This window comes from Taudactylus pleione, unplaced genomic scaffold, assembly GCF_031769625.1.
Source record: "Taudactylus pleione unplaced genomic scaffold, aTauple2 ptg000381l, whole genome shotgun sequence".
In the NCBI taxonomy this organism is placed as follows: domain Eukaryota; kingdom Metazoa; phylum Chordata; class Amphibia; order Anura; family Myobatrachidae; genus Taudactylus; species Taudactylus pleione.
In genome coordinates this window covers 6,133,608-6,205,696 of record NW_028284782.1, presented here as the reverse complement: position 1 = coordinate 6,205,696, position 72,089 = coordinate 6,133,608, and the positions used below count along the sequence as shown (strand labels likewise).

At 45.0% G+C, this 72,089-nt stretch overlaps 1 protein-coding gene across 1 annotated transcript; it reads right to left on the bottom strand.

Annotated features, from left to right (window-relative positions):
* Positions 1 to 36,829: 36,829 nt before the first annotated feature.
* On the bottom strand, positions 36,830 to 62,312 carry LOC148507849 (thiamine transporter 2-like). The gene is made up of 4 exons (XM_088445519.1): positions 62,039 to 62,312; positions 61,252 to 61,441; positions 37,309 to 37,441; positions 36,830 to 36,958 (listed from the first exon to the last, which is right to left on the bottom strand). The coding sequence occupies exons 1-4, from the start codon at positions 62,310 to 62,312 to the stop codon at positions 36,830 to 36,832; spliced, it is 726 nt and encodes a 241-aa protein (XP_088301645.1).
* Between the last annotated feature and the right edge of the window lie 9,777 nt (positions 62,313 to 72,089).

Sequence of the window (72,089 nt, the reverse complement as noted above, 5' to 3'; positions counted from 1 at the left end):
ATAGGAACAGAAAAACCCACAAATTCTGTGATTTTAACAGTTTTTATGCTTTCTTCCAAAAACAAATACAGATCCAAAACACAAAACCCAGAACCCAAAACAAGGAAGGGTGGTTTTGGCAAAACCAATCCAGATCCAAAACACGAAGAAAGATCCAGATCCAAAACCAAAACACAAAACACGAAAAAGTGGCCGGTGCACACCCCTACTTCAAATACAGGTTACAAGTAGAGATGAGCGGGTTCGGATCTATCAGATCCGAACCCACCCGAACTAAGGGAATTCTAGTCGGATCCAAGCGGGCTCGATGTTTCCCGCCGACTCAGTTCCCCAAATTGTGGCAAAACGTATGAGACGAAATCTCGCGGCTCGCAAGCTTTCGTCTCATATATAAGGGACGCGGCGGTCGCCATTTTTCACTCCAGCTGTGGACAGGGAGCAGGGAGGGTGGGTAGTGTAGTGCTGCTGCCGCTGCTGATCCATTGCTGGTGTTGTTGTGTAACTTGTGTTGTGCTGTCTGCTGTGTCCATCTGGGCAGTGGCTGCAGTGCTGACCCATCAGGGCTGGTGCTGTGTTCTCTGCTGTGCTGTGTCCATCTGGGCTTTTGCTGATCCATCTGGGCTGGTGCTGTCTGCTGTGTCCATCTGGGCAGTTGCTGCTGATCCATCAGTGCTGGTGCTGTGTTGTCTGCTGTGCTGTGTCCATCTGGGCTGTTGCTGATCCATCTGGGCTGGTGCTGTCTGCTGCGTCTGTCTGGGCAAAAGTTCTGGACCCAAATAAACTGTCTTTTTTTGTGTAATAATAAATATATATATTTGTGCGTGTTAGGCACAAGATCTATCAAGTCGGCAACGCAAGCTAGTGCTGCCCGAATCCAGTGGTCAACTGTGCTCTGGGCCACAAGTTCTGGAGCTAAACAAATAAAAATACAAATAACTTGTCTTATTTTTTCTAATAATTGTCAGTGCGTGTTAGGCTTAGCCACACGAGATCTATCAAGTCGGCAACGCAACGCAACTGCTTCAAGACCACAGAAAATATGAAGGACTGTCACATGACAGGAGAGCAAGGCCAAGAACCACATGTTGTAGCTGCCGCCAGCAGTGTAAGGCCGTCATCTTCCTCATCCTCTATGAAGGCCCATGCCCCGGGGCTTAAGTCACGCCATCGATATGGTAAAGCTACTATTACAGAAGTAAAGAAAAAAAAATCAAAAGGCAAGTTGCCTTTAGATAAACAAAACATTGCCAATATGCCCTTCACAACACGAAGTGGCAAGAAAAGGATAAGGCCTTGGACTTTCTTTAGGAATACTGCTGATTCTGATAGCTCTTCGGAAAAAACAACTGTGTGCCCTGAGAAATCGAAATCACAAATCCCCGAGGAGAGTGCAAGTGTGTCCGCGGTTGCCATGTGTGAGCCAGACCTAAATACTAGTGTACTGGAGTATCCTCCAAGTTCCAACATTTGTGTGCCCTCTGTAAATGTGGGGAAGGGCAGTCAACATCTTGCAGATGTAGTCATTGAGGATGCTTCTGTAGAATTGCACATGGAGGAGGAAGATATTTTGGTAGTTGAAGGCGCTAAGGATAATGAGGATGTTGATGATGAGGATGTCGATGCCGAGGATGTCCTTTGTGTAAGTAAGGCAACAGCTGTTGCCCATGGATTGAAAAAGCCAAAGCCCATTGTTGTCATGCCGGGACAAAAGACAAAAAAATCCACTTCTCACGTGTGGAATTATTTCCACCCTGATCGGGACCACAGTTGTCAAGCCATATGTGCCCATTGCCATGCAAGAGTGAGTAGAGGGAGGGACCTAAACCACCTAGGAACCTCCTCCTTGTTACGTCACTTGGAGCGCATTCATCAATATCAAAGTGTACGTCGCCAAGTTCCAAAACTCAAAACGTAACAATTCCAGTGTCACCTACCAGCTCTCTCTCTCTGTGAGATCCAAGCGCCTTCGATCTCTAACACCAACTCCTGCATCATCAACATCCTCATTCGTCATTGGGAGTAGTCCTGCTGCATCCAATGTTGGTATTCGAAGCATGATTGACTCCTCTCCTATCCATGATTCCTCAGAAGGATCCTTGATGACTATGCCTGTTACTGTCAGTGGATCTTCATCCCAGAAGGGTACCAAGAGGAAGACTACTTGTAGCTTATCCTTGTTAGCAAGGGCAAACAAGTATGACAGCAATCACACAGTTGCACAGCGGATTACTGACGCCATAACAGTTTTTTCTGGTATTAGATGTGCGTCCAGTATCCGCCATTACTGCAGTGGGTTTTCAACAGTTAATTCAGGTCCTGTGTCCTCGCTACCAGATCCCTTCAAGATTCCACTTCGCTAGAAGAGCAATTCCAAATCTGTACAAGGACATTAAAATAACCTTATTATTAATGTCCTCAGAAATAGCGTTGTACCCACTGTCCACTTCACCACTGATATGTGGACAAGTGGGACAGGGCAAACTAAGGATTACATGACTGTGACAGCCCACTGGGTAGGTGCATTGCCTACAACAGCAGCAGCAGCAACATCTTCCAAAACACAGCTAATACAGAGGCAGGCTACTCTTTGTATAACTGGTTTCTCTAAGAGGCATACCGCTGGGAACCTCTTAGAAAAACTCAGGGAAATCATTGCTAAATGGCTTACCCCACTTGGACTCTCCTCGGGATTTGTGATTTCGGACAATGCCACCAATATTGTGAAAGCATTACATCTGGGTGAATTCCAACACGTCCCATGTTTTGCTCACACAATTAATTTGGTGGTTCAATGTTTTTTAAAAACTGACACGGTAATGCAGGACATGCTCACGGTGCCCCGCAAAATATCCGGACTTTTTTAGACATTCGGTGACCGCTTGTCAAAGATTTCATGACCAGCAGGTACTGTTAAATTTGCCCTTCCATCAGCTGAAGCAAGAGGTAGTACCTCGCTGGAATTCTACCCTCTATATGCTTCAGCGGATGGAGGAACAGCAAAAGGCCATCCAGGCCTATACAACGGACTATGACATAGGCCGTGGAAGGGGAATGTACCTTACTGAAGCGCAGTGGAAAATAATTTCCGTGTTGTGCAAGGTTCTCAAACCCTTTGAACTTGCCACACGTGAAGTTAGTTCAAACACTGCCAACTTGAGTCAGGTCATTCCCCTCATCAGACTTTTGCAAAACAGCTGGAGAAACTGAAGGAGGAGGTGAAACGGAGCGATTGCGCAAAGTGTGTCGGACTGGTGGATGAAGCCTTTGATTCACTTCACCAGGATCCAAGAGTCGTCAATATATTGCAATTTGAAAAATATATTTTGGCGACGATTCTGGATCCTAGGTTTAAGTCCTACCTTGTGAGTTTTTTTCCAAAAGACAAAAATCTAAAACTGTGCAAAGAGATGTTGGTAAAAAAATTGTCAGCTGCAGCGGCACGTGAAACACCATCATCTCCAGCTGCCAGGAAAAGACACAATTTTCCTTACAGAATGCCTGCTGGTCATGCAGTTCAGTCACCAAAAAATGACATCTGATAACTGCCTACTAGTGACATGTCTTCTACCGTGACTATGTGTGATACAGTCTAAATTCACAGAATGGTGGAGGACTATTTCAGAGATAACATCCTAATAGGCATGTCAGACAGTCCCTTTCAGTACTGGCAGGAAAAAGAGGCAATTTGGAGGCCCATACACAAACTGGCTTTGCATTACTTAAGTTGCACACTCTGAAAGAGTTTTCAGTGCAGCTGGCAACCTTGTCAGTGATTGGCGTAGGAGGTTACTTCCTCAAAATGTGGAAAGATGATGTTCATTAAAATGAATGACAAATTCCATGAGGAAGACCTCTACCAACAATTTCATAAAAAATTTACAGAGGCGCCTATGGTGGATTCCAGTGGGGACAAATTAATATTGTGTGAAGAAGAGGATGTACACACTGATGAGGACGACAACAACTAGTAATGTAAAGCAAGTTTGTCTATGGGATCATTTTAATTTCCATGTCCATATCACTTTTTATTAATTATTCAGCCAGGGGCTGCACCCAATGAATTGTTTTTTAATTAATTTATTATTAATTTAACAGCCAGGAGCTGTACCAATTAATTGCTTTTCATTAATTATTCAGCCAGGGGCTGCACCCAATGAATTGTTTTTTAAATTAAATTATTATCAATTTTACAGCCAGGAGCTGCACCTAATGAATTGCTTTTTATTAATTATTCAGCTAGGGGCTGCACCCAATGAATTGTTTTTTTTTATTTATTATGAATTGTACAGCCAGGGGCTGCACTAATGTCAACTATCAATTCTTCTATCCTCAAGGGTATCCCAACCATCATCTTTGCACAGTCCTCAACTCTATTAATAATAATTAATAATTATATCAAACAGTTTTGAGCCAGCAAGCTGGATGCAACCTTTTGGCCCTGTAACTAGATGAAAAAAAATCAATATTGTGAGCTGTGAGGTTGTCAAAATTGACTGGAAATGAGTGGAAATAAATGTTGTTGAGGTTATTAATACTGTAGGAACAAAAACGGTCCATTTTATGTGATTTTAGCTATTTTTTTATTTTTTAAGAAAAAATCCAAAACCAAAACACGAAAACAAAACACGGAGGTGAGGTTTTGGCAAAACCAATCCAGATCCAGAATCAGGGGAGATCCAGATCCAAAACTAAAACATGGGGGTCTGCGCACATCTCTAGTTACAAGTCTGTGCGGCTTTGTAGTATGGGCCTGCGCTACTAACGTAGGTGATTACCTTGGATGCCAGTGGTTAGGGACTACCTAAAATGCTGAATGAGTAACATGGGGGGAGGGGACAAAGTATCAAGCCTTGGATAGAGACAAAGTGGAGAAGTTGCGGAATGCAAGCAATCAGCTTCTATCATGTAACTAGCACAGTCTGACAGACGCTGATTGGTTGCTTTGGGCAATTACCACACTTTATCTCTCTAGGGTCTGATACATCTCCTTCTACTGTATGTCACTCATTCATCATTTTAGGAGGTCCCTAACCATTGGTGCCCTAGGCAATCGCCTAGGGTAGTAGCATAGTCTCCAGCCTGATGCTGGTGGCGGCTGCAGCTCTTACCAGATGCAGCCACCACTACCCCCAGGGACGTGCAGCCTGGGGAGGCAGACTGTATCATAAATATGTGCTTTGCATTTCAGTCTACAGTTAAAATAAAATCAGGAGGCAGCGACTGCCTCCCGTTGACAATAGAAAAGCAGGGGAAGCGGGGGGTGGAGCCATGCCACGGGCTGCGAAAGCCCATTGAAAAAAATAGGGCAAAGCAATACCTATAGAATTGCCTCATTGACAAAGATGTGCCCACGTGAAAAGCATGCTCGTCAGTCAGGCAGATGTGATTGGACAGCGGATCCATCACTGGATCCACTGTCATCGCTGGTGGGTAGCAAGCGTATGCGGTGAGGACACGGAAGAGATGCGGTGGGTACATGGTGGAGGTGCAGGCATTAGTTGCGGCGGGACCCGGGATATATAGCTGGCATGATGGCAAGCCTGGATCCAAGAGGATCCAGTCCCTGCCAACCATTCTGCATAGTTCGGCAGGAGTTCCAATTTCAAAAATGGCACCTCAGCGTCATTTTTGAAAATCAAGGAATCTGCAGTCAACCACAGGGTGTGATGGCATACCATATCTGTATTGCGCAAGGAACATGTTCATTAAGGCATCAGCCTTAATGATCGGAATTTAATTGCTTTATTGAGTTTGAGTGACAGAAATTCAGTAGGTTTTGTGACATTTCAGATCATGCCTAATGAAGCCTTAATGGGACATGTGAAACAAAATTGGTATGTAATGCCGCCAGATCAAATACTGACAGTGGCAGCCCGACAGGTCAGAATCCCGACTGCATCTGGTAAGTAGTCTAACCCTCCCCTCTCCCCCCCTAACCCTCCTGTAGGGGTGCCTAACCCTAACCTCCCCCCCTTGTGAAACCCTAACCTCCCCCCAAGGGTGCCTAAACCTAACCCCCCCACCCCACACCCTAAACCTAGCCCTCCCGGGGGGGGGGGCACCTGGCCCCCCTAGTGGTGCTTAACCCTAACTCCCCCTGTTCTAACCCTCCCGGGGGGGTGCCTATCGCTACCCATCCCCCCCGTGGCTACACGCTAAAACACCCGTCTTACTTTCATTTGGTAGTAGTGGGGCTAATGATAGGCGTCAGGATTTCGACGCCTATCTTTAGTCCCATGTCGGGATGTGGCTGTCGGTATCCTAAATACATCCCTGTGAAACCGTATCAATCATGTGTGCCTTTATTATAATCTTACTTTACTCTAGTATAAACCACCTAGCTCACTCTTGTACCCCAGTATAATCCCATGTTATATCAATCATATGACTCAGTTATAATGCATAATTGACCCCAGTATAGACCTTCTAGCTCACTCATATACCCCAGTATAATCCCATGTTATATCAATCATATGTGCCTCAGTTATAATACATAATTGACCCCAGTATAGACCTCCTAGCTCACTCATATACCCCAGTATAATCCAATGTTATATCAATCATATATGTGCCTCAGATATAACACATAATTGACTCCAGTATAGACCTCCTAGCTCACTCATGTACCCCCAGTATAATTCCATGTTATATCAATCTTATATGTGCCTCAGATATAATACATAATTGACCCCAGTATAGACCCCCTAGCTCACTCATATACCTCAGTATAATCTCATGTTATATCAATCATGTGTGCCTCTATTATATTCCTAATTTACTCTAGTATAAACCACCTAGCTCACTCATGTTCCCCAGTATAATCCCATGTTATATCAATCATATGTGCCTTAGTTACAATACATAATTGACCCCAGTATAGACCTCCTAGCTCACCCATGTACCCCCAGTATAATTCCTGTATGAGCAGTCATGATGTATATGTGATACAATGTGTGCACACACTATGCCGGGCGGTGAATGTGGGTAGGATGGGATTGCTAGGCGTGCACACACTATGCCGGGCGGTGAATGTGGGTAGGATCAGATTGCTAGGCATGCACACACTATGCCGAGCAGTGAATGTCAGTAGGATGGGATTGCTAGGCATGCACACACTATGCCAGGAGGTGAATGTGGGTAGGATCGGATTGCTAGGCATGCACACACTATGGTGGGCGGTGAATGTGGGTAGGATGGGATTGCTAGGCATGCGCAAACTTTGCCGGGCGGTGAATGTGGGTAGGATGGAATTGCTAGGCATGCACACATTATGCCGGGCGGTGAATGTGGGTAGGATGGAATTGCTAGACATGCACACACTATGCCGGGCGGTGAATGTGGGCAGGATGGAATTGCTAGGCACGCGCATTAATGTCTCACAAAGAGGCCGTGTGGGCCGTATATCAGCAGCAGCGTCTACACACCAGCAATGTATACCAGCACAATGCACACCGAGAATATAATATATACTGTACATGTGTTTCTCCGTCCTTCTCCTGTCACCGAGTGCCCGAGCATGACACCAACACAATAAATAAATAAAGCTGCACAAATTCAGGACAGTTGAGTGCGCTGCACTCTGGGAGTTGTAGTTCCTTGCATGCTGCTTAGTAATGGCTTCAACTGAGTAACACGTCCTTCGCGGAACTACAGTATCCATCGCACCCGAGACACTGACAGTGACAACCAGCTCAGAGCTCCCGTCCATTGTCACTGCATTGCTGGAGGAGAAAATCCCGGACGCCACCACCAGCTACAGCTGGGTACCAGTGACTGAGCCGCCGCCACCAGTTGCGCGGGTGACCTGCTGCTGCTTCTATATGCAGTGCCGTGTGTAAAATGAGGATGGCATTGCTGTGTAGTTACATTACACATAGCGGAGGGGACAGAGCTGGCATGGAGTAGGGGGGCACACATAGCAATGTCCAGTGCTGGTCTCTCCTGTGTACCATATGAGGTGACAGGACATGTATAGGATTTGTTAGGAGGTGTATATGACATATATATGAGGTAACAGGACATGTATAGGATATATTAGCAGGTGTATATGACATATATATATATATATGAGGTGACAGGACATGTATTGGATATATTAGGATGTGTGAATGACAGGACATGTATATATTAGTAGGTGCATAAATAACATACATATGTGAAGTGTTAGAACATCTACTGTACATGGTGCAGTATATTATACATATATGACATAGTGGAAGGTGAAGAGGACACATGAGGCTGTCAGACCCCGCCATCTTCCAGGACCCGTCCTGACCGCAGTTCCGGTTTTGGTCTGTCTAACACCTGGAGATCAGTCTCTGCCTGAGCTTGGGCAGCACCGCTGCTGCCAGGATATCCGGGCATTTCCCCTGCCCTCCGCTGCCCCTCCCCCAGGGACATGATCCGGACAGGTCTCCTCATCTTTCTGATCCGGTGTGTCCTCAGACGCCACCATCTTCCCAGACCTGCCCTGACCGTACACCTGTCAAAACCATAACGCAGGTGTCCTAAGGCGAGCTCAGGGAGGACAGAAACCTCCCGTGGAGCAGAAGGGTTTACTTCCCACAGAGAGCTGTCAGTCACAGCACACACAGCCAACCTGTGTTTCATACTTGAGGGCTCAGTCAACAGTGGGCTTCATCTCACAGCCTGTCTGAAACTATTATCTAGAAAAGGGGGCCCTAGACTGCACACCCTGAATATATATATATAATGGGAGCTGCTACCTGTGGAGACTATTGTTGCAAACACAAGAAAAGAAAGTACAAGTGCACAACTCCAACATTACTAATTGTATATAATACATTCATAATGCAATAGAATTTTGCAATACATAGAGGTTTTAGCATAATCATGGCCATGGTTATGGGCCTACCCACCGCACCCAGGTAACCTCTGAGGGTAGGTCCCTAACCTACTAGGGTTGAGCACAGGACACTCCCAAACAGGCCCAGCTGAGCCACCCCAGGGCATCACTCTACTGAGAGAAGGTGAAGTGTAAGAAAGTGTAAGATAGATCATCAGTGCAGCCCACAGCTGTGGCCAGCACTGACCGGGACACATGGGAGACAGAGGTGGAGCAGGGGCTGTGAAGGAGGGGGTTGGGGTACCGCCAGCTGCCCAAAGACAAAGCACCATCCGCAGCTAGCAGGAGCCATGGCTACTGCCTCTATTGGGCTCACTGCAGCTCAGCAGTCATGTCGAGAAGGGGATAACGCTGGCTGCCCAGGGACACAGCAACAGCCAGGAGTCATGACTACTGATTCTAGTGAAGTCATGGCTACCCTGCAGCAGTGCCAGGAGGGGGTACCCCAGGATGCCCGATCACTGTGGTCATCAGTAATCGGGACACACTGAAGGGGAAACCAAGGGTGCAAGGGGACCAGCAGGTCCCTCTGATATAGGCGGCTCCTGGAGGATTTGTTTCTAGCAGCCACCTACAGTAGTGGGCGTTTCTGACCACTCGCATCAGATGCGACCATGCCAGGATAGTGTCAACGCTGCTCCACCACAATTAATGTCTTCATTTTCCTGTGAAGCTGCCAGCTGGAGCTTCTCCATGTATGTAATATGCTGGGAATGTGGCACTAAGTGTTGAGGTCATATAGAAGCACCACACTCCCACTGTCTGGAAGAGCACAGGACCCCTCCATCCCGCCTGCTATGGTAAGAACCAGTAGGGGCTGTAAAGTCCTAAAGGTGGAGCTACTTCCAAGGGTGCTCTCAGGGCTAGCGCAAGCAATGCTTGTATAATTCTCCACCGGTAATTTCATTTGGAAGATCACGTAAGGATGCAAGTTATCTGTGGAATATAATGAAAATGATGGTCCTGCGTGTCAGCAGCTGATTGTATTTAAATTGCTTCTATGACTTGTTCATCTTTTATGAAACCACCTTCCACGGTTCATCCTCATTCCAGACATAATATAGCACCTCTAGCCACTCACAACTGACATTTTCCAAAAGAAACTTTATTTATTAATGCATCTACCTCGCTGTGTCCACACTCAATTTCCTCACAAACAGCTTCGATTGTTTTTATGTTACCTCTAACATATAGGTTTATTTCAGCAGTGGCATCCTTCTGTGTCATGTCATTGTATTTCATTTGGGTGTGTTATGATCTCCTTAAGGTAGAATGCTGCATAATAATAATAATAATTAATAATAATAATAATTCTGTGCTGTCTCTTGAAATGCCCTTTCTGAAAAACATCCTAAGAAGTCAATGTCAGATCTAGAACTGATCCTCTAGTTTGCTGCAGTAGTGGAGAGCACCAGTGAGTAGATCTAATGAGTATACTGTACAGCAGTCCTGGTGTACACACTCCAGCAACGGATGGTATTCAGGTATACAGGAAAGAAAGGAAATAGTGACAGTGGCATAAAAGAACACGCTCAGAAGAACTCCAGTACTGCGCTGCTTCCGGTCGCACACAAGTACCATCACGCTTGTAAACAACCTGTGTTATTATTATTATCTGCATTTATACAGAGGGTGTCACACACATTAGCTGGCACTTGTCTTATGTCCTTTTCTGGTGTGGTGAAGTCACTCGCATACACATAATTGTAATTACTGTATCATTAGCTGGTGGTATCAAATTAATTATAAGAAATATTACACTACTATATATATATATATATATATATATATATATATATGTGTATATATAGATATTATTCTATGCTCATTTAATATTTCCCACTGGGCCGCATGTGAAGGCCAGTGGAGCATAATATTGGTCTAAAAACGGAACTTTATTGGGAATTTTGTTATTGTTTTAACAGTGTATATCTTCATCGGAGTAATTATACTCATCTTTATCAACTGTTTATTTTAGTTCTTATGTCTATATTCACATTCATATAGTAAGTTAAAGTTCACTAGCCTTTCTGTGGTGTGCATCATTGGCTATACTCAGGGCCACCAAGAGCCAAGGCGGGCCCCAGTAATAGGGGGCGTGGTCTAATCTCGGGAGGCGTGGCCACGCCTCCTTGCCGTAAAAAAAAGAAATAAAAAAAATGTGCAGATCTGAGCCCCCTCAGCCCGGCGCATAGGAGACTGCTGTGGCTGCTGCTCAGCAGCCACGAGCAGTCTCCAACTGCAGCTCAGCACATGCTGTGTGCTGGGCTGCTGTGAGGGAGGGGGGGCGTCGGACCTGGGCCCCCGCCGGGCCCCTCAGGAAGCCCGGGCCCGGGTAATCTGTACCCGCTCCCCTCTCGGCGCCCATGGCTATACTCATCCTACATGTACTAGTGGTTTTAGGAGGTTGCATCATTTTCCTTTTTACCTCTTTTCTAGGGGTGAAATAAAGGTTTTCCAGGTGTATTTACAGGTTATAATGTCCCCCCCAAACTTCAGGATCCTGTGGATGTAATTAAATGCCCCCGCACACATATTTGTAGGATAACAGTAGGAAAAGTGTAAAGCAAAGAGAACATGTATAGCATTGTACAGTTATAGCCAATTTACAATAACTAATGGGTCTATTTACTAAGCAGTGTTAGGAAACAGAGTGAAAAGTGATAAGGTACCATCCAATCAGCTCCCAACTGTCATCTCACAGGCTGTGTTTGACAAATGACAGCTGGGAGCTGATTGGCTGGCACCTTATCACTTTTCACTCTGGCTCTGAATCAGGGCCATCCCTCTGAATTTAAGAGCGGCTTCAAGGCCGCTCGCATAGCTGTGGGTGACCACCCACAGCTATAGCGAGCGGTCAAAATGATGGTCGCGATGGTCAATACCATCGCGACCATCGGGCTTGTGACGGGACCCTTGTGGTAGGGTCTCGTCTGCCGCAAGCCCTGGAGTGCTTTTGGCTCTATCAGAGCCAAAAGCACTCCCACTGACATCACTAGTGATGTCAGTGGGGCCGGCCCCAGATGGTAGGCGTTCCCATGGGAACGCCTCCGTCTGGGCAGCCACGCCTCCGGCACGCCCGCCAAAGGGGGCGTGCTGTCAATCACCATCGACAGCACGCCCCCTTTGGTGCAAGACCCATAACGACGGCTTGGCCGTCGTTATTCAGGTCTCGCGCATGCGCACGACAGAGCCGCCTCCATCGTGCGCATGCGCACTTGGCCAACATCGACCCGCTTGCGAGCGCTCAGCACTCACGAGCGGGTCTGAATCAGGCCCTCTGTCTCCTAGCACTGCTTAGTAAATAGACCCCTTAGTTATAAATTGTGTTATCCCATCACTTTACATGGCACTCCCCCAGAGGTACAGGTACACTGCATCTAGACTCCCATATACTTGACGGACACCTAAATACAAAATAACTCATTGGCTAAAACTAACCCCTCTGAAGGCACAAGTCACACTTATATCCAATCAGGATCCTGCTGAAGCTCTCACACTTATATCCAATCAGGATCCTGCTGAAGCTCTCACTTCTGCCTTCAGGGCAGGGGCGGGCTGGGCCGGGGGGCAGGGAGCCATATGCCCCCCCGGGCTGGTACACATTTGCTTTAGTGAGGGCCGCAGTCACACACTGCACATGCAGCAGGACTGACAGCCGGGTAACAGGCAGAAAGTGCTCTCAGTTGCTCTGACTATAGCAGCATCAGAGCGCATGGGCATCATTCTCTGCCTGTTACATCCTTGCAGCTTGTGGCTCCTTCTGAGTCAGCTACATTGTAAGGGCTGTGCAGTGTGCACTGGTACCTGGCTTCCTGTCTGCGTCTGTCCCCCCTGAGTTTCCGCCACTCCTCTACACTCTTTGACTGTTTTAAACTCTTTCCTGTCCCTGGCTAAGATCCCACCAGGAGGCCCCGCCCCTCTCCTACCCTGTCTGACTAATCTACCTCCGATTGTCCCTGCCAAAGACCCCGCCCCCTCACCTCGAGTCTCCGCCCCTTCTCTAGTCTATCCCTGTTTCTCATCTTTTCCTGTACCCTGGAGCTCCGCAGGGACCAGACAGATCCCCCTTCTAGACAGGTGCCAGTGGAGGTGTGAAATAGTTTAAATGATATTTGAGGGGGGATACTTATGCAATGGGGAGGGGTGTAGTTGTTTTTTTCTTGGGAGGTGGGGTGGGTTTTATTACTGTCTGTCCTGGGGGTGTAATAATGTGTGTGTATGTGAGGGGGGGTATTATTGTGTGTGAGGGGTATATTCATAATATATGTGTTATATGTGGGTCACTGATGGTCTCTGCATTATCTGGCGATTACTGCGATGCTCTGCATTATCTGGCAGCCACTGCGACGCTCTCTGATCTAGTGATCACTGCAAACCTCTGATGTACCATATACAGTCACTGCGACGCTCCCTGATCTGGTGGTCACTGTGTACTTCTCTGCATTATATGGCAGCCACTGTGATGCTCCCTGATCTGATGGTCACTGCAAACCTCTCTGCATTATATAGCACATCACTGCGATGGTCCCTGATCTGTCGGTCATTGCTAACCTCTCTGCATTATCTGGCAGCCACTGTAATGCTCCCCGATCTGGTGGTCACTGCAAACCTCTCTGCATTATATACAGTCACTGCGATGCTCTCTGATATGGTGATCACTGCGAACCACTCTGCATATAAGTGCCACTGCCAGCATATTTTATGTACTTCACTATTATATATTACACGGGTCCTCCTATACTATATGTAATTATTTAGGCGATGGAATGATATATAGTGTAGGTGTCCTATGTTTTTGTTACTTATATATCATTCACATTGATATTTATGTAGGTTGTACTTGCACATGTGCAAGTCACCTAAATAATTACTACATTTGCCCCCTACATAAATATCAATGTGCATGATACATAAGTAACAAACACACGGGACAGCTGAAATATATTTCATCCCATCCCATATATAGCTATCAGATATAGGATAGGACCCCTGCAAAAAAAAAATACAATATTTTCTGCTCTGCAGCACCACGTTACACAAACCACACCCCCAACATTATTGTCACGCCCCTTTTTAAAATGGCATTCGCTGGTAGAAAAGCTGGGCCACTTGCCGTTGTTTGGCCCCAGGCTGAAAGTTGCCAGCCAGCACCTGACTGTGATGCTCCCTGATCTGATGGTCACTGCGAACCCCTCTGCATTATATACAGTCACTGTGATGCTCTCTGATATGGTGATCACTGCGAACCTCTCTGCATTATCTGGTAGACTCTGCGACGCTCCCTAATCTGGTGGTCACTGCAAACCTCTCTGCATTATCCAGTGATCACTGCGATGTTGTCTTCATTTTATGGTGGTCACTGCAAACCTCCCTGCATTATATGGCAGTCACTGCGATGCTCTCTGAACTGGCGATCAGAGCAAACTTCTCTGCATTATCTGGCAGCCTCTGTGACGCTCCCTGATCTGGTGGTCACTGCAAACCTCTCTGCAATATCCAGCAGTCACTGAGATGTTCCCTACATTATATGGTGGTCACTGCGAACCACTCTGCATTATCTGTCAGTCACTGCAGCGATCCCTGATCTGGCAGTCACTGCAAACCTCTCTGCATTATCCGGTGGTCACTGTGATGTTTCCTGCATTAATTGATGATCACTGAGGTGTTCATTGTATTATGGTATTATATGGCAGTCACTGCAATGCTCTCCGTATTATATGGCAATCACTGCGACACTCTCTGCATTATATGTTGGTCACTGAGATGCTCTCTGTATTATAAGGCAGTGACTGCAATATTCTCTGTGTTATATGGCGGTCACTGCGATGCTCTCTGCATTTTCAGAATTGTCACTGTATTGTATATTGGTCACAAGAATAATCCCTGTATTGTATAATGGTCACAGGAATGGTCCCTGTATTGTATAATGGTAAGTTGAATGGTTCCTGCATTGTATATCCATTACTAGAGTGCTGTGTGCATATTATAGGGGTCACTAGATTGGTTTCTGGTTCGGGATGGGGCTTGTCGTTGTAGTTGTTTATAGCTCTTTGACATAACAATTTTTCATGTATTTAATTTATCTATTTAAAAGCACACCCACATAAGACAAGCCACACCTACAGAGGCTATTATCATGTGTCTTTCCCCATTGCAAAGCGCTGGTGGAAAAACCGGGCCACTTACTTGTGTCCCCCCAGGCTAAAAGATGCCAGCCAGCCCCTGCTTCAGGGTATCATCTCACACCACTGGAGGCTTTGACGTCATAGTGGCTGATTAATAGCCATATATACTGTATGTGGCTACATTCTGTGCTTGAAAATAGCTGTGGATCTCCCCCTGTACCCGGAGTTGGCTAGCTCAATATGGAGGCAGTGTCCATATGCATCAGTTTGTCAGATCAGCCGTCATCACTATATGCACACATTTTGCACCCCCATCCTGGGAATCCTCCAGTTGTGGCAAGTCTGTTGCTCCCCCTCCTCTTCCTCCTCCTCTTCATGTACTAAACAACATACATCTCTACTTTGCCAAAACAAACATCAAGCAATGTTGTTTTGAAAATCAATTACAAAAATCAATTCCTCATCCACTTTACTATTCTGGATTTTTCTAGGCAGCTTTTAAAAAAATGTAACTCTGTTTTGGGGTGATTCAAATGTTGCGTGAGAGGTGATAATTAAGCAATTAAATTTTTCTGGCCTCTCATTAATTATCGCCCTCGTCATGCCTTATTAGACCGGGTTTAGTCATGTAACGGCTAAACCCGTCTAAAGTTCTGGTTATGGTGCTCTAGCTGCGGTTAGTGTGCCCTAACCACAGGTTTCTCAACATTTCTGCTCACACCCTCCTGAAGGTGCAAGCAGAAATGCTGGTGCCAGCGGCTGTCGCTCTAAGACAGAGCAATAATTGAATTGCTCCTTAAAAAAATAGCCGCAGGCAAAACAATTGAATTGCCCCCTCTATGTCTGTTTGTCTGTGTTTTTTATTTAATGACATTGATTTGCAATTAGTTTTTTCTCTTAGATACAGATGAAGAACCAACTATAGAAAGTCTACAAATGCAGCAAACATAAAGTTAGCCAGCACAAGAAACAGAGGACAAATGCCGGCCTTTGCACTACCTACTGGCCTTGCACTATAAACAAAATGGGTTTTTGTGCAGGGGTGGATAGATCCTAACATACTGCATGAGGTTAAAATAGTACCAAGAGGGTCATGCAACCATCATCTGTTATTAACAGTACAAAACAATACAGGACAAGGATGTGATTTATAAACATTGCTGCACAACACTAAATAAGCAGCAGAGCATCAGCAACCAAGTGTTAGGTACTGTCGTGGGGAGTTAGGAGTAGTATAAGTAAGGGAAGGAGAGGCAGGTAAGGAAAAGGGCCCTGCTCGCGAGAGCTTAAATTCTAAGGAGGGGGGGGGGGGCAGACAGGGATGACACAGATAGGGTAGATAATGAGGAAGGAGCATGGAGCAGTAGGGTAGGATGAGAGCTGGATAGCTTTGATGAAGAAGTGGGTCTTGACAGTCCATTTGAAGATTAGTAGAGAGGTGAAGAGTCTGCAGGGGAAAGTATTCCAAAGGTGGGGAGCAGCAGGGCGAAGTCTTGGAGACAGGAGTGGGAGGAAATGATCAGTTGGCAGGAGAGGCAACGTGTATTTGTGATGCAAAGTGGGCGGGTGTGAAAGGTGATAAGGTCAGATATGTAAATAGGATTGGATTGGGTGAGGGCTTTGTGAGTGTGAGAAGTTTGAATTGGGTTCTGAAGGGGATTGGGAGCCAGTGTAAGGTTTTTAGGAGAGGGGATGCAGTTGTAGTGCATTTGGAGAGGAAGATGAGTCAAGTAGCAGCATTGAGGACATGGAATGGGGAGAGATGGGAGGCAAGGAGGCTAGAAAGTAGAAGGGTGCAGTAGTCCAATCTGGAGATGACCAGTGAGTGGATGAGGGTCTTAGTTATCTCCGGGGTGAGAAAGGGTCTGATCATGGAGATATTTCTGAGATGGAGATGCAGGACTGCAAAAGGTACTGGATGTGTGGTTTGAAGGAGAGGGAGGAGTCAAGGATTACTCCAAGACAGCGTACTTGCTGGTTAGAATAGATGTTTGTGCTGTCAATAGGTAATGCAATTGTGGGAAATTAGGTTATGCGGGAGGGTGGGAATATGATCAGCTCAGTCTTATACATGTTAAGTTTAACAAATTGCTGGGACATACTGGAAGAAATAGCACAGAGACAGTTGGAGATATGAGTGAGGAGAGAGGGGGAGGTCATGGAAGGATAGGTAGCTCTAAGTGTCATCAGCATAGAGATAATATTGGAAGCTAGAAGAGCTGATGTGCTCACCTAAGGAGGATGTCTAGAGGAAGAATAGGAGGGGTCCAAGAACAGAACCTTGGGGGTAGGAGGACAGCCAGGTGTTGAAGTATCACACAGACCGAGGGAGTGAAGAACTTCAGGAGCAGAGGTTGGTCCACAATGTTTAAAGCAGCAGAGAGGTTGAGAATAAGAAGAAAGTAGTGGCCCTAGAATTTGGCAGTAAGGAGGTCTTTGCTGATGGCAAGAGGTGGAAAGGAGGGAGGACCAGATGAGAGCCATGACTTCATCTCCAGATACGGAGAGATAGGTCAGAGTTGGTAGGATAAAGGGGGGGGGGGCTGGGATAGGAAGGGATGGGGTGCTGGGGTCTGGCATGATGTGATGCAGAATTATACCAATTTAATTTAATATTCTGAAAGTCTCTGTCTTTTTTGTGATTTTATAAAGTGTGTTGAATTGGTACTATATGTCAAATTACTTTCAGGTGTTCTTTTTCTCCGTGTAACAAAATCAAGTTTTGAGAATGTTCGAGGCAAAAGTCATGAGTAAGGCTGATTATGAGAAAGCAACTAATACTTGCAAAAACAAATATTGTCACAGCACATCATGCCAGAAAGCCTGGAAGTCTGGCAGATCTTCACTCACAGGCTCTTTGTCATCAACCCTTTCCCAGCAGCCCTGGGCTGCTCCTCCCAAAGCACACCCCTCCTAATGGCAATATTAAGAAATATCACACACAGAGTAATGATCTTGTATGCCACATCCATCATAGACTGGTTGAAGCATCTGAAGAGTGATTCTGATATGCCAAAGACGTGCTGTGAATGACTAGGTGGGCATTGTATGCAAAATGCTGCTCTGTGTTTGGGTGCAATAAGAGTGACAAGCCAACAACTGAAAGTATATGTGCTATCTCCTGAAAGGGACATAAAAAAACATCTAACTAGACATGTGCTTAGTCATTTATCTATATAATAAGCCAGAAAGTGTGCGTATCTGTCTGTCCATTATGCACAGCCAGAGTTTTGCACCTAACTCCGCCAAATTTGGCAAGGTGGTGTAGTTTGATCAGGATTAGGTTTTTTGCCTAGGTTTGAACTTTATGAGCGCCACACACTGTCATACAATCCCATAAAACCAGGACACTTAAATTACATGGGTTCTGGGACTGAGGTGCTGGTTTCAGACACACACTATCACATTCTCATCTCTTCCAAAGTGCTGTGTTATATCCCTTTTCTAACAGCCACATACATGAAATACGGAGATAATCAGTCCTCTGTGTTTGCATGATAAACTTTGACATTAAACAGTGTGCATTATTAGCATTTCACTCACTATCTCAACTTAAAGCAGTCACCCCGAGGGTCTTAGCAGAGTGCCTGGCAGGCTCATGAGTAGCTCAGTACTCGATACATTCAGACTGGCAGGCAGCATAATAAATCCACAATCTTTGATCCTGGCAAAGTTTAGAATGCAGAGATTACAAACAGCAGGGGAGACAGATCACAGCCATACAGTGCCACTGCGGGTGAGCCCCCTTCTGCCCGGGAATGGGACTTCAGCCATGGCATTCCTGATGGCAGCCCTACTAGACATGGTTTTCAATGTTAGTCTGCAGAGTGATTAAAGGAGGTGATTAGGATGTGGAAGCAGTGACAGGGATTACGCAGATTCTCGATTATTGTGAATCTGTGCATATACCTGACACATATTGCACATTTGCAGTATGGGTCTGTGATCCTGCATGCAATCTGCATGCATTTCTGGGCAAGGAGGGGGTGGTGACGGCCTCCACTTCTCAAAACTCAGGCTTGTTGCCACTATTGAGAGAGTAGAGAGGCCAGGATCTCCATCGGCTGATGAAGATTTCCTGGCCTCTTTTATTCATCTGCGGCAGCTGTCTTTCGTGACTCCATGGTCACTCAGTTGGCCAAAAGGATCTCAGAAGATATGATGCTGCATCCTTGGATGCAGCTCTGATCAGTAATACATGCAGGAAGTGTAACGCCACCTGCTGCATTACTATTTTACAGCTATCGCAGCTGCTAACATGTTAGCAGTGTCAATAGCATATCTGTCAGCAGTTGAATCACCCCCTCTGTTTTGCAGTGATTTCTGAAACTCAAGTGATTTTGGAAGCTATACTGATTTGAGTTCTGTAAGTCAGTCTACTCCTGATATACCCAGAGCCGGATTAAGGGGGGGGGGGCACAGGGAGCGAGTACTCAGGGGGCCCCCTGCTGAAGCTGTGTTTTTGTTTTATTTCAAATGGCTGCGGACTACTGCCTATTTGTCTACGAGTCCGTCCGTCATTTCAGTGATGATCAAGGGGAGGGGTTACAGCCAGGCCAGGAAAGTCAGCTGAGAGGAACATGCTGCTGCTGGGAGCAGATGCCCTCTCTGACCAATCAGCAGCGCTTCCTGTACAGTACTGTCAGTCACCATCAAGCTGCAGCTCCACATGACAGGGGAAGGGGAGGAGACAACAGAGACTACTGTGCTCTCCTGCCTTCTCCCTCACAGTTGCTGCTATTTCCTATGTTCCTAAAGGACCTCTGTGACGTATCCACCACGTGACTGCTGCAGGAGGCTGGACCGCTTCTGTGTTACCATCCACTAGGGCATAGAGGGGGAATAAATATTTGTGGCGAGCACAGCGAGCCACCGTGCCCGAAGCGTGACGAGCGCAGCGAGCCCGCGAGGGGACACTTTTGGTCCCCAGTTAGCATCCCCACCCCTCCTCCTTTCAGGCCGGGTCACGTGGGTGTGATGTCACAGGTCCATCAGCCTTGTATAGTATAGTCCTAACCTTCTCCTCACCCTTTGCTCTGCACAGGCACAGTAATCCATCCATGCAAGCAGCGTGAACAGAGCTGCAGATGCCGATCTGATGGCATATGAGAGCTATAAGGTACAGTAGTAAAAGTGGCAACTTTCCCACTGTAGCCTGACAGCACACACAGCTCAGTATAGTGCAGAGCAAAGGGAGAAACAAATTGGCATAGTGGGGGAGAGAGAGAGGTGAAGGTGGGAGATAAGGGCTGCTACTATTTTGATAACAGAAATTTACAGCCACTGAACACCAGGAGAGGTTGAGAGACTGGAGGAATGACTCTTCTTGGTCCTAAAGAGCTGAAATAACAGATTCCTCAGTCACAGGCAGATATGTCACACCTTTGGCCCCAGCAAGAGCAGCTCTCCTAATAAATCCATCAGAGCAGGAGGAATCAGTCTCCTTTATACAGTTTATATACTGTGTACCAAAGGCTGCAGCCACAGAGACCTGAACATTGTCTGCACCCACTGACCCAACACCCCTGCTGGGAGCAGCTAACTATACCTCTCATGCTATTACCATCTCTGTACCTCATTTATTTTCATCTTCATAATTAATCTCTATCTGTGGTTTCTCAATTTTGACCTGCAATATCTATCTCGGGTATACAATCGGTAAGCCGGCTGCTGGAATCCCGGCAGCCGGCTTCCCGACTGCTTTATACCGCCATGGGATAAATGACCGGCATCTATATCTAGACGCCGTTCATTTCCCCGACGCCGGGAGACCGGCGCCCGGCACCCTGATCAAGCAGATGCCGGGCGCCCCGAGCAAACAGCCGCGGGGGGGGGAGGATTAGGTTTAGGGCACCCGGGGGGGACTCAGGGTTAGGCACCCCCCCGGGAGAGTTAGGCTTGGGGGAGGGAGGGTTAGGGTTAGGCACCCCCGGGGGGGACTTAGGGTTAGGCACCCCCCCAGGGGACTTAGGTCTAGGCAGCGAGGAAGGGGGGTTAGGGTTAGGCACTTAGAGGGGGGATTATTGTTAGGCACAGAGGGGTGGTTAGGGTTAGGCACCCCTAAGGAGGGTTAGGGGGTTTAGGTTAGATTAGTTGATACTTACCTTACCATGATCGGGATTTCCAGCGCTGTCGGGCTTCCGCTGTCAGGCTCTGCTGTTTTGTTGGGCTGCCCGCTGCCGGGATTCGAACTCCCGGCCATGCGGCAGCCGGGATATCATACCGATTCCCTATCTTGCAACCCTATACTGATCTTGGCCTATTTTGACATATGTACTATAAAACTATTACGTAACATTATCAGCATCCATCAGATCATTCCCACCTTCACTGCCCAAAGAGATTAACCATCTATTTGCACCCCGGCACCCAAAGCTATTTGAACCAAATACTGTGAGAACTGGAAAGCCTCACTTTCTTCTAGCAGCTGCCTTATGGAGGTGCAGGGGGAGGGGCTCGCATAGGAGGCGCTCAGCTGGCACAGCCAGAGGGGTGTTGCTGACAAGAGGGGAAGTAGCCCACTTTTCTAAGTGCCCTGGGCCCCCCGAAGGCTTAATCTGGCCCTGGATGTACCCCATTCCAAATGGTCTGAGAATACAATAAGAAGCTTCAAAACACAAAGGCCCTGATTCAGAGGCGGTCGCTATTTGCGGTCGTTCGTTCCAAAAAAAAGGGGTGGCTATTCAAATGAACCGTTCGCTCTTTGCGTTCTGTTCACGCCTCTATGTCTGAACGAGCGAACAAAACTTGCGGTCGTTTTTTGGATAACTACGCCCTCTGGCCGCTCGCATCCTACGTCATGTCCGCTATTTATTAGATTAATCGAGTACATCGACCAGCGTATGAACTGCTCGCTATTCTTGTGGTTGGTTTTTCCTACCACAAATTTGCGAGCAGTTCTGACTATAAAATAACCCAGTGACGTGGTCAGTGACGATGCTGTATTAATTATGCACACCCATAAAACGCCTGTTTTGACCTTTAAGCACGCCTGCGTTCTGATCTCCACTCCCCGTTTTCGAGCACCTTCCCCTGTTACCACCCACATACGCCTCCTCCTGTCACTCATATTAGCAGGCATTCGCTATTTAGCGAACAAACGATTTTCGGCCGCACTGACTGGTTCACGCATGCGTATTACGATGTGTACGCATGCGCAGTTGGGCAAACATCGCTCGGAACAAACGAGCGGCCGCTTACGAGCGGCTCTGAATCAGGCCCAAAGACGCTAACCTTTAGGATGAATAAATCTATCATGAATAAGTGCTTCCTTAGCACAACCAAACTGACAGCTGCACCTTCCACAACCAAACTGACAGCTGTTACCACCCACAGCTTAGCTAGAGACCAGGGTAATGGTCGCGATGATGATCACCATCGCGACCATCAAGGCTTACGACCAGACCCTAAGGTTGGGTCTGGGCACTCGCAAGCCCCAGGGAGCTTTCTGCTCAGATCGAGCAGGAAGCTCCCCACTGACATCACTGATTTGGAAACCACCCCCCCCCCCGGCCCGCCTTCAAAAAGGGGCGAGCTGTCGATCAACATCGACAGCCGCCCCTTTTGTAGCGAGCTCCGAAGTGAGAGAGTTTCTCTCTCGCTCCGGGACTTGTGCACGCGCGGTGCGGCCGCTGCGCGTGCGCAGGGCTACCCATCGACCCGGTTGTGAGCACATCGGTGCTTGCGACCAGGTCTGAATGACCCCCATTGTTTATAGTTTACAGTTCATGGATCAGCAAATAAACATATAACTATATATTCTATTTAGATTGTCAAATGAATTAAAGTTAACAGTCATGTAGACTCTGCATAATAGAGAACAATATAGACGGCAGCAATCAATCACAATATAGCAAAATCATTGTTCATAATAACCAGATTTTTATCCATTGGAAGAGATGTAGGGCCTGATTCAGAGCCGCTCGTTAACAGCAGTACGCTCGTTGCGTTCCGATGTTGAGAAAGCGCGCATGCGTCGGTGTAACACTGCGCATGTGCGTACGGCATATTGCGAGCTTTTTTTGTCTCGTTCGTCAAATAGCGTACAGGAAGTGACATGTCAAATGTGATTGACAGAACAGGGCGTTTTTGGGCGTTGACGGGGGTGGAGATGGAAAAACGCAGGCGTGGCGAGGCGTTTTTGGGGCGTACATACATTATCAGATGCGAACGTCAAATGTGTTCGTACCAACTCATACGTCACTGGATGATCCTCTTTCCGTTCAAAATGCTCGCACAGCTTAGGGTCTGGATTACTCGACCACATTGGCGATGGCCTTCTCCTCCGTCCCGGCACTCCACGATGTTGCATCTATTAATCACGGCTTGTCAGAAAAACAGTTAGTGTTGTATTGAAAACCGGCTTGGAATGTGTTTTGAAATCAGTTTTTTGGGTTAGCACAAAGGTGGAAATCATAGCTGCTAATGTCAGGATTACACAATCAATTAGCGTACATTTGGTGGTGTTTTGTTTTGGGTTGATATTTGGTTTTTGGGCTATTGTAACAATAATGTCATCATGTTTGTGTGTTTTTTTCCATTTTGCTTTTGCCTGGCGAATTTGCATCCTTATGTAAATTTTAAAACGTTCCTTAAAGAGCCCTTTTTTTTTTCGGTTAAATTTTGGGGGAGCTCGTTTTTGCCTTGTGGGCCAGGATTAAATGTAAACCATTTCTACAATAATGTCAGAATACAATGTCGAACATTTTTAAAAAATTTATTGGAAAATAAAAACATTTTCATGCACATTTTTAGCCCAAACATTTTTTGCAGTGTTATTCCCAAAACATTTTTTAATTGTGCAAACATAAAAGGGATGGAAACTTAAAGCTAAAAATTAAAAACAATTCACAAGAAAAGAGAGGGAAGTTTTGGCCAGAAAGGAATATGGGGCAAGCACAGAAGGAGTGTGGGAAAAGTAGCCAGTGCTGTCAACGTTTTTTCCCCCGTTTGGCTGGGGGAGGGAGGGCGCCAGACCGGGTCCGGGATGTCATCAGGCTGGCCCATCCAGAGGCAGATGTTGTGGCCTCTGGACTAGGCACAGGGCTAGGCACATTTGGAGGATTGGCTGATGTTGTGCCAGAGGTGGAGGATCCTGATGTTCCGGCAGGAAGGGAGGTCGGCTCCACCATGTGCTGGCGAATGAGCTGCTCCAGGGAATTGGCGATGCGGATGTTGGCCCTGGTATTTTCCGCCAGGGCCTGACCAATGGTCACGTTGGCCGCAGCATTTTGCTCCAGGGCCTCAGTTCTGTGAGGAGGGACACTGCCTGCGAGGGGCATTGCCCTGGACTGGCTTCTGCAGGGTCCTCAGCCGGATGTACTGGTTCCTCCCCTGCAGAGCCAGCAGAAATTCGGCTCCCCTCTGGAGCAGACTCATCCGCCTGTGTCTCTGTTGGAAAAATGAGAAAAGAGTCACATTAGAATCTACATATTGGCACAATAATATTTCAGAGTTGGTGACATCACAATATTTACCTTGGACAACATGAGGAGCCGCAAAGTCTGGCATGTCCGTATCCATGTTGGACACGCCAAACACCTCCACAGCCTGCACACACCCCTGTGCCAGCTCTTCTAAATCATTCAACTCCAATGACACAGGGGTGGGTCCCCCACCTGTACCCCTTGCATGCCTAGCCCTGTCCGCCAGTTTTTGCTTCAGGCGATATTTGAAGTCGGCCCATCTGTGGGTGAAATTGGAACCATTATCCTTTTGTTTTAAATGGGTTTTGGTTTTAGGGGGGTCAAGTTTTTACTTACCGCCGTTTGACATCCCGGGCTAGACGGACATAATCACCCACCCTATTGACAGCAACGGCTACCTCCTCACACATTCTCCACTTCTGGCTTGCACTCATATTCCTGTCTGCCTGTGGCAGGATGTCCACACACTTCTGAACCAAAACCTCCATCTCCTTTCTTGTGAATTGTGGCTGCCTTTTCTTTTTGCCAGCTTTGGCCGGAATACTGGGCCCAGCAGCCTCTTCCATGTCATCCTCCTCACCTATTTGTTTAAATGTTGAGAATTTTAAGCTTCACAACTTGCACTATATTATGTTTCAAATTAATCATTGTTTTGAAATGCCTGAAATACTTACCGGCAGACTGTTGGCCATTGTTTCCCTGGTCTGTAGCCATGTCTTATCTCCAAACAAGAAATACACCAGAACGTTTTTTTTGGCTCGTGACGTATTTATACATGCGTCCTTATTTTTCGGCCGCATCATTGATTGTGCGTTCCTATGATCCCTCCTTAATTTGTGCGGGAAACTAAACACTATTTATGGCTTGCGGCGTCTCGAGTCGAGGTGGCGGTTGTTGGTTGTTGGAGGTTACGTCGGTCGGAGTGGATTGTTGGCGGGTTTTGGATTTGGCGTTGTTGGGAGTTGTTTTTGGTTTGTCTTTTTCTTTAATTTTTTTCCGTTCTCTTTTTTTCTGGTGGGTTTTTTTTTGGCGTGTATTTATTTGGTAAGTTTTTGGCCATCTAACTTTTGTTCAATTTGTGTCTCCTTCTTTTCGTGAATTTTGGCTCGTTAATGTTTCCAATTTTCGCCTTTGTTAGGTTTCTATTGGCTCTGCCCCAACGACCTTTTGATCCGGAGACTTATATATTCTCTATTGGTAAGTTGTTTTTTTCACTTGTTTATTAAATGTTCATGTTTGTATTTACGCAACTTTGTTTGACCTTACACTTTTAACCTTTGGTTTTGTTAGTCAGAAATGTATGAAATAATTCGTGTTTTTATATCTGCGTATTTTTGGACTTGTATTTGCGAACTAATTAGCGCATTTTTATCTGTTTCTATTGTGACTTGTATTTGCGAACTAATTAGGGCATTTTTATCTGTTTCTATTGTGACTTGTATTTGTGAACTAATTAGCGCATTTTTATCTGTTTCTATTGTGACTTGTATTTGCGAACTAATTAGCGCATTTTTATCTGTTTCTATTGTGACTTGTATTTGCAAACTAATTAGCGCATTTTTATCTGTTTCTATTGTGACTTGTATTTGCGAACTAATTAGCGCATTTTTAAATGCTTATTTAGACCCGTTAAATTGGTTGTGTTTTCCCTTTAGCATTTGTTTAATACATTTGGGCCCAAATTGCGCACTGTCGTTTTGCTCTTTGCCCAAATGTGTGTTTCTCCCCTTTTATGTTTTGTCTTGCACCCAATTTAGATTCCTAAATGCCCACCCTAAATTGTTGCATTTTTAAATTGTGATTATTTATAGGTTTGGCCAATCATGACAATACCCCAGCATGTAAGCATCATTGGATTGTATCATCAAGCTAAGTAAAATTTCATTTTTTGGGGGGGGGAAAAGCCTTGCATTCAAATCTTGCCATTTCAGGTTGATCTTGGTCGGATTGTTGTGGCCATGCTCCTGGAAGCCGACCAACCTCAATCTCGTCCCAGGCGTAGGCATCGTAGGCGTGCAAGGCCCCAGATATATCAAACATGTGTCACCCTTTTTGGAATGCCCGATGATGAGGTGTTAAGACGCTACCGTCTTCCGCCCAAAATCATCATAGACACTCTCTCATTAATAGAGAGTGATCTTGAGCGGCAAATTGACAGTCCTACAGCAATACCACCACTTACGCAATTTATGGCGGTGTTACATTTCTGTGCCTCAGGATCGTTTCAAACAACGGTGGGAATAGTGGCGGGAATCTCCCAATCCTCCTTTTCCCGGATCCTGAGGGCAGTGACGGAGGCACTTTTCAAGCACCTCCATCATTTTATTAAAATGCCTTTGGATATGGGTGCCCTTAGTGTGGCCAAGGCCAATTTTTACCAAATAGCTGGCTTCCCACACATCATAGGGGTTGTGGATGGTACTCACATACCACTTCAGCCTCCAGCACGGCTAGAGGCCATATTTCGCAACCGTAAACACTATCACTCCCTGAATGTAATGGTGGTATGTGATGCCTCCCTCCAGATCCTGTCCCTGAATGCAAAATTACCCGGAAGTGCACATGACTCATTCGTCATCCGGCAATCAGGGATATGGCACAAATTAAACAACCTACAAGCTGGTGATGTGTGGCTCCTGGGTAAGTGGAGACCTTTAGTACATAACAATGTTAAGCTTGATACACAGTGATCTTGATGTTGTCACTTCTTTTTCACAGGAGACAGTGGCTACCCTTGCACGCCCTGGCTGCTCACTCCTTATTTGGCTCCCACACCAGGGCCACAAAGTAATTTTAATGCCGCACTTACAGCCACCGGGCAAGTGGTGGAGCGCTGTATCGGCCTTTTAAAAGGCCGATTCAGACGCCTCCACCTCTCTGGTGGCGAGCTCATGTATTTGCCGGATATGGTTTCAAAAATTGTAGTCCTGTGTGGGATATTTCACAACATCGCCATAAGGAGTGGTGTCCCAATGCAGCCAGAGGATGCCTTACCTGAGGATGGCCCCCCCGAGGTTGGTCGGAGGTCAGTATGTGGGGGGGTCCATACGCGATGATGTGGTGGCCTGATATTTTAGGTAATTATTGGCAACACAACAGTGTTTACACACAATGTGGTAAGGATTTTTGGAGAACATCTAATTATTTTCTTTTTTTTTCCACATCTTCTGTTTGATTTCATAATCTTTGGGACTCCAACGATGACTACTTCCTGCTACCCTAAAAAATCCTTCATGGGGACACATTGGAAATATATTCTGGAACCCATATTGCAACGCAACATTTGTGGAATCATGTTGGCATGGTCCTTCATCAACCAGTTCTTGATTTTTCATTTTTTTTATCAAATGTTGTTTTATGGGTTGTATTTTTGTTTATCACTGTGTGTATTGTTTGTGACTGAACACTTTGCTATTTTAGTTATGTTGTGAATAAATGTTTTGAGAGTGTAATTTTGGTCATTTTATTGCCCATTACAAGCAAGTGTAACCAGGTTCACTCACGTTAAAATTTAATAAGGGGTAATCCTGTAATGACGCAAGTTGAGCTAAATTTAAAGATGTTTTCTGGGTCAAAACCAACACCAAAAGGAATCCTGTACAATCAGTTGGCTTTGTAATCTCGGCCTAAGCAGGTTGCCCCCCAAATTGGAACCTGTAAAATGTAGTAATATATAAATTGTCAAACACAAAAAAGGACAATCAGATTGGTACTGTTAGGTGTTTCTTGTGCCTGTTTTCCTACAAAATACAACACACAATCTTAGTGACAATAATTGCAAATACTTGCTGGAAGAGTCTACTTATGTCAGTGTAAACAATCTCAGATTTGGAGACAAGGAATGAGACAGAACGTTAAGATTATTTTTTTATTGTAGAAAACTATTTTTAAAGGAAAAAAAAAAATTAGGGACGCAGGATGACAGACATATGGTCAAGGACCACCAGCCGCCCGATGACGTAGGCACGCATCCGTTCTACACATCCGGCTAAGTCCGCCATACGCCTCTGTTCCTCTGTGGGTTAGAAAAGTGTGGGGCTTAATACATAAATAATGAAACCACATTACAAAACAAGCCAAACAAAGCTAACCAAAAATGACAATATTGTGACCAAAAGCAGAATTACCCCAAAAATATCAAGGCCCCAAAAATGGACACCCCATTAAATTGCAAGAAAAAAAATCAGATTCTGAAAGGTGTGATATGTGTATGGGGAAATCAGCAGTAAAAGGTAAAGACAAACAGAAATCTACACCAAATTCTCACAAACCACACAAAAAAAACACAGACACAGGATTACATACAGTTTTTTATAAAAACTAAAAAAAAAAAAAAACATACCGTTCACAATAACGCCCGCTACAGAAGCCACTCCCTCGTCCTCCTCGGAGGTGCCAACATTCCCCAACGAGGTTGGCGGGGTGATTTGGGATTCAGGGGAGGGGGTAGTTACGAGAGGGGTGGTTGGAGGAGAGGGGGAATTGGGATGGAGGGGATGGAGCCCCGAAATATCCTCAACAGGGTCTGTGCAGGCTGGGGAGGAGGGGGAAATACGGGAATTTTGGGGTGTTGATGTTTGGCTTGGGGTTGGGGAGAGGGGCCGAGAGCGCCGTCTTTGACGCTGATGACGCCGTAGTCTTCGCTCTGCCCCTAAAATATGGGAAACAAATTGTGGTTATTTTCAACCCAGACCTAGTTAAACACTAATTTTTGACAACACAAATATGTAAACATTGTCATGCAGATATGAGTACAATGAATAAATAGGCCATACATGAAAACATGGCCATGCAGATATGAATACAAAGAATAAAGAGGACATACATGAAAACATGGCCATGCAGATATGAATACAAAGAATAAAGAGGACATACATGAAAACATGGCCATGCAGATATGAATACAAAGAATAAAGAGGACATACATGAAAACATGGCCATGCAGATATGAATACAAAGAATAAAGAGGACATACATGAAAACATGGCCATGCACATATGAGTACAATGAATAAATAGGACATACATGAAAACATGGCCATGCACATATGAGTACAATGAATAAATAGGACATACATGAAAACATGGCCATGCACATATGAGTACAAAGATAAACATGAAAACCACAGTCACAAAAACTTACTTTCCGCGATCTGCATGCGAAAGCATGCCAGCAAGCGGGGCGTCCGCCGTTGCAGGTCGGGCCACCTGCGCTCCAGCTGGCCGATCTGGCGGCGTGAGCCGAAGGAACGCAGGCGGCCACGTACCTCCGCATATGCGGAACGCTTTTCTCTATTGGTGATGGGGGGAGGCTGGCTGGTGATCCGCCTGTCCATGACCTCGGTTAACACCAGCAGCTCGCGCCTGGTGAATGCCGAGGCTCTCATGATGGCAATGGTGTATTTTCTAAAAATCATTTTTAATAAAGACCCGAAAATAAATTTCATTGGCTAATATATTTGGGTAATTAACAGGACCAATTCTATTGGTTAGTGTATGAGTCATGTGTTCGACAGGGCCACAAATCTCTTCAGAGTTATGATAGGTTGATGCAGTGACATGCGTAAGCAAATTTAAATAAAGAAATGAACCCAGGAAAATATGCGTGTTTAAAAACAAATAAAACAAATGTTTAATTGGCTCAAACATGTATTTTGACAAAGAAAAGCGAATGTTTAAGCCGTACGTATTCTGCGGGTAAACACAAACACGGACAAGAGTAAAGTTTATTGCATTGTCCAAAAAAAAAAACCAATTAAGATAATTGATATATTGATTGGCATGATACGATTGAGGGAGGTAGGCAGAATAAAGGAGCAGGTAATCGGAATCTGACAGACCCACTTCCGGTTTGTACTTGTGCGTGCGTTCCCTTCAAGCCACATTGGGGATGTACGCTCGCTATTTGGCACGCTCGTTAGTTAGCGGAGGGGTCGGTAGAATTTGGGGAGGATGTTTAGATGCGTTCGAAAATACGAGCGAGTGCTTGAATTTACATATGTGTGTACGTACGCCGAACGTACTAACGGCCACTTGCGTCCGGGTCTGAATGAGGGCCGTAGTTTCCTTTTTAGAGGAATATAAGAAACAATCTAATGCTGCATACACACGGATCAACTTGAACAACCATAGATATCGTTGAAAGATTTCCCTCCAACTTTCTGTAGTGCAGGGCAAATGGTTTTGGCTGTACACACTGGTAGATATCTATGATTGATATTTCAGTGAAAGACCATAGATATCGTTATCATTCATGCGGGAACGCGCATTGTTGGTCATTGTCAGGTTGGTCAGGTTGGTCACTGCAAAAAAGTGAACAATATTAACGATAACGATATGAACAATATGAACAATAAGAACGATATGAACGATATTGTTCAAATTGCTCATACAAGTTGTACCGTGTGTATGCACCATTAAAGTTTCAATTCAACAATTGTAACAATGGATCCTTATATTGATACTAGCTGAAATTGGTCAGAGTCTGTTTAAAACACTACATTTCAAATAGCTCGAGCAAACAAAGAAAAAACAAGAAGGAATCCAATATTAATGAGTTAGTATTCAGGATCGTAAAACCGGAAAAACTGGATTGTTTAGGCATGGGTGGCAGGGAGAGTTGAAATCAAGTAGCGTGCATGACAGACAGTTGTCCCAATACTCAATACCACATATGCAATTTGCACTTGAATAGTTCTTAGTTTAAAGACCACACATTTTTTACCAGTTTGTCATATCACTGAGGTCAGTAGCCGGCAGCCAGTGGAACACCTCCTATACCGAGAAAAGTGCTTGTATCTGGCTGGGGATCCACTTAGACAGATGCCGACCCTTCACTTTGTTGTTAACTCTCCACAATGGGCAATAATTTACGTGTATCACTGCCCGGACGCACTACATAATAAGCTGCTGAAGAACAGCAACACCAATGAGTAGGGCCAGGCAATAGAAAGATGGAGACGGAAGCTGATGGTCTGACGCAGAGCTCTCCACTACTGTATGGTGGCTTCTCAGGTGCCAGGAAGAGGCGCCATGTATTGGCCGGCCACGACGGTACACCATACTTGCCTACTTTTGAAAAAGCATTTCAGGGAGATTGTGAAAGCCACACCCATGAGTGGACGTGTACTTCTACATCTGAGAGGTGTGACATAAACTTGACATCCAAATGTAGATGAGACCCAAAGCAGTTAGTAAAATCTATTTGTTGATGAAAACACACAGATTCTTTTCAGAAAAAATGCATGTAGCCATAGGGATCATTGTGCCTTATAACCGATGCAGCAAAATGATCCTAATGATCCTATTTGGATTAGAGATGAGTGGGTCTGGTTCTCAGTCTGGTGATGCTGTATTATATATAAGGGCTGCTGTGTTGTTGTCCTGTCCATCAAGGGGCTAGGGCTGCAGTCCATAAAGGGGTGCTATGTTGTCTGGGGTGAGGGGAGTGCTCTGTCAATCAGGGGTGCTCTTCCACAGTGAAAAAAATAATAATGCTTTTTTGTGTGTGTGTGTGCTTTAGCAACTTAGCTGCGCTATTATTGTTTGGTGACACTGCACTGCAGGTGGTCTGTCCGCACTGGGCAGAGGTGCTTTGTTGTCCATAAAGAAGGGGTGCTGTCTGTGTTGTTCATCAAGGGCCTGCTGTCTTGTTCAAGGGTGCTCTTCCCCAGTGTAAAAATTAATAAAGGTTAAATAAAATAATATTATGAATCCACAAAAAAATGTAAAATATATATATTTTTTGTGTGTGTGTGTGCTAGCAACTTAGCTGTGCTATTATTGTTTGGTGACACTGCTGGCCAGACAGCAGTTTATTGTCTACATATTTGTGAGACTGCAATGCAGGTGGTCTGTCCGCACTCGGCAAGGGTGGTTTGCTGTCCATCAAAAAGGGGTGCTGTCTGTGTTGTTCATCAAGGGGCTGATGCCTCGTTCAGCGGTGCTCTTCCCCAGTGTTAGAAAAAATATTCTTCAGTGACACTGCTGGTCAGACCACAGTGTAATTTTGTTAATATGGAGGTTGATCAAATGAGAGGAGAGCAGGAACAACATACTAGTCTTGCAGCTGCTGCCAGCAGTCATGATGATGATGATGCAAGGCCGTCAACATCATGTACGAAGGCCAATGCCCAAGGGCTTAAGTCAGGGCATTTGAAATCAAACAAGCAATGTTTTACAGTGTTAAAGAAAAAAAATTAAAAGCTAAGTTAGCTGCAGAGAAAGTGGCAAGGAAAGGATAAGGCCTTGGCCTTTAGTTATGACTGGTGGTTCTGCATCTTATGATGATGTAAGTCCTTCTCCCTGTAAAAGTGTCAAAAAAATTTAAATCGCTAAGGCATATGAACCAACTGTGTGCTCAGAAAAGTCACAGATCCCAGAGGAGAGTCCAAGTGTGTCCGCAGTTGCCATTTGTGAGCCTGACCTTTCTAATACTGTACTTGAAGAGGATCCTCCTTCTACAATTTTTGTGCCCTCTGCAAATGTGGGGATGAGCAGCACAAGCCAAAATGCTGACATAGAAATCGAGGATGCTTCCATGGAATTGCACCAGGAGGATAAGGAGGATATTTCTGTAGTTGGCGCTAACAAGGATGATGACGATGTTGATGCCAAGGATGTTGTTTGTGTAAATCAGGCAACAGTTGTTGCTCATGGTATAAAAAAAGCCCATTGTCAAAGCAAAAAAATCCACTTCTCATGTGTAGAATTATTTCCACCCAAATCCAGACAACAGTTGTCAAGCCTTCTGTAATGTTTGTCAAGCAAGAGTGAGTAGAGGTAAGGACCTTGACCATCTAGGAACCTCCTCCCTGTTACGTAACTTGTAGCACAGTCATCAAATTCCAAAGTGTTTGCAAAATTCAGAAACTTTGGCTAAAAACGTAACAATCAGTCTAACGTCACTTAGCTGCTCCCTTCTCTCTGTTAGATAAGCGCCTACAATCTCCACTACCAACACCTGCATCATCAACATTCTCAATCGTGATCGGAAGTAGTCCTGCTGCATCCAATTTCATAAGCATGACTGACTCCTTTCCTATCCATGATTCCTTAGAAGGATCCTTGAGTGCTACACCTGTTGCTGCTGCTGTGAGTGGATCTTCATCCCAGAAAGGGCCAAGGAAGAAGACTATTTTTAGTAGATTAACAATACAATTGACTATCAAATAATTCTTTGCAAGGGGGAACAAGTATGACAGCAGTCACCCAGTTGCACAGTGGATTACTGATGCCATAACAGCTATGCTGGTATTAGATGTGCACTTAGGGCCTGATTCAGAGGCCGCTCGTTCGCTCCGAGCGATGTTCGAACATCTGCGCATGCGTATGGGTCGTAATGCGCATGCGCCAAGCAGTCAGTGCGGTCGGAAATCGTGTGTTCGCAAAATAGCGAGTGCCTGCTAATTTGAGTGACAGGATGAGGCGTTTGTGGGTGGTAACAGGGGAAGGTGCTTGAAAACGGGGAGTGGAGATCCGAACGCAGGCATGCCAAACAGTGAAAACGGGCGTTTAATGGGAGTGCATAATTAACAAAGCAGCGTCATCGGCCACGTCACTTGGTTGTCTCTTAGCCTGAACTGTTCGCATGATTGCTGTAGGAAAATCCAACCACAAGCACTGCGAGCAGTTCAGATGCCTTTCGATGTACTTGATTAATCTAATAAATAGTGGAGATGATGCAAACAGCCAGGGGGCGTCTTTACAAAATAGCAAGCGCATATTTCGTTCGCTCGCTCAGACATAGAGGCGTCAACAGACCGCAAAGAGCGAGCGCTCTATTTAAATGTCCAGCCCCTTTTTATGAACGACGAGCGCAAATAGCGTCCGGCTCTGAATCAGGCCCTTAGTATCCACCCTTAGTGCAGTGGGCTTTAGTCAGGACAAAGATCTCAAACCTCCACGCAGTGTTCAAGAAAGAACTGAACAATAGATCTGGTGCAGGAGCAGATAAGGTGCATAAGCCAAGACTCTGGTATTTTGATTTGCTGTCATTTCCTGGCTGACCAGGAGCTTCCTAGAGCATTTGTCACCAACCTCGAAGCGGGCATAAATTAGGGGGCATTCATGTCTTTTAGTATATCAGCATATATGGATGAGACAGCTTGCAGTGGCATAGTAAGTATTCAAACAATAATGACAAATTTGTATGCAATGTTTATTAATGAAATAAAATACAAGATATATGTATTCTGCAATGTCCTGAAAACAGGATGTTGTACTGCGCACAGTGGAGGCTTTGTGATGAAGATCGTTGTGTAGGACACAACATGCCAGCTCCACCAAGTCTATTTTATCAAGGTGCAGATTTATTGCAGGGTGGAAACTCCAGAAAATGGGCCATTGCAGGCCATTCCTCTGGGTTGATGGAAACTGAAAAGACAAAATATAAATGCTAAATAACAAGAACACAATGATTTGTTAGAATATACATTTTAATTATTTGTATATATTTTTTCTCCAAAAGCCATCGTTTTTCACTGATAAAGCTTCAACTATGACAGTGGCTAAAACAGATGAAGCTACAACTGCCACCCAAGTGACCCTACCTCCATGCATCCAAGTCTCAGTACCTCCTGCCACCTTAAACCCACAACAATCTACCTTTTCTATAAGGAGGGGAAAAAAAAGACCATGGGGTCAGTTTACTAAGCCTTGGATGGAGGTAAAGTGAATAGAGATAAGATACCATCTAATCAGCTTCTAACTGCCATGTTACTGGCTGTGTTTGAAAACTGACAGTTAGGGGCGGATTGGCTGGTACCTTATCTCTGTTGACTTAATCTTCATCCAAGCCTTAGTAAATAGACCTTCATGTGAGTTAGGGGAGAGCACAGATCAGCAGAGGCCGTGACTGGTTAGATTCTGGAGTCCACCAACTGACTCATGGCAGCCAATATAGCACAGAAGCTGCAATGAATGGATGACAGCAACAGAGCTGAAGCACATAGGATATTGGCTGATGTGCTATATAAGGGGACCAGAGGTCTACTCATCCCTTATAGTGTCCTAATGGAGATGCATCCTAAGTCACAACAGGATCCCTACACCCTATGTATAACTCCCCACCTCCCAAAAATGCCATTTCAAAAGGGAATACACCACCATTATGAGAGGCCCTATGTTAACCCTCAGATTTACGCTAGGACTTCACTACCTGCCACTTCTGGGAGCAGAACGTCATTGGACTACAGTGCCAGCTCTGCCTCACTGGAAAGTTAACATTTATACAGTAGTTTTAGGAATTTTATGGCTATGTTTTATGTTATGTGTGCTTATTTATATTTTTGAGGGAAATACTTATTTTATGTTTTTCTATTACATATGTTTATGAATATTTTAAGTTGATCTATATTATTCACATATATATACAGTTTGCAAAAAAAGTACTAATTTAATGAAATGATTATGAAAAACAAACATGACTGAGATTATTTGTGAGAACTGTTAAGAATATGTATGATTTCCAGTTTCGCTATGTGGGTGGGGCAAGCAGGGCACATGCCCAGGGGGCAAGTGCAGGGGAGGGCACTGACGTGTGGCTTGGCAGACAGTATTGTCAGCACAGATTACATTCACCCAGAGGAGGCACCGAAAACTACAAGTAGTATTATTGTATGATCTATAGCTGGATGTTAGACACATCATAACTTCAACAACACATGTGACATGGAACACAGAGGAGTTAAGGGACTGGAGAGAAGACTATGTGCTGCACACTCTGCAGCGACAGTGCACACAATGTTGCAGTGACGGGAGATGAGGAGGCAGGGTCAGCATACAGTGGGCAATGTCAAGATGACATGACTCATACCAGCACTGGAGCAAAGCTTAATTGCTGATTCAAACTGTGCTGTCCAGCTTCAGCAACTAGATGACATGCAGTTTAGTGAGAAGAGCTTTTCATGGCTCCTTCCTTTTTATCATGCCCATCAGTAACTGCTTAACTACCACAAGTGTTAAACTCACTTCACATCACTGCTGATAGCTTCTACACTGCTGTTTAGTAAACCTCCCTGCCCCCACATTGATACAGTAATAGCATTTATTACCTCTTGTTAGATGACTTTGGTGACTTGTTCCTGCTGGTGAGACTTCCCCAAGTGTCACAAGCCCCGGTGCCGGGAGAGTGTTTTGGTGCAGAATTTGGGACTGTTGCAACATCAACTAAGTACAGCTGCCGTGAGACACCAGGCCGCTGATCAAGAATGGGGACCCCAGCAGCATCCCACCCTAGCAGAGTTGGATTTTGAGGCAGGGACAGATGCATGGTCCATGGCAGCATTATGCTTCTGCCTAAGGGTATTCTGTGAGTGCCAAGATGGTTTTAGACACCTGGAGGGTGGAGGAGCTCTGCTTAGATACGCTGGATGCTGGGACCACCCACCAGAAATATCTGATGGCATTGTCTTAAGGGCAACCTGTGCTGTCATTGGTGGTCTGCTGGTCTCTGATGTTTTTCTTTCTTTTGTTAGTCATTGTGCAGACTCCGATGAAACCAGCTGATATTATAAGGAAATAGACGCCATAGATTGCAAACTGAAAGAAACACATTAGAGAAAATATAAGTAAACAAAAGTAAAGTTACAGTTTGATCAGGGAAATTATTATAGCAAATGGTCCGGTGGCCTAGTTATTGCATACCTCCCAACTGTATCGCTTTTCTAGTGCAAAGTAGCACTAAGGATGGCGTTACCATACATTTAACATGGATTTTTTTTAAGTACATACAATATACTGTAAATAAGCCAGCATAAAGAACAAATGGTGCATTTATGTCATATTAAAATACTCTTGATTTTTACACTTTTATATAGAACACAATAATTCCCTTACTAGTTTGCACATATTTATTGGAAACAATGTGATGGTGGCCAGGACGTCCTTACCTGACGGTTGATATCTAGCTTGATACCAGTCACTGCTAGGTTCACAATTGCCAGCAGCAGCAGGGATGCAACATTGTTTATCTCAGATACCAAAGCAAATTTTTCCTTTCTCACGCTCACAGCAATATACAGCCTAGGATAGGAGTGGCACATGCATCAGTTATATAACACAGAACAAGACATGGCGATACTGTGGGTACTGTAAGTCATAGGACTGTGGGTCTGATTCAGACCCGCTCGTGAGCGCTATGCGCTTGCGAGTGGGTCGATGTTTGGACACTGTGCATGTGCACTCCAGAGCCGGCTCCAACGTGCGCATGCGTGAGACCCTCGCACCAAAAGGGGGTGGCTATCGATTTTGATCGACAGCTCGCACCGTTTTGAAGGCGTGGCCGGGGGATGGCTTCACAAATGGAGGCATTCCCAAGCGAATGCCTGCCATTTGTGGGCGGCCCCACTGACATCACCAGTGATGTCAGTGGGAGAGCTTCCACTCTATTAGAGCCAGAAGCTCTCTGGGGCTTGCGACCACGAGACCCTACCACAAGGGTCTCGTCACAAGCCCGATGGTCGCGATGATCTTGACCATCGCGACCATCAACCTGGCCACTCGCAATAGCTGTGGGTGGTCACCCACAGCTATGCGAGCGACCATGGGGCCGCTCCAAAAAAAACCTGCCCTGATTCAGAGCGAGCGCTCTTTCAGAGCGTCCAGCTCTGAATCAGGGTCGGTGTTCCATGGAGCAGCAACAGTGCCGCCCCCAGGGCTTGCATATCCTAAGTCACAACCATTCATTAAAAAACAACGCATATGTATATACCTTTAAAAATGTATTCAGCAGTAAGAGGAGGAAGCAGTAAAGTACGATGGATCACCTGGTTAGGTGCAGATATAATGGGGATTATTTATTAATATTTTGAAAAAGAAAAGCAACACTCAGTAATTTGCTACTAAAGATAGAGGTATATTTACTAAAGTGAGAGTTTTTAGAGGTGGAGATTTTGCCCGTAGCAAGCAACCAGATTCTAGCTATTATCTTCTAGAAGGTGCTAGATAAATGTTAAGTAGAATCTGATTGGTTGCTATGGGCAACATTTCCACTTTAAAAAACTCACCTTAGTAAATTTACCCCATAGGAGTCTATGTACTAAGCCTTTTGGCGAGATAAAGAGGACGGAGATAAAGTACCAACCAATCAGCTCCTACTTGTCACATTACAGGCTGTGTTTGAAAAATGACAGGAGCTGTCACGACCAGGGTTTCTCGGCATGGTAGTCACCGGGTATTACCTGTGAGGTTGTTATGGCGGGGGGTCTCTGGCAGCGGTGCTGGTGTTTGGTGAGGGGCATTGGCTGTGTGTGGATCTGTGCGGGCACATTGTCACTAGGCCTGGTGAGGTCTGGCGGTGTTTCCGTTCTGTTGGCATGGGCGCCGCCATCTGCCTGCGGCCATGTGATTCCGGCTGTCCAATCCTGGTAGGTCATGTGCTCATTCCAGCTAGTCACAGCGCGGCACTGAGTATTTAGGAAGGTGCAGAGCCTTCCTTCCTTTGCCAGTTCAACGTGTTTCTCAGCTGCGGCTGAGAGAGAGTACCTGTGCCTTATCTGCCTGCTTGTATATGCTCCTAGCCTGAACCTTGCCTGCTCCAACCTATTGGACTTACCCTGCACCCTCCATATACCTTCTTACCTGCTTGAGTACCTGAACCTGCTGTTTCCCTGCACTTTGCTTCATTTCACTCCCAGCTGGACTTCACTACCTCTGCCTGCATCAGTTACAGCTCACCAAACCTGCATTCAGTTGCAGCTTATCAAGCCTGCATTTTGTTACAGCTCATCATACCTGCATTCTGTTTTCAGCTCACCATACTTGTATACTGGACTGTTCCTGCCTGTCACTATCTGGACATTTTCTCATTAACCCCCACTACAGTTATCAAGTGCACTTTAGTGCTATACCTGGACTTTTTCATTTGCCATTCCCATGTCTTCTAAGTCACTTATTAAAAACTCCACTTTTTCAATTAAGTCTGTTTCTGTGTCTGCTCCTATCACCACCCCGGGGTCCACAACAAATTCAGAACCTCACAGTTTGCACTGGCCCCATGGATACGGCCATGGGACAGGAGTCTGGAGTGGATTTATTTAGCTGTATTGCTGGTCGTTTAGAAAACCTGAAAGCTATGCAACATCAAATGGTCCAATTCCTACAGGAGATGTCTAAACGCCAAGATATTGTGCAAACCTCGTTAATCACCCCTGGGGTATCAGCAACTTCACCTCCTCCTGTGCCTGGTAATACAGGTACCAGGGTATCCCCTCATCTACATCTACCCATGCCAAGCAAATTTTATGGCAATCCTAAGCTCTGTCGTGGTTTTTTAAATCAGTGTGATATACACTTTACGTTATAGCCTGATATCTTCCCCACTGCTAGAACCAAAGTGGCATACATCGTGTCCTTGCTGACTGTACAGCGGGGATTTGCAAGTTGGGAAATGCCTGTTCCTAACTAACCTTGAGGACATCAAGTTAGGAGTTATTTGCCCGTCTCCAAATACTAAAGATTTCAAGATTTCCTTAGCTTTGGATCTCAAGCCCAACCCTGTCTTTGTCTCTGCTCTATTAGACTCTGGAGTAGCCGGAAACTTCATGATGTCCAGCCTAGTTGATAAACTACAGATTCCTTGTTCATCTCTCAAGCAAGCAATTTCCCTGACTTCTGTAGATGGACGTCCTCTAGGAGTGGTCCCCAAGGAAACTCAACCAGTATTAGCTCGAGTTGGGACACTCCACTCCGAGTCTTTAAAGTTCTTAGTGATACCAGAGGCTTCTCAAGAAATCATGTTAGGACTACCCTGGTTATGCTAAGGATACTGGATTTCAACCTCTAAACGCACCTACCTATACCTTCTAAACCCTGCCTATAAACCTCTAAAATTGACGCTATTTGCATACGCAGTCATTCAGTAAAATAAAGACTTTAGACCTCGAACATGTGTTTACGAAGCACAAAGTATTATTCAAGTAAATTACAGTCAGTTGCACGCTGTGATCTAAGTACAATTTAGCGCAAAGAATTATACAGACCCAAGATACAGTTATACATTACGCATGCGCTCTGGACCAGATTCCGGCATCAGCAAGAAACCTCCGTCAATCAGCAAGATGACTTCAGACTGGGGTCACAGCACACACATTTATACTCTCACAGAAACAGACAACACAAAAGAGGGGTTTGTTGCTAATCCCATTGGTTCCCAGTGCGGGTGCATCTGTTACAGGGCATTTAACAGGTTGGTTCAAATGGACACAGAACAGCCTCTAACAGCTTATTGCCTCCTCTATTTCCCCTGCATGCAAATCTAGGCTGTTGGTTTTACAATGTACATTCTGGTGCTTTAAGTCTCTACGGTCCATAAGCTGCGAATGCATGTTGCGATCTTCTCTCCGATGGTACCGGAAAGCTGTTGAGGAAATGCAGATCAGTACAATACCAAACACGGCTTACTTATCACATATTAATTTATTTTTGACCACACCCACTTTTTACAGCGCACCGGCACAGCCATGGGGACCAGGTTCGCGCCCAGTTTTGCCAACCTCTATATGGGCTCCCTCGAGGAGGAGCTCATTTGGAGGGGACGTTTTTGGCGCGAACCTGGTCCTCTATAAAAGATTCATAGACGACTTATTTTTTGTTTGGGATGGAGAAGAGGACTCCATTTTGGAATTTTTGAAATATTTAAATAGTAATGAATATAATCTCACTTTCACAAGCACATTTCACCCTTTCACAATTACTTTTTTGGATATTAGACTCACGATTATAGATGGAACCATTCAAACCAGTACTTTTCATAAGGAAGTGGATTCTTATAACTATATAGATTATTCCAGTAATCACAATAAACAATGGTTGAATAACATCCCTTCGGGTCAGTTCAAACGTTTACGTCGGAATTGCTCGTCAAGGAATGTTTTTTCTCAACAAGCCACACATCTTTGTGAAGTTTTTAGAGAAAAAAATTATCCCGAATCCCTTCTATATGACTCTTTTAAAACTATTGAAAGTCTTGATCGTAGTGTTCTTCTAAAGCCCTCTAAAAGGACATCTTCCAAAATAGGATAAATCAAGTGTTTTTATCTCTAAATTCAATAGTTGTTCACACCAGATTGGGAATATTTTTAAGAGGAATTATAAAACATTACTTTTGGATCCACTCTTGAAAAATAAGCTGAAAGTGAAACCGACAATAATATTTAAAAAGGCAGATAACCTTAAGAATTTACTAGCTCCAAGCTTCTTTAAGAGAAAAAAGACATCGGGAGCTCAATCCAGTAAAACAGATTGGTTACCCAAAATTGTTGGTTGTTTTAAATGTTCCCAATCACGGTGCATAACATGTGGTTATATTCAAAATAAAACTCTATCCATTTAATCTAGGAACTCTCTTGTCAAATACTCCATTAAGTCTTTTATTAATTGTAATAGTGTTTATGTTATATATTTGTTACAGTGTCCATGCCTCTTGCAATATATTGGACGCACTACGAGATGTTTAAAAACGAGGTTCTTAGAACATAGGAGGAATATAATTAATGGTCTGGATACTCATAGTATCCCAAGACATTTTCGGCTAGAACACTCAGGGAATCCTGAAGGTCTGAGACTTATAGGTATTGAATCAATCCCCCCCACTTCTAGAGGGGGGGATAGATATCGTAAGCTTTGCATCCGCGAGGCTTATTGGATACATACATTACGGACATTATACCCAGAGGGGTTAAACGAAATGGTTGAATTAGATTTTTGATTCTTTCGTTCATGTGCTGGAGGGGACCTATATGTGTGCTATGTACAGTATCCATTTATATAGGTCTTTACATTTATCATTTTCAGTTTGTGTGTATGTGTGCATATATGTGTGTATGTGTTCTTGTTCATACATATGTGTATATATGCACGTATTTGTTACCTAAATTCAGGATTAAATTGGTTTTATGTTTATGTATTATTTGTTTTCTTAGGGATTTCATTACCACGTTTATGCTGTGATTTTCATAATAGTTGCATTATTTATACTGCAATTATACTAGGCCCATTGAATAGAAGGTGTATCGTTGATTTTAGTATTCATACAGGTTTGGAATGAATTAATAAGGGAGTATATAGTATTCCCAAGAATATATAAGGGATGATCTAAGAGGTCTGATATTTTTAGAATTCTTGTGTATCCACCCAGCAAGAGATACAATCAAAGAGTATTTGTTTTAAATGTTTTTCAAAAAAATATTGTAAGTGTTTAATGTTTAGATGTATTATAAAATTCAAAGAAGGAGTTAATGGCATGCAATCAGCATTGAAATGAATAATGGTGTTCTAATGAAGTTGTGATTGGCCATGATCCATTTAAAAAGGAACTCTTGGACACAATGGTTTCTTCAGCCTTTTGATAAAACCCATGTGAGAGGGGAGAAACGCGTCAAGGGAATTAAGATAGGACTGCACCTGTTCCTGTTTGCATTTGGAGACCGCATCTTCACCTTTTTCAGCCGTTTTCAGCTGGTAGCAGTTACCATCCACTGCAAATTTATCAGCGGGGGTCAGGAGCCTGCCGGAGCAGACGGACCCCCCTTCAGCCGCAATCAGCTGGTTACCAGTCATCACCCACTGCATCTCACAAGCGGGAGTCAGGAACTTGCCGGAGCAGACGGCTCCCCTGTGAGTATTGCGCTTACAGTCAGACATCACTGTGGTCAGTACACATTCTACAGTTTAACATCCAGTGTGTCTGCAGCATTGGAAACCAGTGTTCTGCCGGAGCAGACAGACTATCTTAGGCTGGATCAGCTGATGGTGAGCGGCTTGAATAATCATCATATACATTACATGTACCTTATTGTGTCCCTTGAACTTAACGGACACCGCGGATCCAATAACATTGGAACTTTCATCATTGGGCTATTTGTTTCCAATCTCCAATAGGAGTTTAATTATGAATCCCTTTAGTATATCTTGGGATTAATAGCATTAATTTATTAAATCAATTGCTGCTTGTCTTTTCCCATCAATTGGTGGGATATTAATTCAACATTTGTTTGTCTAACTGTTTTTTACCAGTCAATTTCATATGTAATTATTTCATTATCGCCACATTGGTAATTGTACAGATATGATCTGAGTATATGTAAATTAGTTGCTGAATCTAATGCTTTTAGGAACTGCAGTTCTAGTTATATGTGAAATAAATTGATATTCAATAATATTTCTAACATTTCCATTTGTTGAGAGGAATCTGGCAGTTTCCTCTATATGTCAGCTGCTGTGTGAACAACTAGATCACCAAGTGGAATTAGCACTCCACTGTGTTTTGAATTGGTGTTGTTATCACATATTAAACCTTAGATACCAAAATAGTCTTTATTTCACAGCATTTGTAATAAATGTATAAAACTTGGATCTTATACTTTAAAGCTATGGAACCTTTTATGTGGGGTTTGGGAAAAGACGCTAGTTAGGTTTATCTGATTTGGGGCAGATGTGCACGCATGCAGCTAATAAACAGCGTTCGCATGCAGGATATTGTGCATTCGCTAATGTGCGTCATGTTAGCAGCGCAACTGTGCGTAATGTGCAGTGTTTATGCATGAGATTCTATTTATGATGGATTTAATATATATATATATATATATATATATATATATATATATAAAATCTCATTTCTTACTAATATTTTCAAACTGCAATGCAAATCTGTTATGGGCAGTGAGCTTCACTCTCAAAACAGGGTGGAGACCCAAGCCAGTTGGTGCCAGCCTGTCTGAAAAAGAGCAGATTTAATTCAAGTGTCTGGGCCATTTACAATTGCCACAGCTACACCTGTCCACGTGTGGAGTCTCTCCATTTATATGCAAAAACACACGCAGTTTCTGGTGTATTGTTCTTTTCTAATTCCTTTTCTCAGGAAGCTGTTTTTCTAGTTGCTAACTGATACTGTGTTTGTTTTGGTATCAAGGTTGTCCCCAGAATGGACTTTGTGTACATCAGGGCACGATTTCTGGAAGGATTACTAAAAAGTGTTCTAATGCTAATAAGTAATTTTTTATGTATGTTAAACACTGTCGGTATGTGTTTGGGGGAAGATTGTTACTCTGTGGTTTTGACAAAATGGCGTTGTGTGATCTATTTCTAAGATGGAGTCTTGTCACCATTCATGAGATGGCGTCACGCAGATTCCGATTGTAAACAGATTCTGTCTCAGCTGATTATCCGGCTTTGACAGTTCCACCCTTTGATAGCCAATCAGACGCTATCACAAACTATTTTTAATCTGTTTAGCCATGCATGAGAATATACCGTTTAATGTTACTATGGTATGACACAGTTTGGTCATTTGAATCATTTAAATAATGCGTCTCCAAGAAGGGTAAAACAACCCTTATACGCCATCTGCGGATCCTCAAGGGATCATTGGCAGGATGTTGGAACTCATCTAGCCTATAAAGTAAGTTTGGAAAGGAGATTGGGACTGCGTTACCTAAGATGACTTAAAATAACCTAAACGATATATTTATGCACAACTATTCAAATTCAGATTACATTGTCATACATTACATTATAACTCAGGATTGTAATACAGTTCTTCCTTATTATTGGTATCCATATCTTACAACAATTTACTGTACTAAAAGTGGTCAGACACTCCCCTGATTTGGTATAATACTCCTCCTCTCGGTTTCACTCCATTAACAGCAGCATCAGCTCCCATCTCCTCTATCTATCCTCCGTCGCAGGAACAGGAAATCCCCAGACAAACCAAGATGACGGAAACTCTGGAAGAAGAATACAAAAATGAACACAGCAGTACAATTCCTTGCTGTGACATTGATCTACAGTTTTCTTTTAGCTCAGGTTTCTCACTGTCACCTTTTTAATCCTCCCGGCACAAGCTCGCGATCGACAGGTCCATGTTATCGGCCTCGTCTCCGCCTTGTATCTCCACCGGTTGGTTAACCTCCCTATAGCGAGTGGAATGGACCCACGTATCTTCCCCGGCCAACCTTTGAGGATGTGGTACTTTGTCAACAACATCAGATACGGACCTTTCCACCGATCAGTCAGGCAACCTGAACATAAGAAATTATTGGATCATAACGGATTCTCCAGGTTTAACATCATGAGGGTTTGCTTCAGTCATGTTAGTTAATAACAATTTGAATTCCTGTTGTTCCTTCTCATCTTCGTGAGACACTGCACAGTAACCTCATTATCATATTTTCACATGAGGCTGCCTGTTAAACAGTATCTCAAAGGGGGACAGGTAGACAGATGGTCTGGGATGATCTTGATATTAATACCCATCACCTTACACAGGTTATAAAAGACATTACTTGTGAAATGAGTATCCCTCCTATATTCAATTATTCTAGGGATACTATATTTGTACACAAATTCCTGCAATTTAAATTCTGTTATAAATATCTACTGCTCTAAATATTGCCTGGGCCCCTGGGTTGGACAGTATTCCGAGTATTTGACCTTAGCCTGGCATGGCTGCCGTTTGTCCTTAGCGACCTTGTGTCCTGTGTGTGAGAGATAAAGCACAACAGTTTAATATCATTAAAACATGACCTAAATACAACAATAAATCGTCCACATTTTACATTAGAACAGATCCATTGGCAGGTTGAAAAGATTGTAAACAGTCATATAAGGCCTGGGAGAAGATACTGGAGTTGTCTATGAACCCATGGGACACTCGTGTCCATGTGTAGTGTACACCTCCCCCTAGGTGGGAAAAGAAAAATACTGGCAGTCAGGGTGTTAGGGCACAGGAAAGAAAGCAGAACAGAGATTGGGTATCAGTTACATCAATTACCATTACCAGTTTTTCCCTAGTACTTCCTGTCAACCTGTCTTTCTGCAGACCACAAGTATGACCCGACTCCTAGCGTTGGCTCCCACTCTCCAATAAAGCATTAACGGCCACAATTGGAGCTGGTGCCTGTTGGACATTTGCTGGTCTCTGCATATCCCTTATGGGGATATCCAGGTACTCCCTGGTTTGGGGGTCCTACCCTCTTTGCCGTGCAGCTCTTATTTATGTGTCCTGGCTTGTTGCAATTAAAACACTTTTGTGAGCGGGGTGGATGAAAGGATTGTTGTGGGAGTTGAGCAAGAGGAAAAGGTGGTGGGTATGGGTAAGGATATTGAGGGAAAGGATATTGTGGGGGGGTATGGATTTTGTGGGTAGTATAGGACTTGTGGTTGTGTAGGATAAGTGGGGTAGGGCTGTGTGTGCCGTGGTGTGGGATTGGTGAGGACGTGTAACTGTTCAGGTGCAGGTGTGGGTGCAGGTGTGTGCTGGCTGTGATGTTACCGTCATTCCTTCTAGAGCTTGAATACTGACAGCCATTAGTTTCTCGCTCTGGATCTTTCTCTTCTTTGAGATGTTTTTGTCATGTTCTATGGCGGATTCTATGAGGGTATCTATTGTGACTCCCCTCCAGCCAGGCTGTGAGGTCCGAACCCGGGTCTTTAGGTCTTCTTTAAGGCCATCCATAAGTATAGTGACAATCATTCCCCTGTGGTGAGTGCTATCTTTAATATCTTCTAACCCAGTGTACTGGGTGATAGCCTGCAGAGCCCGGTCGCAATAGTCTGCAGATTCACTCTCTTTTTGTTTTATAGTGAAAATTTTGTTCCAGTTAACTACCACTGGAAAATATACACCCAATTGAGTTATAATACGGGAAATGTTACCTTAGTTCACTTAATCTGTTAAGGGAACGTCACCATCCAATACACAATCCGTGATAAATTTTGTCACATCGATATTGCGTGGTAGACAGGCCCTTAACACCACTCGCCAATCTTTGTTGGTTGGCTCGTGAGAACTACCCAAATTTCTCAAAAATCTTTGACATTTGGCTAATTCCTTCTTGGGATCGGTGAATTCATTTATGATGGAATTTAGCTCTGCGCTTGTCCAAGGACAATGCATTACCACATCCCTTGTAGGTACAACTCCGTTCGCATCCGCATTCCCATTCGGAACAGTTATTGTCCGGATAGGATGCAGACCGGCCACATTGCGACCTTTGACCTTATTACCTGGCTGGGGGTTTGGTCTGTTGCTGCAACGTATAGTATTAACAACTTCCTTCATGGGCGCAGAGTTTAACACCTTCCGTGCTGTTACTGATGGAGATGGTGACACCACTTGGGCTTGTCGTGGTGCCGCATATAACATGTGTACAGCATGGGAAATGGCAGACATGACAATAGGCTCATCATCCACATCATAAACATTTTCTTTATGGTTACTTAAGAGAGGGTACAAATTGCTTGTTAGATTTTTATGAGTTTTTTCAATAACTGTACCTACACCCCCATCCACATAAGGTGGCGGTGGTGCGCCCTTAAACTACTGGCAATACCTTCCACAATGCTACCTTGCCGCACGTGCGCGACATTTTGCGGCTCGCACGTATTGCAATCCAGCGCCGCGGGTGTATTTGCTGGCAATGTGCTCGCAACGCTAGTTTGCGTCGCTTGCACATTTTTAAGCCACGCATCCCCTTCATGCTGCCACAATTTTAAACATTCATAATATTTTACCTTTTTCTCTCGAGAATGCATCAGACTGATGTGATCCCGGAAATTATCCAATACATCTTTATCAAAACTACCAATCTTGGGAAACAGTCTAGCACTCTTCATCGTTATTTTAAACCATACGTCACAATACCTTATTGCATAAGTACCGTACTTAGTATGCATAATACGACGGGCCGATCCAAGCGGCGCTTCCATTAGCAGCACATCATTGTCTAACATTTCTATTGTTCGCGTGGCTCCCATCTTGGGACAACTCCTACATTTTTCAATAAAAATTTAAACTGGTGAAAGACAATTAAGATACTTTCACTTACCTGCAGACGCCTTTGAAAAAGGGTGTATCCGCAAACCCTATGGAGGACTTCTAGACGCTTCCACTCACCTACGGAGGTAAAGGCCGCTTCCGCTCAGCAATCCCTTTTTGACTACCTTTCAACTGCTAGGGGGTAGTAAAGTACCCTTTATTTTCCAGTTGATTTCATCCACCATCTCACCAGCTCACAATCATAATCTAACCAAAATTATGCGGTTCAATTATAATGTTCAAATAAGCCTAACAGATCAAACACATTGACTACTGAACACTATAATCACGCTGGGAGCCGAACCCTAACAAAAATAACAACCCATACACCTCCTTTGTGTAAAGTATACGGTAAGCTGCTACCGAGTCACTAGGCCAACTCCTGCGCCTAGCACTTAAGGGTCCTACGATACCCTTAACATTTAGGTCACGTGTTACACCCTAAACAAGTACTCACAGTTACACACTTTTTTCCTGCGCAGAAAAATACACGTTAACCCAGTTATTGGCAACAATTGACAATGAGACCTTATCGGCTTTGTTTAAACACGTGGCAGCACTACCGGAAATACGTATACGCTATTGTGCGACTAGTCACATACACAATAATGCGACTACCACACAACCGTATGACTCTTACCCTTAGCTGCGTACGCAAAAGTGCATCTCTATTACGCGCGCAGAAATGAGACTCAGCCGCTTGCGCAATACTACGGTACCCTTTTTAGCGTAAAATACTATCAACAAAGGAAAACAAACTTTTTCCTTTCTTGTCCCTGGATTCTAGTCAGCGTACCTTGACTCACACGATAACGGGATAGCGATCTCTCAGTATCGAGTGGTTGCAGGGAAAACTGCGTGTGGACACTATCCACCCTTTGGTGAGATATCGATAACCGTATTTTATCGTGTGAACAGGTAAGTGACCTCACACTATGAGCCCCCAGCTAAGGATACTGGATTTCAACCTCTATACGCACCTACCTATACCTTCTAAACCCTGCCTATAAACCTCTAAAATTGACGCTATTTGCGTACGCAGTCATACAGTAAAATAAAGACTTTAGACCTTGAACATGTGTTTCCGAAGCACAAAGTATTATTCAAGTAAAGTACAGTCAGTTACACGCTGTGATCTAAGTACAATTTAGCGCAAAGAATTATACAGACCCAAGATACAGTTATACATTACGCACGTGCTCTGGACCAGATACTGGCATCAGCAAGAAATCTCTGTCAATCAGCAAGAAGACTCCAGACTGGGGTCACAACACACACATTTATACCCTTACAGAAACAGACAACACAAGAGAGGGGTTTGTTGCTAATCCCATTGGTTCCCAGTGCGGGTGCATCTGTTACAGGGCATTTAACAGGTTGGTTCAAATGGACACAGAACAGCCTCTAACAACTTGTTGCCTCCTCTATTTCCCATGCATGCAAATCTAGGCTGTTGGTTTTACAATGTACATTCTGGTGCTCTAAGTCTCTACGGTCCATAAGTTGCGAATGCATGTTGCGATCTTCTCACCGATGGTACCGGAAAGCTGTTGAGGAAATGCAGACCAGTACAATACCAAACACAGCTTACTTATCACGTATTAAACCTTAGATACCAAAATAGTCTTTATTTCACAGCATTTGTAATAAATGTATAAAACTTGGATCTTATACTTTAAAGCTATGGAACCTTTTATGTGAGTGTGCATTATGTAAGTATTAGGGGTTTGGTAAAAGACGCTAGTTAGGTTTATCTGATTTGGGGCACATGTACACGCATGCAGCTAATAAACAGCTTTCGCATGCAGGATATTGTGCATTCGCTAATGTGCTTCATGTTAGCAGCGCAACTGTGCGTAATGTGCTGTGTTTATGCATGAGATTCTATTTATGATGGATTTAATATATATATATATATATATATATATTAGGGGTGTGTAATGGCCACTTTTTGTGTTTTGGTTTTGGATCTGGATCTTTCTTCGTGTTTTGGATCTGGATTGGTTTTGCCAAAACCACCCTTCCGTGTTTTGGGTTCTGGGTTTTGTGTTTTGGATCTGTATTTTTTTTAAAAAAAGCATAAAAACAGCTAAAATCACAGAATTTGTGGGTTTTTCTGCTCCTATGCTATTATTAACCTCAATAACCTTAATTTCCACTCATTTCCAGTCTATTCTGAACACCTCACACATCACAATAGTGTTTTTATGTTCAAAAGGTTGCACCGAGGTAGCTGGATGACTATGCTAAGCGACACGAGTGGGTGGCACAAACACGTGGGTCATCTAGGAGTGACACTGCAGTGGCAGACAGGACGGCAGTTTGAAAAACTAGGCCCCAAACAGTACATAATTCAAAGAAAAAAAAGAGGTGCAAGATGGAATTGTCCTTGGGCCCTCCCACCCACTTTTATGTTGTATAAACAGGACATGCACACTTTAACAAACCAATCATTTCAGCGCCAGGGTCTGCCACATGACTGTGGCTGAAATGATTGGTTCGTTTGGGCCCCCACAAAACAAGCTGGCAATTAATCTGTCCCTGCACAAACTGGCTCTACGGAGGCAAGATGTTGTCCTCATCCTCCTCATCCACCGATTCCTCACCCTCTTCAGTGTTGTGTACATCCTCATCCTCACAGAGTATTAACTCGTCCCCGCTGGAATCCACCACCACACGTCCCTCGTTACGTTCTGGAGGCTGGTCTCCCTGGAAGAGTTGATAATTCTTTTTTATGAACATCATCTTCTCCACATTTTGTGGAAGCAACCTCCTACGCCTTTTGCTGACAAGGTTCCCGGCTGCACTAAACACTCTTTCGGAGAACACACTGGAGGGGAGGCAACTCAGGTAAAATAGAGCAAGTTTGTACAGGGGCCTCCAAATTGCCTCTTTTTCCTGCCAGTACAGGTACGGACTGTCTGACATGCCTACTTGGATGCTGTCACCGATGTAATCCTCCACCATTCTGTCAATGGTGACAGTATCATATGCAGTGACAGTAGACATGTCAGAAATTGTTGCCAGGTCCTTCAGTCCGGACCAGATGTCCAAACTTGGTCCTGCCTGCCCTGCATCACCGCCAGTGGGTTGCTTAGGATACCTAAGTTTTTTCCTGGCAGCCCCAGTTGCGGGAGAAAATGAAGAAGGAGCTGTTGACGTGTCACGTTCCGCTTCAGCTGACAGTGTTTTCACCAGCAGGTCTTTGCACCTCTGCAGGCTTGTGTCGGCCGGAAAGAGAGACACCACATAATCTTTAAACCTAGGATCGAAAACCGTGGCCAAAATGTAGTGGTCTGATTTCAACAGATTGACCACCCTGGAATCCTGGCAAAGCGAATGAAGGGCTTCATCCACAAGTCCCACATGCCGAGCGGAGTCGCTCCATCTTAGCTCCTCCTTCACTTTCTCCAGCTGCTTCTGCAAAAGCCTGATGAGGGGAATGACCTGACTCAAGCTGGCAGTGTCTGAACTGACTTCACGTGTGGCAAGTTCGAAGGGCTGGAGACCCTTGCACAACACGGAAATCATTCTCCACTGCGCTTGAGTCAGGTGCATACCCCCTCCTTTGCCTATGTCATAGGTGGATGTATAGGCTTGAATGGCCTTTTGCTGCTCCTCCATCCTCTGAAGCATATAGAGGGTTGAGTTCCACTGCGTCACAACCTCTTGCTTCAGGTGTTGGCGGGGCAGCTTCAAGAGTGTTTGCTGGTGCTCCAGCCTTCAGCACACAGTCGCTGAATGGCGAAAGTGGGCAGAAATTTTTCGGGCCACCCAAAGCCTCTCCTGCACACCCCTGTCGCTTTTAAGAAAATTCTGCACCACCAAGTTTATTGTGTGAGCAAAACATGGGACGTGCTGGAATTTGCCCAGATGTAATGCCCGCACAATATTGGTGGCGTTGTCAGATATCACAAATCCCCAGGAGAGTCTAAGTGGGGTAAGCCACTGGGCGATGATTTCCCTCAGTTTCTCTAAGAGGTTGTCGGCGGTGTGCCTCTTACTGAAACCGGTGATAGACAGCGTAGCCTGCCTTGGAACGAGCTGGCATTTCTGAGATGCTGCTACTGGTGACGCTGCTTTTGTTGCTGCGTAAGGTGATACATCTACCCAGTGGGCTGTCACAGTCATATAGTCTTTAGTCTGCCCTGTTCCACTTGTCCACATGTCCGTGGTTAAGTGGACTTTGGGTAGAACCGCATTCTTCAGGACACTGAGGACACTTTTTCTGACGTTTCTGTACAGTCTCGGTATCGCCTGCCTAGTGAAGTGGAATCTAGACGGGATTTGGAACCGGGGACACACTACCTCCATCAATTGTCTAAATCCCACTGCACTAATGGCGGATACCGGACGCACGTCTAACACCAACATAGCAGTCAAGGCCTCAGCTATACGTTTTGCTTCAGGATGACTGCTGTTGTACTTCAGCCTCCTAACTAAGGACTGTTGGAGGGTCAATTGTTTAGTAAAAGTAGTGGTGTTCCTACTTCCTCTCTGGGATGATGAATGACTCCCAGCAGCAGCAACAGCAGCAGCGGCAGCAGGAGGCGTAGCAATGCAGGATCCTCCGGAGGAATCCCGGATAGGAGAGTCAGTCATGCCAGTGACATGGCCTGCAGGACTACTTCCGATCCTGACTAAGGAGGAAATTGACGAGGAGGGAGTTGACGGTGTGGTTTGCAGGCGCTTGGATACAACAGGACAACGGGATTTAGGTGTCCCTGGACTGCTTACGGTCTTAGCCAAAGTTTCTGAAATTGACAGTAACTTTTTATGAACGCGCTGCAGGTGCCGTATAAGGGAGGATGTTCCTAGGTGGTTAACGTCCCTACCCCTACTTATTTCACCTTTACATATGGTACATATGGCAAGACAGTTGTTGTCTGGATTTGGATAGAAATATTGCCAGACCAAAGAGGTGGAATGTTTGGTCTTCTGCCCAGGCATGACCGTGATGGGCTTTTTCATCCCACGGACAACAACTGTCTCCCCCAGAGCCTGATTTAAACAAACCACATCACCATCAGAATCCTCCTCGCCAACTTCCTCCTCAGCGCCAGCTACACCAGTATCCTCATCCTGTTGTACTTCAACAGTGACATCTTCAATTTGCATATCAGCAAGTGGACTGTTGGTGCTCCTTTCAGCACTTGCAGGGGGTGTGCAAATGGTTGAAAGAGCCACCTCTTCCCGTCCAGTGCTGAGAAGGTCAGGCATTGCAACCGCCACCACACTTGGACTCTCCTTGCGGATTTGTGATATCTTTTTAGAACGCACAGTTCTTCATTGTGCTTTTGTCAGCTTAACTCGTTTGATTTTTTGAGAGGGAGGAGGGCTTCCATCGTCATGTGAAGCTGAACCACTAGTCATGAACATAGAGAAAGACCTTAGCCGTTCCTTGCCACTCCGTGTCGTAAATGGCATATTGACAGGTTTACGTTTCTCTTCATATGATTTAAATGTTTTTTTCAAGGTCATTTTCCTGAATTTTGTCATTTGGGATTGTATGTGCCCTCTACTATGACATTGGGCATCGGCCTTGGCAGACGACGTTGATGGCATGTTATCGTCTATATCATGACTAGTGGCAGCAGCTTCAGCACTAGGAGGAAGTGGTTCTTGATCTTTCCCTATTTTATTTTTATCGGAAAAAGTTTGGTCATCCATTTATGTTATATTAATATATACGTGCAGTTAAGGCGCACACAAACACAGAAAATATTTTTTTATTTTTGTTGGAGACTAGTGCACTTTGGGGGTTACACCACCCTTTAAGAAATGAGCCAGCCGGCTCTTTACTTATGGGACCCAGGCGCACGCTTGGCGCTGCTCCTTTGTTGATGCACGTGCAGCTACAGCCCACACAATTCACAAAGACAGTAAAAAAAAAGAATTTTTTATTCTTTGTGGAGCGCACTTTGGGGGTTACACCACCCTTTAACAGACAGACGCATGCTTGGTGCTGCTCCTTTGTTGATGCACGTGCAGCCACAGTGCACACAATTCACAAACGCAGAAAATATATATATTTTTTTGTTTGGAGTGCACTTTGGGGGTTTCAGCACCCTTTAACGGTCAAGCCAGCCGGCCCTTTACTTATGACACAGGCGCACGCTTGGCACTACTTTGTTGATGCACGTGCGCACACAATTCTCAAACACAAAAAAATATATTTTTTAATTTTTTTTGGAGTGCCCTTTGGGGGTTACAGCACCCTTTAATGGACAAGCCAGCCGACCCTTTACTTATAACACAGGCGCACGCTTGGCACTACTTTGTTGATGCACGTGCGGCTACTGCGCACACAATTCACAAACACAAAAAAATATATATTTTTCTTTTTTTTGGATTGCACTTTGGGGGTTACAGCACCCTTTAACAGTCAAGCTAGCTGGTCCTTTACCTATGACACAGGCGCACACTTGGCGCTACTTTGTTGATGCACGTGTGGCTACTGCGCACACAATTCACAAACACAAAAATATATATTTTTTTATTTTGTTTGGAGTGCCCTTTGGGGGTAACAGCACCCTTTAACGGACAAGCCAGCCAGCCCTTTACTTATGGGACACAGGCGCACGCTTGGCGCTGCTCCTTTGGTGATGCACGTACAGCCACAGTGCACACAATTCACAAACACAGAAAATATTTTTTTATTTTGTTTGGAGCGCACTTTGTGGGTTACAGCACCCTTTAATGGTCAAGCCAGCCGGCCCTTTACCTATGACACAGGCGCACGCTTGGCGCTACTTTGTTGATGCACGTGCGGCTACTGCGCACACAATTCACAAACACAAAAAAATATATTTTTTTATTTTCTTTGGAGTGCCCTTTGGGGGTTACAGCACCCTTTAACGGACACGCCAGCTGGCCCTTTACTTATGGGACACAGGCGCACGCTTGGCGCTGCTCCTTTGTTGATGCACGTGCAGCCACAGTGCACACAATTCACAAAAACAGAAAATATTTTTTTATTTTGTTTGGAGTGCCCTTTGGGGGTTACAGCACCCTTTAATGGTCAAGCCAGCCGGCCCTTTACTTATGACAGAGGCGCACGCTTGGCACTACTTTGTTGATGCACGTGCGGGTACTGCGCACACAATTCACAAACACAGAAAAAATATTTATTTTTTTTGCACTTGGGAGCACCCTTGATGGACAGAACACCCCCTGGACAACACTACAGCACCCTTTTAGGACTGGGACACTGCACTGGACTTTGGAGTGGAGACAGCCCCTATGGACAAATGACTGCACAACACAGTCCAGCCAGTCCCTATGGACTTTGGAGGAGTGGACACAGCCCCTATGGACAACAGCAGCACAGCACAACACAGCCAGCCCCTATGGACTTTGGAGGAGTGGACACAGCCCCTTTGGACAACAGCAGCACAGCATAGCCAGCCCCTATGGACTTTGGAGGAGTGGACACAGCCCCTATGGACAACAGCAGCACAGCGCAGCACAGCGCAGCACAGCACAACACTACACTACACAGCCCAGCCAGCCCTAACCTCCACCCTCCCTCTTCACTGTCCACAGCCGAGTGAGAAAATGGCACCGACACGGGTACCTTATATAGAATCCAAAACCCGCGAGACCCGGAAGGCGGGATGATGACGTTTTGCCTCGATTTGCCTCGATTTCAGATCCGAACCCGCTCACCCCTAACATATATATATATATGTATATATATATATATATATATATATAAAATCTAATTTCTTACTAACATTTTCAAACTGCAATGCAAATCTGTTATGGGCAGTGAGCTTCTCTCTCAAAACAGGGTGGAGACCCCAAGCGTGTTGGTGCCAGCCTGTCTGAAAAAGAGCAGATTTAATTCAAGTGTCTGGGCCATTTACAATTGCCACAGCTACACCTGTCCACATGTGGAATCTCTCCATTTATATGCAAAAACGCACGCAGTTTCTGGTGTATTGTTCTTTTCTAATTCCTTTTCTCAGGAAGCTGTTTTTCTAGTTGCTAACTGATACTGTGTTTGTTTTGGTATCATGGTTGTCCCCAGAATGGGCTTTGTGTACATCAGGGCACGATTTCTGACTGTCAGAAATCCTGTCTTCCCAAAATACGACCTGTAAGAAAGACAGCTTCGTTACCATCTCCAGCTATACCCGAGGAGTACCAGATGTTCTGTGATGTTTTTTCCGAGCAACCGGCGAACGTTTTACCTCCCCACAGAGTATGGGACTGTCCTATTGAGCTGCTGCCTGACAAGATGCCACCCCGTGGTCGCACCTATCCTCTATCCGTGCCTGAGACTCAAGCCATGTCAGAGTACATCCAGGACAACCTAGCAAATGGATTTATTCGACCTTCCACCTCTCCCGCTGGAGCCGGCTTCTTGTTCGTTGGTAAGAAAGACGGAGGCCCAAGACCTTGTATAGATTACCGGGGCCTCAATGATAGAACAATTAATGAATTGGTATCCTCTTCCCCTGATCACAGAATTGTTTGACAGAGTTAAAGGGTCCATCATATTCTCAAAGCTGGATCTGAGAGGGGGAGAAATGTCTGCATTTGTGCTGGTGATGAATGGAAGACCACCTTTAATACTAGAGATGGAGACTTTGAATACCTTGTGATGCTCTTTGGCTTGTGTAATGCCCCTGCCGTGTGTCAGGGCTTTGTTAATGAGATTTTCCGGGACCTGTTGTACGTCTCTGTTGTAGTTTACCTGGACGATATATAAATTTTTAGTCTTCTGCAACAAAACATCATGAACATGTGAAGGAAGTATTGTCCCGTCTAAGAAAGAACCACCTTAACTGCAAACTGGAGAAATGTGTCTTTGGGGTTCCCAGTGTGCCATTCCTTGGTTACGTCATCTCTGGCTCCAGTCTAGAAATGGACCCCAAAAAGGTGCAGGCGATTTTGGATTGGTCCCGTCCTCAAACGTTGAAAGCCCTCCAGAGATTGCTTGGGTCCGCCAACTACTATAGATGTTTTATTAAAGGATTTTCATCATTGTTGGCTCCCATTACCGCCTTAGCCCGAAAAGACGCTAACCCTGCCCTATGGCCACCTGAGGCAGAGGCTGCCTTCCAACTTCTAAAGCAGGCATTTATTTCATCTCCAGTCTTACGACAACCAAATCTGGACAGGCCATTTCTAGTGGAGGTGGAATGCATCTTCAGAGGCCGTGGGTGCAGTTCTCTCCCAGCGTTATGACGATAATCTAGTTCATCCCTGTGGGTTCTTCTCCAAAAAGTTTTCTCCTGCTGAGAGAAATTATGCCATTGGTGAACAAGAACTTTTAGCAGTAAAGTTAGCCTTGAAAGAATAGAGATACCTGCTGGAAGGGGCCAAGTTTCCCTTCACTGTCTTCACGGACCATAGAAATCTGCTCTTCCTCAAGAATCTTCAGTGCATGAGTCCTCGTTTGGCCCGATGGGCGATATTCTTTGCTCGGTTCCAGTTCACCCTAATCTTCCGATCTGGAACCCTTAATCAAAAGGCAGATGCCCTGTCCAGATCTTTCCGCTGTGATGACAAATCAGAGAATCAACAAAATACCCCTGTTTTGGAGTCAAGAGTCTTCGCCACTTAACAGCTACAGCCTCCTACAGGGAAGTCCTTTGTGGCCTCGGAGTTAAGGAAGCAGCTCCTCACCTGGGCTCATTCCTCTCGCTTTGCAGGTCACTCAGGTACCCGGAAGACCTTTGAATTTTTAAAGAGAGGCTATTGGTGGCCATCCATGAAAGCAAACGTCTCGGAATTTATTTCTTCGTGTTCTTCATGTGCCCAGCATAAATCTTCATGTCAGGCACCGGCTGGTGAGTTATTGCCACTACCTATTCCATCACGTCCATGGACGCATCTCTCCATGGACTTCGTCACGGATCTGCCGAATTCTCAAGGGTTTACTACCATCTGGGTCGTAGTAGACTGATTCTCTAAAATGGTCCATTACATACCACTACAAAAATTGCCTTCTGCCCCTGACCTGGCTCACTTGTTCGTTTAACATATTTTCCGTCTCCATGGTCTTCCAGCTGAGATAGTCTCTGACCGTGGTGTTCAGTTCACAGCAAAATTTTGGAGAGCCTTATGTTCTGTATTGCAAGTAAAGCTACATTTTTCTATGGCTTATCACCCACAAAGCAATGGCTCCACTGAGGGTTAATCAAGACCTTGAGACCTTCCTGAGGATTTTTATGACATCTTCCCAGGACAATTGGTCTGCATTGCTGCCATGGGCTGAGTTTGCTCATAATGCCTCCTACCACTCTTCCACGAACCAAACACCATTCCAAGTGGTCTACGGCCTTCTTCCTTGGGTCCCTGAATTTCAAAGCCTACCCGTCTTTGATGTCCCAGCTGTAGAAGACACTGGGCCTGATTCCTACCCGGTCACGCAAGCGCTGTGTGCTCACAACTGGGTCGTTGTTTGCCCATTGGGCATGCGCATGATGGAGCCGGCACCGTTGTGCGCACGTGATAGACCTGGCTAGCGATGGGTGCTCCGTTGCTCCGGGTCTCGCACCAAAGGGGACGAGCTGTCGATGGTGAGTGACAGCTCGCCCCGTTTGGTGGGCGGGATGGGGGAGTGGCCAGCCAAAACGGAGGCGTTCCCAATGGAACGCTTGCCATTTTGGGGCGGCCCCACTGACATCACCAGTGATGTCAGTGGGAGAGCTTCCGGCTCTGTTAGAGCCAGAAGCTCTCTGGAGCTTGCCACCATGAGACCCTACCACAAGGGCCTCGTCGAATGCCCGATGGTCACGATGGTCTTGACCATCGCGACCATCAACCTGGCCGCTCGCTATAGCTGTGGTAACCCACAGCTATGCGAGCGGCCAGGAGGCCGCTCCAAAAAAAAACAACGCCCTGATACGGAGCGATCGCTCTTTCAGAGTGTCCGCCTCTGAATCAGGCCCACTGTACGGAGATTTGCTTCAATCTGGTCTCAAGTTCGTACTGACCTGGAGAAGGCGTCCTCCCGTTACAAATTTCAAGCTGATAAGAAGCTTTGGAAAATACCATGTATGCAAGTTGGAGACCAGGTCTGGTTGTCCACCCAGAACCTACAACTTTGAGTGCCATCCATGAAATTTGCTCCACGCTTCATCGGCCCTTCTCCATCATAGAAGTCATTAACCCTGTGGCTTATGGCCTTCAACTAGCCCCTTATCTGAAAATTCCCAATTCCTTTCATGTCTCCCTGTTGAAACCCCTGGTGTTAAACAAATTTCACAGAGTCCTGTGCGGGCACATTGTCACTAGGCCTGGTGAGGTCTGGCAGTGTTTCCGTTCCATTGGCATGGGTGCCGCCATCTTGCCTGCGGCAATGTGATTCCGGCTGTCCAATCCTGGTAGGTCATGTGCTCATTCCAGCCAGTCACAGTGCAGCACTGAGTATTTAGGAAGGTCCAGAGCCTTCCTTCCTTTGCTAGTGCAACATGTTTCTCAGCTGCGGCTGAGAGAGAGTACCTGTGCCTTATCTGTCTGCTTGTATACGCTCCTAGACTGAAGCTTGCCTGCTTCAACCTGCTGGACTTACTCTGCACCCACTTCGTAAATTTACTATGAGCTTCGTGTAAGTTAGATCATTAAATCAGATTTCTGATTAAATGCTGTGATTTTTACTGAAGATTTAAATGTTTCAATAGTGTTTATTATATATTATATATAACCCACATTGGTACTACAACTATAGGGTACTACAACTGTAGGGTACTACAGCTATAGGATACTACAACTGTAGGGTACTACAACTATAGGGTACTACAACTGTAGGGTACTACAGCTATAGGATACTACAACTGTAGGGTACTACAACTATAGGGTACTACAACTGTAGGGTACTACAACTATAGGGTACTACAACTATAGGGTACTACAACTATAGGATACTACAACTGTAGGGTACTACAAATATAGGGTACTACAACTATAGGGTACTACAACTATAGGATACTACAACTGTAGGGTACTACAAATATAGGGTACTACAACTATAGGGTACTACAACTGTAGGGTACTACAACTATAGGGTACTACAACTATAGGATACTACAACTGTAGGGTACTACAAATATAGGGTACTACAACTATAGGGTACTACAACTATAGGGTACTACAACTATAGGATACTACAACTGTAGGGTACTACAAATATAGGGTACTACAACTATAGGGTACTACAACATGATGCATGCTCAGTGCGACTCATATACATGTGCAGATCACAGATAATTGCTCTAACTGTGCAAACTGCGGCATTGCCTCCATCTCTGAATCAGGGTCATTGTACACAGGCCCTGATTCAGAGCCGGATGATCTTTCAGGGCGTCTATTTTTTTTTTTGTGTCAGCCTCCTGGCCGCTCGCTAAGCTGTGGCTGACCACCCACAGCTTTTGCGAGCGGCCAGGTGATGGTCGCGACCATCGAAGCTTGCGGTGAGACCCTTGTGGTAGGGTCTCGGTCCCGCAAGCCCCAGTGAGCTTCCTGCTCACAATAGAGCAGGAAGCTCACCACTGACATCACTAGTGATGTCAGTGGTGCCTCCCACAAACAGCAGATGTTCTTTTCGGGAACGCCTCCGTTTATGTAGCCACCCCCCTGCCCGCCTCCAAAATGGGGCGAGCTGACAATCACAATCGACAGCCGCCCCGTTTTGGTGCGAGACCCACAGCGACGGAGCGCCCGTCGCTGGCCGGGTCTCATGCATGCACACGCCGGAGGTGGTGCATGCGCATGGGGCAAACATTGACCCGTTTGCGAGCGCATATCGCTTGCGAGCGGGTCTGAATCAGCCATTGAGGCCTATACATTACAGGCCTATACATTACAGGCCTATACATTGAGGCCTATACATTACAATACATTGAGGCCTATAATGACTAACTATTAAAGAACTTGGAATAAAAATCACGTTGCTTGTTTTATATGCAAATGAAACAAAATAATTAGTCAGTAACTGTTATAGATCTGTACATGGTATGATACATAGGCATCTCAGTAGTAGTGGTACAGAGAGCATACTTACATTATTGTGGTAAGTATCATATAGGAGGCCTTACATACAATATAGCCAGCATAGCCCACCCAGATACTGTTAAAGTAGGCCATGGCGAATACGGCAGCACTGTCCACTGCACAGAGGACACACAGAGCCAGCTCTCCCCAGAAGCTCCAGTCCGTCTTCATGCAGCCCAACACAGAGAATGCAAATATACCTGCAGGAAACAAAAAGGTGCAAAGTAGCTATGAGCTGTCATAATATATTTTACTGACCTGATATGATCAAAGGAACTAAAAATGAATATTATCACCTGTTCTTGATACATAAGGGAAATAAAATCTTAATTGAAAATATTCAATGTTGATATTTTAATCTTCTTTGCAGAAGTTACATAGGTTATATAATTTAATCTATCTTATTTAAATTCTGTTGACTGCAAAATCAATGAGTTTTAAGAAAGTACAATATGCTCATTGAACAGGGCTACGTTCTCTATAACACATACATTTGGCAAGGCACATAGGGAAACGCAGGGGGGGTTTCCAGTTACCACAATAGCAGAAGTATAGAAAATGATTTGATACAACATGCAGTTTAAGCGACAGTACAAAGCTGCTATACATGCCCAGCTTCTCCTACCAGAACCCCAGAAAATGGCATTTTACTGCATTTTTCAGTTTAGTACATCTAATAAGAAAGGGATATTTGTCTAGGACCTTTTCCTCCCTAGCCAGTGTGTGAGGTTAGAGATACAGTAAGTGTGATGGAGACATATACAGTAATTACCCACACTGTGTAACCTATTTCATACCTAGCACAGCTGCAGCAGCTTCCACGCCTCCAGTAAGCACATAGATGCTGTCAGAATGTTCCAAGCTATCCCAGAGCATTTGGGAAGAGCTAATCACTTGGTAGGATCCAGCTGTCACAAGTGCCCAAAATAAGGACCAGGTAACGGTGTTGCAGGAATAGCACTCGCACAAGTCCAGCCACTGCTGCTTGAAGAACTTGGCCACCGTCTTACAACAGCTTACACAGCGTTCATGTGTCTGTGTTTGATGTGGTCCTTTGTACACTCTGTACATGGCTGCTCCTTGCTGGGCATTGGCAAGACAATGGAGATGATGAAAGCTATTGATGCACATTCCAAGGTAAGGGTGTTCAGGTAAAAGTAGGAGGAATAACCAACTGACACCATGAGCTGACCACACACAGCACCTACTGTATTGTGTATCCCAGCAAGCTAAACCCCTGGAAATAGATCAAGGCCTTCTTATATTGATCAGTGGTCACCACACTGTGTATATACGAAGAGATGGCAATGTCGCATGCAGTAACCATGGCTAAGGTAACCCGAAGGCACTGCATGGCCTGGACACTGGAAGCAAAACACCGTAGGCTGTAGCTGATGACATTGAACAGGCCCTGACACACAATGACTGGTTTGTATCGGCAGAGGTCAGTAAAGAGGAGCACTGGCAGCTGGAGAAGCAGCACACTGTATGTCCATATTTGGGAGAGCTTATTCGTGACCTGAGGAGAAAGAAGACACATGATTAGCAATCTGGTAGTGAAAACAGAGTTTGACTATCAGTTGTCATATTTTCAAATGTATGACCAAGAGACAATAATCTTAATAGAATCATATTTCCATTATATCGTAAGATTTAGGGGGAATTCAATTAGACCCCATATTTTTTTGGGCAAAAAGGGTTCTGCAGGTCTCAGGTAGAAGAAGAAACCATACAGACATGCTCTTGAAGCATGTTCTTAGAAGGCATGCTTATATTCATGGCTATTTAATAGCACACAGAATCTGTGCAATTGGTGGTAAATTCTCTTCTGAAAAATAAACACAATGGTTGTCAAGTAAATAAAACAAGTAATAATGTGACCTGCTTTAACTTATTTATGTTCTTGGCTTATTACCTACATTACATATATACTAGGGGTGTGCACGTGTTTTGTGTTTGGATCTGGATGGGTTTTGCCAAAACCACCCTTCCGGGTTTTGGTTTCTGGGTTTTGTGTTTTGGATCTGTATATTTTTTTTTAAAAAAGCATAAAAACAGCTAAAATCACAGAATATTTGTGGGTTTTTATGCTCCTATGCTATTATTAACCTCAATAACCTTAATTTCCACAAATTTTCAGTCTATTCTGAACATCTCACACCTCCCAATAGTGTTTTTATCTCCAAAAAGTTGCACCGAGGTAGCTGGATGACTATGCTAAGCGACACGAGTGGGTGGCACAAACACGTGGGTCATCTAGGAGTGACACTGCGGTGGCAGACAGGACGGCAGTTTGAAAAACTAGGCCCCAAACAGTACATAATGCAAAGAAAAAAAAAGGTGCAAGATGGAATTGTCCTTGGGCCCTCCCACCCACCCTTATGTTGTATAAACAGGACATGCACACTTTAACAAACCAATCATTTCAGCGCCAGGGTCTGCCACACGACTGTGGCTGAAATTATTGGTTCATTTGGGCCCCCACAAAACAAGCTGGCAATTAATCTGTCCCTGTACAAACTGGCTCTACGGAGGCAAGATGTCGTCCTCATCCTCCTCATCCACCGATTCCTCACCCTCTTCGGAGTTGTGTACATCCTCATCCTCACAGAGTATTAATTCGTCCCCGCTGGAATCACCACAGGTCCCTCTGTACGTTCTGGAGGCTGGTCTCCCTGGAAGAGTTGATAATTCATTTTTATGAACATCATCTTCTCCACATTTTGTGGAAGCAACCTCCTATGCCTTTCGCTGACAAGGTTCCTGGCTTCACTAAACACTCTTTCGGAGTACACACTGAAGGGGGGCAACTCAGGTAAAATAGAGCCAGTTTTTACAGGGGCCTCCAAATTGCCAATTTTTCCTGTCAGTACAGGTACAGACTGTCTGACATGCCTACTTGGTTGCTGTCACCGATGTAATCCTCCACTCTTCTGTCAATGGTGACAGTATCATATGCAGTGACAGTAGACATGTCAGAAATTGTTGCCAGGTCCCTCAGTCCGGACCAGATGTCCAAACTTGGTCCTGCCTGCCCTGCATCACCGCCAGCGGGTTGCTTAGGATACCTAAGTTGTTTCCTGGCAGCCCCAGTTGTGGGAGAAAATGAAGAAGGAGCTGTTGACATGTCACGTTCCGCTTCAGCTGACAGTGTTTTCACCAGCAGGTCTTTTCACCTCTGTAGGCTTGTGTCGGCCGGAAAGAGAGACACCACATAGGCTTTAAACCTAGGATCTAGCACGGTGGCCAAAATGTAGTGGTCTGATTTCAACAGATTGACCACCCTGGAATCCTGGCAAAGCGAATGAGGGGCTTCATCCACAAGTCCCACATGCCGAGCGGAATCGCTCCATCTTAGCTCCTCCTTCACTTTCTCCAGCTGCTTTTGCAAAAGCCTGATGAGGGGAATGACCTGACTCAAGCTGGCAGTGTTTGAACTGACTTCATGTGTGGCAAGTTCGAAGGGCTGGAGAACCTTGCACAACACGGAAATCAATCTCCACTGCACTTGAGTCAGGTGCATACCCCCTACTTTGCCTATGTCATAGGTGGATGTATAGGCTTGAATGGCCTTTTGCTGCTCCTCCATCCTCTGAAGCATATAGAGTTCCAATGCGTCACAACCTCTTGCTTCAGGAGATGGCGTGGCAGGTTCAAGAGTGTTTGCTGGCGCTTCAGTCTTCGGCACGCAGTCGCTGAATGGCGAAAGTAGACAGAAATTTCTCATGTCACCCAAAGCGTTTCCTCCACGCCACTGTCGCTGTTCAGAAAATTCTGCACCACCAAATTTATTGTGTGAGCAAAACATGGGACATGCTGGAATTTGCCCAGATGTAATGCCCGCACAATATTGGTGGCATTGTCAGATATCACAAATCCCCAGGAGAGTCTAAGTGGGGTAAGCCACTTGGGGATGATTTCCCTCAGTTTCTCTAAGAGGTTGTCAGCGGGTGTGCCTCTTACTGAAAACGGTGATACACAGTGTAGCCTGCCTTGGAACGAACTGGCGTTTCTGAGATGCTGCTACTGGTGACGCTGCTTTTGTTGCTGCGTAAGGTGATACATCTACCCAGTGGGCTGTCACAGTTATATAGTCCTTAGTCTGCCCTGTTCCACTTGTCCACATGTCCGTGGTTAAGTGGACATTGGGTACAACTGCATTCTTCAGGACACTGAAGACACTTTTTCTGACGTTTCTGTACAGTCTCGGTATCGCCTGCCTAGTGAAGTGGAATCTAGATGGGATTTGGAACCGGGGACACACTACCTCCATCAATTGTCTAAATCCCACTGCACTAATGGCGGATACCGGACGCACGTCTAACACCAACATAGCAGTCAAGGCCTCAGTTATCCATTTTTCTTCAGGATGACTGCTGTCGTACTTCATCCTCCTCGCTAAGGACTGTTGGAGGGTCAATTGTTTAGTAAGAGTAGTGGTGTTCCTACTTCCTCTCTGGGATGATGAACGACTCCCAGCAGCAACAGCAGCGGCAGCAGGAGGCGTAGCAATGCAGGATCCTCCGGAGGAATCCCGGATAGGAGAGTCAGTCATGCCAGTGACATGGCCTGCAGGACTACTTCCGATCCTGACTAAGGAGGAAATTGACGAGGAGGGAGTTGACGGTGTGGTTTGCAGGTGCTTGGATACAACAGGAAAAAGGAATTTAGGTGTCCCTGGACTGCTTACGGTCTTAGCCAAAGTTTCTGAACTTGACAGTAACTTTTTATGAACGCGCTGCAGGTGCCGTATAAGGGAGGATGTTCCTAGGTGGTTAATGTCCCTACCCCTACTTATTTCACCTTTACATATGGCAAGACAGTTGTTGTCCGGATGTTTGGTCATCTGCCCAACAATGACCGTGATGGGCTTTTTCATCCCACGGACAACAACTGTCTCCCCCGGAGCCTGATTTAAACAAACCACATCACCATCAGAATCCTCCTCGCCAACTTCCTCCTCAGCGCCAGCTACACCAGTATCCTTATCCTGTTGTACTTCAACAGTGACATCTTCAATTTGCATATCAGCAAGTGGACTGTGGGTGCTCCTTCCAGCACTTGCAGAGGACGTGCAAATGGTGGAAAGAGCCATCTCTTCCCATCCAGTGCTGGGAAGGTCAGGCATCGCAACCGCCACCACACTTGGATTCTCGTTGGGGATTTGTGATATCTTCTTAGAATGCACAGTTCTTCGCAGTGCTTTTGCCAGCTTAACTCGTTTAATTTTTGTAGCGGGAGGAGGGCTTCCATCGTCATGTAAAGCTGAACTACTAGTCATTAACATAGGGAAAGATCTTAGCCGTTCCTTGCCACTCCGTGTCGTAAATGGCATATTGGCAAGTTTACGTTTCTCCTCAGATGATTTAAATGTTTTTTTAAGGTCATTTTCCTGAACTTTGTCATTTGGGATTGTATATGCCCTCTACTATGACATTGGGCATTGTCCTTGGCAGACGATGTTGATGGCATGTTATCGTCTATATCATGACTAGTGGCAGCAGCTTCAGCACTAGGAGGAAGTGGTTCTTGATCTTTCCCTATTTTATTTTTATTGGAGAAAGTTTGGTCCTCCCTTTATATTATATTGTTATATATGTGCGGCTAAGGCGCACAAAAACACAGAAAATAATTTTTTTATTTTTGTTGGAGACTAGTGCACTTTGGGGGTTACACCACCCTTTAAGAGATGAGCCAGCCGGCTCTTTACTCATGGGACTCAGGCGCACGCTTGGCGCTGCTCCTTTGTTGATGCACGTGCAGCTACAGTGCACACAATTCACAAAGACAGAAAAAAAAGAAGAATTTTTTATTTTTTTGTGGAGCGCACTTTGGGGGTTACACCACCCTTTAACAGACAGATGCACGCTTGGCGCTGCTGCTTTGAGGATGCACGTATAGTGCACACAATTCACAAACACAGAAGAAAATGTTTTATTTTTGTTGGAGTGCACCTTGGTGGTTACACCACCCTTTAACAGACAGACGCACGCTTGGCGCTACTGCTTTGAGGATGCACGTACAGTGCACACAATTCACAAACACAGAAGAAAATATTTTATTTTTGTTGGAGTGCACTTTGGGGGTTACACCACCCTTTAACAGACAGACGCACGCTTGGCACTACTGCTTTGAGGATGCACGTACAGTGCACACAATTCACAAACACAGAAGAAAATGTTTTATTTTTGTTGGAGTGCACTCTGGGGGTTACACCACCCTTTAATGGACAGACGAACGCTTGGCACTGCTGCTTTGAGGATGCACGTAGAGTGCACACAATTCACAAATACAGAAAAAAATGTTTATTTTTGTTGGAGTGCACTCTGGGGGTTATACCACCCTTTAACAGACAGACGCACACTTGGTGCTGCTGCTTTGAGGATGCATGTACAGTTCACACAATTCACAAACACAGAAAAAATATTTTTTTTGTTTGGAGTGCACTTTGGGGGTTACTGCACCCTTTAACGGATGAGCCAGCCGGCCCTTTACTTATGACACAGGCGCACACTTGGCGCCACTTTGTTGAAGCCTGTGCGGCTACTGCGTACACAATTCACAAACACAGAAAAAAAAAAAATTTGAGTGCACTTTGGGGGTTACAGCACCCTTTAACGGATGAGCCAGCCGGCCCTTTACTTATGACACAGGTACATGCTTGGCGCTACTTTGTTGATGCACGTGCGGCTACTGTGCACACAATTCACAAACATAGAAAAAAAAAATATATTTTTTGCACTTGGGGGGAGCACCCCTGATGGACAGAGCACCCCCTGGACAACACTACAGCACCCCTTTAGGACTGGGACACTGCACAACACAGCACAGCCAGCCCCTATAGACTTTGGAGTGGACACAGCCCCTATGGACAACAGCAGCACAGCACAACACAGCCAGCCGCTACGGACTTTGGAGGAGTGGACACAGCCCCTATGGACAACAGCAGCACAGCGCAGTGCAGCACTACACTACACTACACAGCCCAGCCAGCCCTAACTACCACCCTCCCTCTTCACTGTCCACAGCCGGAGTGAGAAAATGGCACCGATGCGGGTACCTTTTATAGAATCCAAAACCCGCGAGATCCGACAGTGGGATGATGACGTGTTGCCTCGATTTCAGATCCGAGTCAGGCGGAAAATGTCGATGCTGACTCGGATACGACTCGGATTGGGGGGGCTCGGGTGGGTTCGGATTTCAGAAATCCAAACCTGCTCATCCCTAATATATACATGTATTTTCTATGTACACTGGAAAGATGGATCCATTTTTTAAACTTTATTGCCATCTGTCCACTATCGATGTATAGAATGAAGCGTAGGACAGGAGTGCCAAGAAGGGGGGAGTGGGCCTGGAGGGGGCCTGGGTCCGACCCCAACCCCCTCACTTTACCTGTCAGCAGCCCATCACATGCTGCTGTGTGCTGGGTTGCAGTGGGAGATCCGGGAGACTGCTCACTGCCACTGATCAGCAGCTGCAGTCTCCTCTCCTCTGCCTGTGGAGGGGGAGTGAACACACTGATCACACCCTCCTATGGATTTGCGCCATGCTAAGGAGCTCACAGTACTACCCAGCGCTCAAATGGGGGGTTTTGTTTTTATTTTTACTAAGGGGTCATGGTTACACCTCCCGTGATTAGCCTTGCCCCCCACGATAATACTGGGGCCCAAGCCAGCTCTCTAAGGCCCTAGTGTAGGGTGTGCAGGGTTGGCAGAAGCACACAGAAAAGAAAGTGTTTTGCTAGCAATCCTTTTACAAATATAAATAACTGTGCATTTTATTTTATTTTAATCTACGACTTATTCATTCATATAAAATGAAAATCTGACATTACAAAATGGAAAATATACTGATTGGCAGATCAGATCAATTTAATGATGTTCAATTATACAGGTACCTGGCCAGCTGCTTTTTAATTTTATTAATCATTTTTTTTTAGTTGCATTGTATAATACACTCTTTCTATTTTAATTTTGAATTGCAACAAGTACATATAATATTATATAAAAAAGTAGAAGTTACTGCAAAGTAAAAACAAATAATACACATACTTGCCGACTATCTGGCTGCTCCTTCCGGGAGGGAGCAGCCAGATCGGCAGAACAGGGGGCGTGACCGGCAAAAGGAGGCGTGGCCGGGCGGGCTGAAGGTCGTTTTCGGGTGTGACAGGGGGCGGGGCCACGCGATCGCGTCATTTTGGCCCCGCCCCCGCTACACAATGCCGAAATACAGACATTGTGAAGCAGGGGGCGGGGCCAAAATGACGCGAAACGCTTCAGTGGCCCCCCGCTGAAGGGGGTTTATCAGGTACTGACGGGGGGGAGACAGGGGATCGGCGGCATGCGGGAGGCTTGCCTGCCTTTCCGGGGGGGCGGGAGCTGCACCCGTTTATCGGGAGGCTCCCGTCCGAATTGGGAGGGTAGGCAACTCTGATAATACATCTTTGTTAATGTTTACTGAAATCAACATAAAGAACATAAATATTCACTTCTAATAGACGGGGGATGTTTTAACGGGCTTCCCTCTATGATCGAGTCCTATTAAAGGTTATAAGATGACCGAAGCACATTATGATGCATGTAATTACAGTATGTTAAGATACGTAATATAGATTAAGATACTTACATGTCATCTAATACCTTAATATAGAGCAGGGGTTCCCAACCACGGTCCTCAAGGCACACTAACAGTCCAGGTTTTAAGGATAGCCATACTTAAGCAAAGGTGTCTTAATTAGTACCTCAGTTATTTTGGTTAAACCATCTGTGGTCAAGCAAGGATATCACTAAAACCTGGACTGTTAGTGTGCCTTGAGGACTGAGGTTAGGAAACACTGATATAGAGAATAGATAACAGATAACACTTAGAAATTTTGAAGCAGCCCATCTTCTCTACATACAGTACATTCTATACATGTAAGAGCCTAAATATTTTTTGGCATTTAAAATGTCCATATGGACTTGATTATATAGGTGAAAAAATTATAAAAATCAAAATTATACTGACTACACATAAGAGCAACTTAAGAGCTATAATCCTGAAACTGCTTAAATATATTTTAAGGGTCATTTTTAAATACGGGTGAACATCTCCAAAAAAGTAAAACAAAAAAAAAGAAACATGAGTGATGATAATAACTGGCATGTAAAATAATGAAGAACAAATACAAATAAAGTAATCCCCTTCCACCACCCCCACAACCACCAAAATGTATCCAAGCACCAGCGCTTGCGGCCTGTTAGGCTAACAGCTATTAACATTTAGTTTAATATAAACTTGCCTGAAACTGTAAGAACTCAAATATGCATAAAGAGTTATAGCAATGAGAAACTATCTATAGATATAGATACAAAGCGCACTCAGCTAATAACTCAGTGTCTTTTATTATAAACTCAGCGACATCACAAAAGCAGACTGTCACAATCATCCTCACATTGGGGAGATGCACTGAGCCTTGGTGAGAGATAAAGTACCAACCAATCAGCTCCTAGCTGTCATTTTGCAGGCTATTTGAAAAATGACGGTTAGGAGCTGATTGGTTCATACTTTATTTCTCTCCACTTTATCTCTCTCTAAGCTTTAATAAATCTCCCTTTCACTTCCCAACACCCACTTTGTTCTCTCCCTTTCTATCCTCCACCTCTAGGGAAGATGCACTAAGTCCTGGAGACAGATAAAGTACCAACGACTCAGCTCATAACTGTAATTTTCAAATACAGCCTGTAAACTGACAGTTAAGAGCTGACTGTTCGGCAGAGGCATCCCTCCCCGTGGTGACACCCGTGGCGAATATGATTGAAGTGCACGCGGCAAATCTGGCCTCATTGGTAGGGGCATAGCCTCACAGCCCGAACCCACATTTTAGTCACTCTGGGGGTCCCGTAGATGTGACTACCCACGGGGACCAGTCTTTGTGCAGTGCCGGCTGCCTCACTGTGTCAGGAACCGAGTGCTGCATGTAATGCTATAGTGTAGCATCTGGCTCCTGTCACTGAGGAGGAGTCTGCACTTTTGTGTCACTGTCACCCCTCAGTGGGTGAGACCAGGGTGCGGTCCGCTCCCCCCTCACCCCTCTTGTGATGCCACTGTTGGTTGGTACTTTATCACTTTACACAGAGCTGGCTCCAGGCATGTTTGTCCAGTGCAGTCGAACAGGGGCGCCACCACAAAGAGGGCGCATTCCCTCCCAACCATTCCCGATTTCAGTAGGATAGTCTCGCTGTTCCCCCTGCGGGCAATCAGGAGGTTGGGCACCTCCACTGCCACAGCCATGCGGCGATGCCGGCCCCGGAGAGGAGGAATGTATGCCGCAACAATTTCCTAAAAGTTTTGCTGGTGTGTTTTATTAATGGTAATTTGTTCTGCAAAAATGTATATTTTGAATACTGACATAGTGCCAATGTATCCTGACACTTATGAACTTTTAATTGTGTATGGTGTGAGCCCTGCTATATACACTATACACTTTACTCATATTCCCTGGCAGCTCCACAGTATATAACACACTGTACACTTTACTCACATCCCCTGGCAGCTCCACAGTATATAACACACTGTACACTTTACTCATATTCCCTGGCAGCTCCACAGTATATAACACACTGTACACTTTACTCATATTCCCTGGCAGCTCCACAGTATATAACACACTGTACACTTTACTCACATCCCCTGGCAGCTCCACAGTATATAACACACTGTACACTTTACTCATATTCCCTGGCAGCTCCACAGTATATAACACACTGTACACTTTACTCACATCCCCTGGCAGCTCCACAGTATATAACACACTGTACACTTTACTCACATCCCCTGGCAGCTCCACAGTATATAACACACTGT

Excerpts from the sequence above, each read along its gene's own strand:
- LOC148507849 (XM_088445519.1), bottom strand. The coding sequence starts at position 62,312 with ATGTACAGAGTGTACAAAGGACCACATCAAACACAGACACATGAACGC. Across the intron at positions 61,442-62,038 it reads AGCTGCTGCAGCTGTGCTAG|GTATATTTGCATTCTCTGTG; the intron begins GTATGAAATAGG and ends TGTTTCCTGCAG. Across the intron at positions 36,959-37,308 it reads AGCTAGATATCAACCGTCAG|TTTGCAATCTATGGCGTCTA; the intron begins GTAAGGACGTCC and ends TGTTTCTTTCAG.